At 43.4% G+C, this 72089-nt stretch overlaps 1 protein-coding gene across 1 annotated transcript; it reads right to left on the reverse strand.

Moving 5' to 3' along the window:
• Positions 1-23298: 23298 nt before the first annotated feature.
• On the reverse strand, positions 23299-37566 carry LOC126267670 (uncharacterized). The gene is made up of 5 exons (XM_049972971.1): positions 37522-37566; positions 31525-31641; positions 29826-30115; positions 28194-28379; positions 23299-23625 (listed from the first exon to the last, which is right to left on the reverse strand). The coding sequence occupies exons 1-5, from the start codon at positions 37555-37557 to the stop codon at positions 23598-23600; spliced, it is 657 nt and encodes a 218-aa protein (XP_049828928.1). The 5' UTR covers positions 37558-37566; the 3' UTR covers positions 23299-23597.
• Between the last annotated feature and the right edge of the window lie 34523 nt (positions 37567-72089).

Genomic DNA, 72089 nt, shown 5'->3' on the forward strand with positions numbered 1-72089 from the left:
CAACCTCGTACCCGCCTTACCAACAATTAATTTTATATGATCATTCCACTTCAAATCGTTCCGTACGCATACTCCCAGACATTTTACAGAAGTAACTGCTACCAGTGTTTGTTCCGCTATCTATAATCATACAATAAATGATCCTTGTTTCTATGAATTCGCAATACATTACATTTGTCTATGTTAAGGGTCAGTTGCCACTCCCTGCACCAAGTGCCTATCCGCTGCAGATCTTCCTGCATTTCGCTGCAATTTTCTAATGCTGCAACTTCTCTGTATACTACAGCATCATCCTCGAAAAGCCGCATGGAACTTCCGACACTATCTACTAGGTCATTTATATATATTGTGAAAAGCAATGGTCCCATAACACTCCCCTGTGGCACGCCAGAGGTTACTTTAACATCTGTAGACGTCTCTCCATTGAGAACAACATACCGTGCTCTGTTTGCTAAAAACCCTTCAATCCAGCCACACAGTTGGTCTGATATTCCGTAGGCTCTCACTTTATCAGGCGACAGTGCGGAATTGTATCGAACGCCTTCCGGAAGTCAAGGAAACTGGCATCTACCTGGGAGCTTGTATCTAATATTTTCTGGGTCTCATCAACAAATAAAGCGAGTTGGGTCTCACACCATCGCTGTTTCCGGAATCTATATTGATTCCTACAGAGTAGATTCTGGGTTTCCAGAAATGACTTGATACGCGAGCAAAAAGCATGTTCTAAAATTGTACAACAGATCGATATCAGAGATATAGGCGTATAGTTTTGCTCATCGCTCGACGACCCTTCTTGAAAACTGGAACTGGTTAGAAGGGGTACAAGTTCTTTCGCGTACTCTGTGTAGAATCGAATTAGTATTCCGTCAGATCCAGTGGACTTTCCTTTGTTGAGTGATTTCAGTTGCTTTTCTATTGCTTGGATAGTTAAAAAATGTCGTGTGACTAGGGTCTCCCATCGGGTAGAGCGTTCGCCGGGTGCAAGTCTTTCGATTTGACTCCACTTCGGGGACTTGCGCGCCGATGGGAATGAAACGATGATGATTAGGACAACACAGCACCCAGTCCCTGACCGAAGAAAATCTCCGACCCAGCCGGGAATCGAACTCAGGCCCGTAGGAGTGAAATTCTATCGCGCTGACCACTCAGCTACTTGGGGCGGACCATGGACACTTATTTCGACGTCCACCATTTTTTCGTTCTTGCGGGGATTTAGAGAAGGAACTGCAGTGTGGTCTTGCTCTGTGAAACAGCTTAGGAAAAAGCGCACGTTCGACCTGACTTAGCTCCGACATATGTTCACAACTGCACGGAACACTGTTTTAACCACGACTGACAATTGCAACATACTGAGGGCATTGCACAGGTGCCGTTCGTGATCAGATACAACAGCGCCACCTGCACGCTTCCACCATGCTCACATATGCATTACGCATGTGATAATTACGGCACTTGCGTTTCTCTCTACGATTTCGTCTCTTTCTCAGAAATCTCCGACCGCGACGTTCGTTGCTGCCAGCAAGCAGGACATGTTCTTCATTCAAGCAGCGTACGTCGTTCTATGTAAGTACAGAAAGTGGACAAAAATACCAACAGCACAGCACATTACGATATAAGAAACCCCTTGGCATTCCAAACAGCTTCCAGCTATGAATGAGTAAATACAGTTCCAGTATGGTTTTCAAGGGAATCTTACACTATCATTCCTGCTACATAGCGGCAAGTTCATGTAACGAAGAGGGGGAGGGGGGGGGGGGGGAGCCGATCGTTAGAGATAGCACTTCCTTCTCTCCAAAGTAGACCACAAACACTCTGTAATATTGAGATTCGGTGATTGTGCTGGCCATAGGAGATGCGACAGTCCTTTCTCGTGCCCACAAAACCAGTCCTGGACGGCGTGTGCTGTGTGAACAGGGTCCCTGTCATCTTGGAACGCTGCATCACCACCTGGGATCAAACACTGCGCTATGGGATACACCTGATCACCCAAAACGGTCACATAGTTCTTGGCGTCATCTTGCACTGCAATCAAGGGGCCCATGGAATACCACGATATGGCTGCGCAAATCATCACTGAAAGCACGCATATTTTTCTTTTGGGTCGTAAAGACGGCCAGAATTTGTAAACACTGTCAAAAAAGAACTCATCCGGCCAAATGATTTTCTTCGTTGCTCTATAGTTCAGGTTTTATGCCTTCCTCACCATGTTTTCTTGTTACGGGAAGGTGCATGAGTGGTCTTAGAATTCCAGCTCGTTCTGCAGTTCCCTGCTTCTGAAGCTCCCTTCGTGTTGTTTTGGTGCTCACAGGATTGGGGCGTTAATTTCTGAAGTGACTTTTGTAGCCGCCGTCCCCTTATTTTTCGTTACAATCCTCTTCAGTTACCGTCTGTTACGCTTACTCAACACAGACTTTCGCTCGCCTCGTGACTTATAGACGATGGTTTTTGCTGTCTCTGTATATGGTATAAATCTTCGATACGGTGTCTTTTCAAACATCAAACACTTCGGTTACGCTGTTTGGCACCCACCATTCGAGCACCAAAAATGTGCTCATATTCGAGCTCACTTAGCTCCGACATAATGTGTTCACAGCTGCACGGAACACTGTTTCAACCACGACTGACAACGTATTGAAGGCATTGCACAGGTGCCAGCAGGCTTGGCTATCATCTGCATTTGTGTTCAAGCATGCATTTCTCGCGTGTTTCTGTACATCTGTCCGCCTGCTTAGCTGAGTGATTCCGTGCTTGCCTCCTATACAGTGGGCCGGGTTGGGTTGGAGATTTTCTCCGCTCGTGGACTGGATGTTGTGTTGTCCTCATCATCATTTCATCCCTACCACCGGCACAACGTGGCGTCGGTTGAAATAAGACTTGCACTCGGCTGTAGAGCTTCCCCGGATGGGGTCTCCCGGCCAGCAATGCCTATATTTATGTCCAACCCCTGTACCTGAAACTGTAACTTTGACTGGCATAATTGTCCCCGGTATCAAGAATTTGAAGTGTCTGAACTGACCATGTCGTTCCCTGATATAGCGTCTGTGTATAGTGTATTTTTCTTTGTCGGCCGATGTGGGCGAGCGGTACGCCGACACGGTAGCTCAGCGTGTTCGGTCAGAGGGTTAGCAGCCCTCTGTAATAATAATAATAAAAAAACTGAGCTAATCGATCAACAACGAACTTAAACGGATGTCTTACGACGTCCGCCACGAGCAAATGCAACGAACAAAAGCGAACAAAATGAGATAAAAGAAAACGGTTCTAGGCGCCTCAGTCCCGAACCGCTGCTGCTACGGTCGCAGGTTCGAATCCTGCCTCGGTCATGGATGTGTGTGTTGTCCTTAGGTTAGTTAGGTTTAAGTAGTTCTAAGTCTAGGCTACTGATGACCTCAGATGCTAAGTCCCATAGTGCTTAGAGCCATTTGAATTTAGAATTTTTATATATTTCTTTGATGTTTGTGGGCTAAATTAAATGTGGATTAAATATAACATAGAAATGACAAGTACAGTGATTAAAGAGAACACTCCTTGTCATCTTTTTCTCTTCCACCTAGCTTATACACGCATTACCCAAAGGATAACAATAATCCCAGCACTTCCGCTCGTCTCTGTCTCAAAATATTCCGGCTGCGGCGACAGATGCTGTTAACAAAGAGACCATACTGTTCACTGGAATAATGTGCGTCGTCCTAAGTGTGAATCACACATGCGCACATGTTGAGAAAGAGGGCTGCACTTACGTACGCTCGTTTGTCTTCTTGCTTGTGAAAACAAACACAGGCGCAAGCGTAGCTATATCCCCGTATAAGTATATAAGTATATATTCCCACGTACATATGGCTTCCCATTGCACTAAGGACGCTTCAAGCAGAACCTTACACGAAAACGACTTTAACTGCTTACAGAACATGGCAACTGGACGTTCGTGACTGTACGTAGATATGATGTGTCGAGGATTTACTCATGTCCGTGGTGTCAATAATATACGGCTCTAGCTCTAGAGCCGTTGCAGCTATCAGAGGTAGCGCCTCTGAATACTGAATTTCGCACCCTCTGTACCTCCAAATCAACATTAAATGCAATCATTATTATTCCTACTAAGCCCCATACATTCAATAAGTGGAATATCATAATTTAATAACCTCCCTCCTGCTGCAATTCAAATCGTCAGCAGTGTATATTATTATAACTGTAGTCTGTACTTACCGTAATTAGGTTAGATGATCCAGGTACTGGCCAAAATTATGGGAACACTGTGATAAATACACGCTTGAACGCAAATGTGGATGCTAACCAAGGCTCCAGGTTGTGCTGTTGCATTTGACCATGAATGGTACCTGCCCACTGTCTTCAATACCTCGTAAGTTCAAAATGGTTCAAATGGCTCTCAGCACTATGGCATTTAACTGCTGTGGTCATCTGTCCCATAGACGTAGAACTACTTAAACCTAACTAACGTAAGGACATCACACACATCCATGCCCGAGGCCGGATTTGAACCTGCGACCGTAGCACTCGCGCGGTTCCAGACTGTAGCACCTAGAACCGCTCGGCCACTATGGCAGGCACCTCGTAAGTGTGTCATGGTCAGAACAGTGTTCTGTGAGGTTGTGAGTGCATTATGTTGGAGTTAAGTGAATTCGAAAGTGGAAAAATTGTTGTTGCTGGTATAGTGAGTGCTTATTAAAAAGGTACTCCAAAAGTTTTATGTTTCAAATCGTATCGAAGGTTTATCGCATACAAGGAAAACGGAAAAACAGCAAAAAACTCACAATGCGGACGAAAGTGTGTGTTGCGAGACAGACCGTCATTGAAGACGACTGTGACGAGAAGTAAGAGGACTACAGCTTATAATAAAGGTACTCCAAGAGTTTGATGTTTGAAACCGTATTGAAGACCGTACCAAGGAAAGCGGAAAGAATAAGAAAAACTCCCAATGTGGGCGAAAGTAAGTGTGTCTTGCAAAACAGACCACTGAGGACGACTGTGACTAAAACAAGTAGAACGACAGTTGCGAGAGACACTGCAGAAGTGAATGTCACTCTCTGGGCCCCGTTCACAGCAAAACAGCATGAAAGGAGCTGGAATTCCAAAACCACTCATCGGTGACGGAAGTGCCGATAACAGGAAAAAGTGGTCAAGAAGCCATAAGTCCTGAACCACGGAGCAATGGAAGAAAGTCATTTGGTCAAAAGAGTCTTGTTTTCAAACTGTTTCTAAATTGTAACCGAGTTTACTACCCAAGAGCGAAACATGGCGGGGCTTCGGTGATGATTTGGGCAGCTATATCGTGGTATTCTATGCGCCCAATGGCTACTCTACAAGGTAGGTCGCGTTACTGTTATGTAACCGTTTTGGGTAATCAGGACGATCCCATGGTACAATGTGTGTTCATTTATGGTGATGCTGTGTTCCAAGATGATAGGGCCTGTGTTCACACAGTTCGCATCGTCGAAGAGTGGCTTTTGTGAGCACGAGGACGAAGTGTCGTATCTCTACTTGCCACCAGATCTCAACGTTACTGAGTTTCTGTGTTCTGAGAGGGGTGCGTGATCGCTATCCATCTCCATAATCGTTTCCTGCTGTTTCCACTACTTTCCAAGGAGAATGTTATAAGGTCCCGTTCAAAACCACAAAGCACGTGTTCTTATACATTCCAAGACTATTGAAACCTGTTTTGAGTACCAGCAGGTTTCCTACACCGTATTACGCATGGTGATTCTTTGTGTTTTGGGTGTTCCCGTATATTTGTCCGAACCCTATATACACTACTGGCCATTAAAATTGCTACACCACGAAGATGACGTGCTACAGACGCGAAATTTAACCGACAGGAAGAAGTTGCTGTGTTATGCAAATGATTTTCTTTTTAGAGCATTCACATATGGTTGGCGCCGGTGGCGACACCTACAACGTGCTGATACGAGGAAAGTTTCCAACCGATTTCTCATACACAAAGAGCAGTTGACCGGCTTTGCCTGGTGAAACGTTGTTGTGATGCCTCGTGTAAGGAGGAGAAATGCGTACCATCACGTTTCTGACCTTGATAAAGGGCGGATTGTAGCCTATCGCGATTGCGGTTTGTCGTATCGTAACATTGCTGCTCGCGTTGGTCGAGATCCAATGACTGTTAGCAGAATATGGAATCGGTGGGCTCAGGAGGGTAATACGGAACGCCGTGCTGGATCCCAACGACCTCGTATCACTAGCAGTCGAGATGACAGGCATCTTATCCGCATGGCTGTAACGGATCGTGCAACTACGTCTCGACCCTTGAGTCAACAGATGGAGACGTTTGCAAGACAACAACCATCTGCACGGACAGTTCGACGACGTCTGCAGTACCATGGACTATCAGCTCGGAGACCATGGCTGCGGTTACCCTTGACGCTGCATCACAGACAGGAGCGTCTGCGATGGTGTACTCAACGACGAACCTGGGTGCACGAATGGCAAAACGTCATTTTTTCGGATGAATCCAGGTTCTGTTTATAGCGTCATGATGGTCGCATCTGTGTTTGACGACTTCGCAGTGAACGCACATTAGAAGAGTATATTCGTCATCGCCATACTGGCGTATCACCCGATGTGATGGTATGGGGTGCCATTGGTTACACGTCTCGGTCACGTCTTGTTCGCATCGACGGCAAGTTGAAAGGTGGACGTTACATTTTAGATGTGTTACGACCCGTGGCTCTACCATTCTTTCGATCCCTGCGAAACCCTCCATTTCAGCAGGATAATGGACGACCGCATGTTGCAGGTCCTGTACCGGCCTTTCTGGATACAGTAAATATTCGACTGCTGCCCTGGCCAGCACAGTCTCCAGATCTCTCACCAACTGAAAACGTCTGGTGAATGGTGGCCTAGCAACTGGCTCGTCACAATAAGGCAGTCACTACTCTTGATGAACTGTGGTATCGTGTTGAAGCTGCATGGGCATCTGTACCTGTACACGCCATCCAAGCTCTGTTTGACTCAATGCCCAGGCGTATCAAGGCCGTTATTACGGCCAGAGTTGGTTGTTCTGGGTAATGATTTCTCAGGATCTATGCGCCTAAACTGCGTGAAAACGTAATCACGTGTCAGTTCTAGTATAATATATTTGTCCAATGAATATCCATTTATCATCTGCATTTCTTCCTGGTGTAGCAATTTTAATGGCCAGTAGTGTATCTCATACTGCGCCGCGCGATTTGAGGCGCCATGTCACGGACCCTCCCGCCGGAGATTCGAATATGGGTGTGTATGCGTATGGGTGTGTGTTTTATTCTTAGCATAAGTTAGTCCAAGGTAGTTAAGTAGTGTGTAAGTCTAGGGACGAATGACCTTAGCAGTTTGGTCCCTTAGGAATTCACACACATTTTAATATATTTTTTTATACTGCAGGGTGGGCGTAAGGAAATGGACCTGCAAAATGTTTGTACGTTTGACTTGCACAGCTAAAATTCGTTCCGGTTTTATTCCGGTTGAAGAAAGTGCACAACTGAAGGACTGCATGTGGAGAAGTGACAAAATCCTGAAGCCAGTTACGTATAAAAGCCAGGTCTAGAATTATTTTCCAGATTAGGTTTATTTTGCCACCCTGTATGTTATAAACGTAGGTCTTATAATTCTTGCACGAAGGTTTTGTTTTGCCAAGAAGGAGCAGTATTTATCACAGAACAGAAATGCTAACCCGAAGGGGAATGCATAGAGTCAAGGTTTGCCATGGTATGCGTTACACTGATCGCTCCAGCTTTTGATTTTTTGAATGTTGGAAATATTCGTCCCCGATACGACATATATGGCTGAATGTTGTCTTGTAGGAGGAAAGTGTTGCCCATTGTACACACTGCGCTGATTTTTTTGCATGTGATAATAGCAACTATTTTGTTGTGTCCTTGGTTGCCCGAGCTACAACCGGGTATTGTTATTTTCCCCTAATTTATGGAAACCAACAAACTTGAAAGGAAGATAAATAGTCGAGATGCAAATATAATCAGAAAGAGGCGCGTGAAATTCTGTCTATACATCTACACTGAAGAGCCAAAGAAACTGGTACACGTGCCTAATATCTTCTAGATTCCCCCGCGAGCACGCAGAAGTGGCGCAAGACGACGTGGCATGGACTCGACTAATGTCTGAAGTAGTGCTGGAGGGAACTGACACCATGAATCCTGCAGGGCTGTCCATAAATCATTTAGAGTACGAGGTGACGGAGATCTGTTCTGAATAGCGCGTTGCAAGGCATCCCAGATATATTCAGTAATGTTCATGTCTGGGGAGCTTGGTGGCAAACGGAAGTGTTTAGACTCAGAAGAATGTCCCTGGAGCCACTGTAGCAATCCTGAACGTGTGCGGTGTCACATTGGTCCTGCTGGAATTTCCCAAGCCCGTCAGAATGCACGGTAGACATGAATGGATGTAGGTGATCAGAAAGGATGCTTACGTACGTGTCACCTGTCGGAGTCGTATCTAGACTTATGGGGGGTCCCATATCACGCCAACTGCACACACCCCACACAATTACGAAGCCTCCACCAGCTTGAACAGTCACCTGCTGACGTGCAGGGTCCATGGATTCACGTGGTTGTCTCGATACCAGTACACGTCCGGCCGCTCGATACAGTTTGAAGCCAGACTCGTCCGACGAGACAACATGTTTCCTGTCATCGGAGATGCTGTATCCCATCGCTCGTTCGCCAACTATAACGGCCACGTTCAAACTCAGTTAAATGTTGATAACCTACCATTGCAGCAGCAGTAACCGATCTAGCAATAGCACCAGACACTTTTTCTGTTATACAGGCGTTGCCGACGGCAGCGCTATATTCTGCCTGTTTACATATCTCTGTATTTGAATACGCATGCTTATACCAGTTTCTTTGGCGCTCCAGTGTAGAAATGTCAGTTTTTCTAATTCTATTCTGCCAACAGTCTAAGTGATGTTTCCCACCAAGAAGCGCCTTGAACATTTCTGATCTTGTCTGTAATATGCAACATATTGTTATCGATATTCGCTCGTCACAGACACCGATGCGTGCTCTACGGGTCGCAACTCTGATAAGATTACACGCAAGTTTGTTGTGTAAACGAAAGTGTTTGTAATAGCCGAAAATTGAATCATAGTGGGTGTAAACATGCTACTTGAGGCTTCGTCAGTGTAATAAGCGTCTATTGGCTGCGCTTTTATCAAACTTCAGGAAAGCCTACGTTTCTTAGAAGACAGGTCACACGCTCTCGAGTGATACGAGAATGACGTCTGCACCAGGGTTTCATTTTGTTCCATTGGTAACTGTATGAGGCCTTGGGAACTGAAAACAACATTAATGCAATAGAGTATTTGCTTTAGACTGCACGTGTCTTGAACAATTAAAAACTCGTAAATGTGATACGTCGTTATTTACGATATTTCACGACGACAGTATTATTTAGTTGTTACTGAGTTTTCCGAACATATTGCAGAAACCACTCACGTTGCACAGAGAGGAATGTGACGGTTTAAAGGTAGCCACCTTCATGTGCTGAGAATTGGCTGTTTCATCCTTTTTTCCCAAGGAACCAAAATCATCCATATTTGATTGGTGGTCATGGACGCCAAGAAACTAGTTCGACTCAAAAAGAAATTATTGCTAAATGCCGTTGTCAATGCCGTAATTCTTACAGTTACTGTTGAAATTTTACGTATCTGTAGAAAAAGTATCAAATCCAGCGCTCCATTACAATCTCAGCACTTGAATTACTTGATTTCGGGAAGACACAAGTTGAATGTTTTGATATGGTGACCAATGGTGACAGTATGCAGGGTAATTGAAAATTGTTGTTACAGGCTTCTAGTGCTCGTTGAGGGGACTTCGTAGATAAAGTTTTAACAGTGAACCAATGACTCGATATGTGTGGTTTGGATGTACACTGATCAGCCAGAAAATTATGACTACCGATCTACTATCGATGTAAACCCGTCCAGACCATAGCAGCGCCACCTGGCGAGGAATGAGTTTTAGTGACACACACGCACGGAGCATGTGGTATCAGTGAGCGTGCTATCCGTGTATAGGATGGGGAAGGCGCGCGATCTGAGTTTGACCGAGGGAGATTGTGATGGCCCGGAGGCTCGCACGAGCATTTCGTCGGAAACAGAACGACCTGTCGGCTGTTCGAGGTGTGGTGAAGTGAGTGTCTTCAAACCTTGGCGAATCCAGGGTGACATCACGTCCAGACGTCGTGAGGGTAGGCAGCCACCGCTCATTACAGACGTTGGACGCCGTAGGTGGGCAGACTGGTAAAACAGGACAGGCGGTGACTATGTCGTAACTAACATCAGACTTCAATGCTGGGCAGAGTACAAGTGTGTGAACACACAGTGCACCGAACACTTCTAAGGCTGGGCCTCCACTGCCGACGATCCATTCTTGTGCCAATGTTAACACCACGGCGTCGGCAACTATGGCTGAAATGGGCACGTCACCATCTGCAGTGAACGTTGACGAAGTCGCAGAGCGTTCCATGGTCTGATGAATCCCGATACCTTCTTCATCATACCGATGGGAGGGCGTGAATCCGTCCTCTGCAACGGAACAGCTCCTAGAGACCTGCAGTGCCGGACGGAGACAAGATAGCGGTGGCTCCAAAATACTTCAGGAAACCTGCAAGTGCGTGTCGATGGATACAGTGGAGCTCGTACAATGCACCATGGGCCAAGGAGTATCGTACACTGATTGCATACTGCGTACACCCCTTCATGACAATCAAGTTCCCCGACGGCTGTGGCATTTTTCAGCAAGATAATGCGCCATCTCATAAGGCCAGGAGTGTGATGGAGTGGTTCGAGGAACACAGTGACGAGTTCCAATTCATGTGCTGCCTCGACAACTCGCCAGATCTGAACACGATCGAACACATCTGGGATGAGATTGAACGAGGCGTCAGAGCTCAGTGCCACCTTGCCCGGAATTACAATACTGGCCATTAAAATTGCTACACCAAGAAGAAATGCCGATGATAAATGGGTTTTCATCGGACAAATATATTATACTAAAACTGACACGTGATTTCATTTTCACGCAGTTTGGTTGCATAGATCCTGAGAAATCAGTACCCAGAACAACCAGCTCTGTCCGTAATAACGGCCTTGATACGCCTGGGCATTGAGTAAAACAGAGCTTGGATGGCGTGTACAGGTACAGCTGCGCATGCAGCTTCAACACGATACCACAGTTCATCAAGAGTAGTGACTGGCATATTGTGACGAGCCACTTGCTCGGCCACCATTGACCAGACGTTTTCAATTGATGAAAGAGATCTGGAGAATGTGCTGGCCAGGGCAGCAGTCGAATATTTTCTGTATCCAGAAAGGCCGGTACAGGACCTGCAACATGCGGTCGTGCATTATCCTGCTGAAATGTAAGGTTTCGCAGGGATCGACTGAAGGGTAGAGCCACGGGTCTTAACACATCTGAAATGTAACGTCCACTGTTCAAAGTGCGCCCGCATCTCGTGGTCGTGCGGTAGCGTTCTCACTTCCCACGCCCGGGTTCCCGGGTTCGATTGCCGGCGGGGTCAGGGATTTTCTCTGCATCGTGATGGCTGGGTGTTGTGTGATGTCCTTAAGTTAGTTAGGTATAAGTAGTTCTAAGTTCTAGGGGACTGATGACCATAGATGTTAAGTCCCATAGTGCTCAGAGCCATTTGAACCATTTCGTTCAAAGTGCCGTCAATGCGAACAACAGGTGACAGAGACGTGTAACCAATGGCACCTCATACCACCACGCCGGGTGATACGCCAGTATGGCGATGACGAATAGACGATTCCAATGTGCGATCACCGCGATGTAGCCAAACACGGATGCGACTATGCGACTATCGTGATGCTGTAAACATAACCTGGATTCATCCGAAAAAATGACGTTTTGCCATTCGTGCACCCAGGTTCGTCGTTGAGTACACCATCGCAGGCGCTTCTGCCTGTGATGCAGCGTCAAGGGTAACCTCAGCCTTGGTCTCAGAGCTGATAGCCCATGCTGCTGCAGACGTCGTCGAACTTTTCGTGGAAATGGTTGTTGTCTTGCAAACGCCCTCATGTGTTGACTCAGGGGTCGAGACGTAGCTGCACGATCCGTTACAGCCATGCGGATAAGGTGCCTGTCATCTCGTATGCTAGTGATACTAGGCCGTTGGGATCCAGCACGGCATTCCGTATTACCATCATGAACCCACCGATTCCATATTCTGCTAGCAGTCATTGGATCTCGACCAACGTGAGCAGTAATGCCGCGATACGATAAACCGCAATTGCAATAAACTACAATCCGCCCTTTATCAAAGTCGGAAACGTGATGGTACGCATTTGTTCTCCTTACACGAGGCATCACAACAACGTTTCACCGGTCAACGCTGGTCAGCTGCTGATTGTGTATGAGGACTCGGTTGGAAACTTTCCTCCTGTCAGCACGTTGTAGATGTCGCCACCGGTGCCAACCTTGCGTGAATGCTCTGAAAAGCTAATCATTTACATATCACAGCATCTTCTTCCTGTCGGTTAAAGTTCGCGGCAGTAGCACGTCATCTTCGTGGTGTAGCAATTTTAATGGCCAGTAGTGTACTTGTGTGTGCACATGTGGTGCCCTCCAGCGACCAACCAAAGCGCCATTCCTTCCATGCCACGACCCGTTGCCGCTGTTATCTGTGCCAAAGATGGACATAGCTGCTGGCTATTAGGTAGGTGGTCATAATGTTGTGGCTTATGATTGTAAAATAACTTTGAATATCTGATCACTTTCAAATCTCCCATTTCACGGTACACCCCGAAGCTGAGAAGAGGACGCTCTCGTCTCTCCCTGTTGTAATTGTAACCTCACGTAACACCTGCGTCCGGCTACAACAACGGCTGCGAGAACTTGGTGTGTTCGAAACTAGGACGGTCGACTGAGGTGCTCCCTGGACGCGCTACACTCTTCGACTTTGAAGAGGAAGTCGTTCGTAAGTAGAAGGGAACCGGAGGACAAGTACTCGAAACACTGCCCGTGCCATATCTACCTACAGCACGCTGGTCAGAGCTCACTGTCTCTGCTGTGTTCGTACCTTGAAGCGGGAGATTTGAAAGTAATCCGATCCTCAGTATGATTTTACATCCAAAAGTTATATTTCCAGACATGGGTTCCTCAACAAAACTTTATGTACTAAGTCCCCTCTACAATCGTAGAGGCCAGTAATAGGAACTTTGAATCTGTATACCAGTATAACTCCTGGGTATGCCTTAATGAACATCGAAGTTGGTGTGTCATGTACTGTTAAACACTCACTGAAGACATTAATCAAATGAGTCAGTCACGGGAGATGTATGTCTGATTACAATAGAAAGAAAGAAAAGAATAACAGACGTACGGTATGGTGGCGTTAACGTCACATGTTTAGAACATAAGTTAGTGATCCTTACCGATTATAGCTGATTATCTATTTCACCCACATTAACATGATGTTGAGGCAGCCATATACGGATACGAAGCTACACTGCGACTAAGCTGAAAAGATCTGAAAGCGACCTAAACCGTAATCGCCTATATTAAATCACAGTTGTGAAGGGTCAGTGTCAGTGTCAGTTAGACCGTCAGCGAGAGCGCACCGCTAGTTCCTGCTACTACTAAGGCGAGTACACCGTTCGCTTGCTGCATATCTTTACGAGCTTCAAACAGGTGGAGTGCAGTAATGGATAGGAACAGTGATTGTTGTGGACAGATGCGAGCTGAGCTGGCGACTCTTCGCTCACAGCTTCAGGCTGCGTTGGCTTCCGTCACACAGCTTGAGGCTGCTGCCAAGAGGCATCACTGTGGGGTGTCAGACGCGGGGATGCGAGGGACGTCGAGCACGTCCCACGTGTCCTCCGATCGGTCCACTGCTGTGACCTCCCGGGTACTGCCTGCACTGAGGTTGACTCCTCACCCGCGGTCGAGTGGGAGATCATTCCAAAGTCTGGCAGGCAACGAAAAACTTTCCGTGGGGCCTTTCGTAGAGCCTCCCCGGTTCGTTTGACGAACAGGCTTCGGGCGTTATCTGTGGATGACGTTGTCTCTGAGCCAGATGCAGTCGTCCACCCCGTTCCAGAGGAAGCTTCTCGCCGCATCTGGGCATTCACAGAGGGTGGGTTTGCTGGTAGTTGGGAGCTCCAACGTTAGGCGCGTAATGGAGCCCTTTAGCAACATGGCTGCCAAGGAGGGGAAGGAAACCAGTGTGCACTCTGTGTGCATTCCGGGTGGAGTCTATCCGGATGTGGAAAGGGAGCTTGCGGATGCCATAAAGAGTACAGGGTGTATCCAACTGCAGGTGGTGGCTCATGTCGGTACCAATGACGTGTGTCGCTTTGGATCGGAGCAGGTTCTGTCTGGTTTAGGGCGGCTAGCGGAAATGGGAAAGACTGCGAGTCTTGCTTCCGAGATTAAGGCAGAGCTCACCATCTGCAGCATCGTCGATTGAACCGACTGTGGTCCTTTGGTGCAGAGCCGAGTGGAGGGTCTCAGAGGTTCAGGCGGTTCTGTGACCGTGTAGGGTGGAGATTCCTTGACTTGCACCATCGGATTGTGGGTTTCCGGGTTCCGCTTAATAGGTAAGGAGTCTACTACACAAAGGAGGCGGCTACACGGGTAGCGGGGGCTGTGTGGAAGGGACTGGGCGGTTTTTTAGGTTAGAGAACCACAGAAGGGGCGTCCGTCAGAAAGTGGGCAGGTAAAACACAGTAAGGTAGTTGTAGAAACGATTGGTATTGTAGTTGTAAATTGTCGTAGCTGTGTTGGAAAATATCAGACCTCCAAGCCCTAATAGAAAGCATTGAAGCTCAAATAGTTGTAGGTACAGAGAGCTGGCTAAAGCCGGAAATAAGTTCAGCCGAAATTTTTTCAAACGATCTAACATTATTCAGAAAGGATAGTTTAAATACAGCTGGTGGTGGAGTATTTATTGCTGTCAGGGGTAGTTTGCCTTGTAGCGAAATTGAAGTAGATAGTTCATGTGAAATAGTATGGGTATAGGCATACCTGACAATCGGACTAAACTATTAATTGGATCGTTTTACCGACTCCTCGACTCAGAAGACATAGTTGCTGAACAGTTCAAAGAAAACTTGAGTCTCATTTCAAATAAGTACCCCGCTCATACCATTATAGTCGGTGGTGACTTCAATCTTCCTTCGATATGCTGGAAAAATTATATGTTTAAAGCCGGCGGAAGGCATAAAACATCATCCGAAATTGTACTGAATGCTTTCTCAGAAAATTATTTTGAACAATTAGTTCATGAGCCCACTCAAGCGTAAATGGTTGCGAAACAATACTTCACTTTTTAGTACAACAAATAATCCTGGGCAAATAGTGAGTGTTGTGACAAATACAGGGATTAGCGACCACAACGCAGTTGCTGCTAGGCTGAATACCGTAACACCTACAACCATCAAAAAGAAACGCAAAGTATATCTATTTAAAAAAAGCTGATAAAAATGCTCTTAACGCCTTTTTAAGAGACAGTCTTCATTCCTTCCGATCTGATCATGTAAGTGTAGAAAAGTTGTGGAATGTTTTCAAAGAGATAGTATCAACAGCAATTGAGAGATATATACCACATAAATTAATAAGTGATACTACTGATCTCCCATGGTACACAAAACGGGTCAGATCGTTCTTGCAGAAGCAACGAAATAAGCATGCCAAATTTAAAAGAACGCAAAATCCCCAAGATTGGCAAAGTTTTACAGAAGTTCGAAATATGACGCATACTTCAGTGCGAGACGCTTTTAATAATTTCCACAACGAAATTCTGTCTCGAAATCTGGCAGAAAAGCCAAAGAGATTCTGGTCATACATAAGGCACATCAGTGGCAAGACGCAGTCAATACCTTCACTGCGCGATAACAACGGTGAAGTCACTAATGACACTGCCACTAAAGCAGAGTTGTTAAACACGGTTTTCCGAAACTCCTTCACGAAAGAAGACGAAGTAAATATTCCTGAATTCAATCAAGAACAACTGCAAAGATGAGAAACATAGAAGTAGATATCCCCGGTGTAACAAAGCAGCTTAAATCACTTAATAATGCAAGGCTTCCGGTCCAGATCGTATACCAGTCAGGTTCCTCTCAGAGTATGCTGATAAAATAGCTCCATATTTAACAATTATATAGAACCACTTGCTCACAGAAAGATACGCACCTAAAGACTGGAAAATTGCTCAAGTCACAATAATACCCTAAAAGGGAAGTACTATCACTGACGTCGATTTGCAGTAGTGTTTTAGAACATGTACTATATTCGAACATTATGAAGTACCTCGAAGAAAACGATTTATTGACATATAGTCAGCACGGATTCAGAAAATATCGTTCTTGTGAAGCACAACTAGCTCTTTAAACTCATGAGGTAATAAGTGTTATCGACAGGGGATGTCAAATTGATTTCGTATTTTTAGATTTCCAGAAGGCTTTCGACACAGTTCCTCACAAGCGTCTTCTGATCAAAGTGCGTGCCTACGGAGTATCGCCTCAGTTGTGCGACTGGATTCGCGATTTCCTGTCAGAAAGGTCACAGTTCGTAGTAACAGACGGAAAGTCATTGAGTAAAACAGAAGTAATATCCGGCGTTCCCCAAGGAAGTGTTACAGGAACTCTATTGTTCCTGATCTAGATTAACGACATAGGAGACAATCTGAGTAGCAGTCTTAGATTGTTTGCAGATAATGCTGTCATTTACCGTCTTGTAAAGTCATCAGATGGTCAAAACGACTTGAAGAATGATTTAGATAAGATATCTGTATGGTGCGAAAAGTGGCAGTTGACCCTGAATAAAGAAAAGTGCGAAGTTACTCACATGAGTACTAAAAGAAATCAGCTAAATTTCGATTACGCGATAAGTCACACAAATCTGAGGGCTGTAAATTCAACTAAATACTTAGGGATTACAATTAAAAATAACCTAAATTGGAACTATCACATAGATAATATTGCCGTTAGTGCTAACCAAAGACTGCAATTCATTGGCAGAACACAGAAGGTGCAACAGGTCTACCAAAGAGACTGGTTACACTACGCACGTCCGCCCTGTTCTGGAGTACTGCTGTGAGGTGTGGGATCCGCGTCAGGTGGGACTGACGGATGACATCGAAAAAGTACAAAGAAGGGCAGCTCGTTTTGTATTATCGGGAAATAGGGGAGATAGTGTCACAGACATGATATGTATATTGTAGTGGCAATCATTAAAACAAAGGCGTTTTTCGTTGAGACGGGATCTTCTCATGAAATTTCAATCACCAGTTTTCTCCTCTGATTGCGGAAACATTCTGTTGGCACCCACAATCATAGGGGGAAAGGATCATCACGATAAAATAAGATAAATCAGGGCTCGCACGGAAAAAATTTAAGTGCTCGTATTTCCCGCATGCCGTTCGAGAGTGGAACGGTAGAGAGACAGCATGAAGGTAGTTCATTGAACCCTCTGCCAGGAACTTTATTGTGAATAGCAAAGTAACCACGTAGATGTAGATGTATAATCAGCTACAACTTTCCGAACGTTGCCGATCTCTCCAGCGACAATGTGTGTCCTCTTACGTTACTGATTACGCTTTAGAGTCTGAGAAGCAGGTTTTTTCTTGGTATTAGTAAATTAAAAATGGTTCGACTACTCTCTGTCACATTCTCTTTCCAGCCCCGTATTCCTTCAGCTTGGAAACTAGTCAAAGGCATTTGGCGCAATACCTACACTATACAATCGCCGTACCACTCATTCTCAACAATAATAAAGGCGTGATGTAGCGTGTAGGATGGTCGGTGTCATCTGGTTCACTGACTTCTCGTGAAGTTTATAGAAACCGAATATCTGATTAGGCATGCGACAGGATGTGTACCTGATATGTTTAAAAAAAGCCACGCATAAGTACGGGGTTTCCGGTGCTCATACCTCAGATTTGATAGGTGATATAAAGGTAGGGTAAAGTGTTTTGGATAGTCCTTGGTCCAGAGACCATTTGCATGCCCAACAGAAGGATCGTCTTTGTGCCACTATCGTACAGTACTGGGTCAAACTATGGATATTACACACTTCCTTCTACTTAGGCAAATGGAGGAAATCGGTTGGTTCTCTTTGCATTTGATGTCTACGGTGGGCTTTATTGACCTTACGAAGGCACCGTTGGTTCATGGGCGGTTCATCGGAAAATCCCCAAAAAATATTTATTTTTTTACTACGTTTTTACCAACGGACGAAAACCCATCCGAGGATTTCAAGACGACTCTACACAGAAAATGGCTGAAATTTTTACAACATATTTCTAACATCGCGCTCTCAGACAATCTTCAAAATTTTCTTCATATCTTCATTTGTTTCCGAGAAAAAGAGGCTCATAATTATCCTACTTGTACACGTAAAATGCTCACAAAAAACCCGTGTGAGACGAGAACGTCGTTTATAAAGTGAAGTAGCACGGAGAAATATGCTGTATAGTGTCTCCTCTGTCATTTGAGAACCCCAAGTTGTAGTGCTGAAGCACATAAAAAATTGTTTTTAACGTATATCCGGTCGGAGATGTAAAATAAGTTTCACACAAGTAAATTGTCTAAATTTTACTGACCAATACATTTTATTCATATCAGTTACATGCTCTGCTGCAACAGAGAAAAGAAGGGAAGCTTTGGAAAAATGCGAATAATTCCTGCTTATTTAAAAGACTCTGATTGAAAAGTGGGATACCACCTACCTCGTTCTACCTCCCACAGAATTTTTGAAAATTTTCTGAAAAAATTTAACATGCGAACATATTCGCAGTTTTGTATGCTCAGAGAGGAGTAGATTGTGGCAGTGGCAAATACACGCACGAGTAATAAATATTGGAAGATAATAGGCAGTGGGTGTGTTATATAAAGAGCGGAGGGGTGAATGACACTGTGAGAGAATCAGAGAGACGCAGTGTGAATAGAACATAGTTGACAGTGACAGAACAGTGTTAAAAAAAGATTGATGGAGATAGTGCCAGAGCGGGGGGAATAAAGAGAAGGGAAAGACGAAGTGAGTGAGAGGCAAAGTTTATTACAATGAGAAAGAGAGAGATACTGACAATGAGAATAGACAGCTATCAGCAGTAAGAGAGAGCAAGAGGGATGTAGTGACAGTGAGAGGAGATGGTAGTAGTAGAATAGAACGAAGGGGACTGTGGCTGTCATACAGGGGACAATGTCAGAGAGACACAAAGAGATCATGACAATGAGTTGGCCTGAATGAATGTGTGAGAAAGGGCATTTGGAAGTGGATGGCGTAATGTGTCTGAATGGGGGAATTTGAGATTAATTTCACGTTAAGGAAAGAGCGAATATGTTCGCACGCCAAAATTTTTGGGTGCTGAGGAAGGGAGACTGAGATAGTTGGTAACCACTTTCCAGTCAGTCTTTTAAATAAGCAGGAACGTATTCGCATTTTTTGTGTCCGAATAGGAGCGTTATGCCGCTGGTACCGACAAGTTTGAATATGACTGCATTTGAGGCGAATTAGCTACAATGGACAGTTTGGATGTGAGACTGTGAATCCTGACTGGAGGAACTATGTTCCACAGCGTTAAGAGTTGAGTAACAAACAATTTCAGTCCGAAGGTGGTACAGGTATAGAGTGAACTCATCACTTCCCTCTAAATGGTTACATGTTGATCACTCACTGCACGCGTGCTAGTTGAAGTTGCGTTACTGAACCTTTGTACCAAAACATCGTCAAAGACGGGTGTTCCCACATTATTTCTTCCATCGCCGACGTACTTAGGAAGAAGATCTCCACTTGTGGTAGGTATCGACATAATGCATCCTATTAGGAAACCAGTACTGGTATATTCTTCGAGTGGCGGTTATATTACTCTCTGAGCCTAACTTACATGCCAGACAGGTCAAACATTCCGTAGTCTACGCTGCATCCATAATTACACGTGTAGAAGAAGTAACGATGTCATCGGTAAAACATCACACGCTGAAGAGCAGATTGGTCTTTCTGTACATGATGTAGAAATGGTATCAGGTGCCATGTGACTATCTGCCGTTGGAGTATATCATAGTAGTAACCAGTTGGTTGTATGGAATTAGTGTAGTAATATGGGTCGATGTGGAGACATGACAGAATGGCAAAAAGTAGCTAACGCGACCGGACGTGCCCATGACAACATCGAGCAAGTTGCCCGATTGGCTGCTCTTATCAACAAAGATTGTCTACTGTTCCTACAAGGAATACTTTGCCATCAATTGTCAATAGAATCGGTTTTCGTTACCGCCACCGAATACATGACATCTCAATCAGTTTCTGAGTAATATTTAGGGCTAATATGCCGTGGTCGATGTATAAAACTTTCTCCAAACGCTTCCTCTACGACTGCGGGAGTCAGCTTCAGAGGTAAAGTGTCGAACTGCAACCAGAACTCGAGAGAGCGCCGAGTGCATGGACAGTGTATAGGGCACCACAGTCCACGTGACGTTTGCTCCTAATGCCAATAATCTCGACTGAAAGCAATCGATCGTCATTATTATTCTGCAATGTTGACATCCAAATTTTATCTAATTTAACGCCTTCCTCTATCCTGGTAGAACTGTTACGGCGTTTATAAACCTCAATAGCGTCTCTATACATCGCACATGATAGTCCAATGTTTTCGATGTGACACTAGTTTCAGTGAATTTTATTTTATGAGCGCCCTCTTGGTGAAGATGTTCCGCTACGCCGATTTATCCTTATGTCCCAGGCGGTAGTTCCTCTTGTGTTCACTCCTATTTGTGGTACCAATACAAACCAGTCCACAACTACAAGTGTGTAAGTTTAGGGACTGATGACCTTAGCAGTTAAGTCTCATAAGTTTAAAAAAATCAATTCTGTACCTAGTTATCAACAGCGAACAGCAAAGTTGGTCTTTGGGTCTGTTTGTGAGGTGTCCAGGAAGCAGTGTTTGAGTACCGGCCGAGATGACCAACTGTACCGCAGCCCGCCTTGCGGCGTTCAGTATTACGAAACATCTCTGTGACCTGGCGTGGTTAGAGTGAAGCCCGCTTCGCACACATCAGTGATACGACAGTGCCGTGACCGGCCCGTCGCTGCACCTACCGTGATACCACAGTGACGCCTAATCGCAATGGTCAGTGTTTCTTCTGGCGTGTGGCAGTGCACTTGAGCGGCTGGGATGGCTAAGTTCTCGGACGACGATCTCATTCTGATTTCTATGATTCATTCTGAATAAGAAAACAAAAGTGGGTTCATAAGGCGCGAAAAAATAGAGCAGCTGAAGGGGAATTTGCCATTCTGTACAGTGGACTGATGGACGATGGAGCAAAGAATATTTCAGAATGTCAGAAAATTTATTCAAATTGCTACTAAACAAGTTGGAAGTTCATCTGAAAGAGCGAAACAAACACTGGAGATAAGCCGTCACACCAACAGAACGACTCGCCATTTGCTTGAGGTTAATCGGCAACCCACACGTAAAAGTTTGTCGCTAATTTTCTTATGCAGGGCTTTACATACAACGTACAGCGCCAGATTAGCACCTGGTGGCCGAAACTGGAACTAAAATTTTTCCAGCGTAAATCTGCTCCGCATTATGCATTGACATACCTACGAAGTTTCGTTGCCATTTGATAATTGCTATCTTCACCGCATCTGTGAGCAGCGACACTTTAATCATAACTACTCTGTATGACGTCTGTGTTACGCATCTGTGGGTTATCATATACATTTTAGCAAACTGTATTCAAGTTTCACTTGTAAACGAGACCATGTACATAACACATGTGCGAACGATTCTTGAGTACTGGTTCAGTATTTGGGATCCCCACCAGTTCGGATTAAAGGAAGACATCGAAGCAATTCAGGGGCGAGCTACTAGATTTTACAATCAGTCCCCTAGAACTTAGAACTACTTAAACCTAACTAACCTAAGGACATCACACACATCCATACCCGAGGCAGGATTCGAACCTGCGAGCCGGCCGCGGTGGTCTCGCGGTTCTAGGCGCGCAGTCCGTAACCGTGCGACTGCTACGGTCGCAGGTTCGAATCCTGCCTGGGCCATGAATGTGTGTGATGTCCTTAGGTTAGCTAGATTTAAGTAGTTCTAAGTTCTAGGGGAATGATGACCTCAGAAGTTAAGTCCCATAGTGCTCAGAGCCATTTGAACCATTTGAACAAAAAACGACCTGTTTCAAGAGAAGTTCTGTAGCCCTGGACTTGAACAAGGGTAGATCTTATGACTGGAACTGGGAATTTTGAGAAGCACCTACACACAATGAGTATAGACGAAGCAGTCCCTGAGTGCAGACTATTTGGCGAAGAGGATGAAACCGCAAACCTAATCTAATGCGAAGCGTTGGAGGGCAAAAGACAGATAATGTGTGGGTCATTAAGTACTGAAGAAATCGTGTCTAATAAGGTACTAGTAAAGAGTCTCCTACTACTCTTTAATGGGATCGGTTGGCTTTACTAGAATCATAGCGAGCGAAGCCGCACTAAACACTCGGTTTCGGTGCTGGAAACAGTGGACTAAGACCATTGTTGTTTTTGTCTCCCGGCGTTAAGAAAATCAAATCAAATCAAATGAATCCATTGTTCTTCTATTCATTCCTTCTTCCCTTCCTTTGAAAAGTACACTGAGTCTTTCGTTCCCCATTCTGATGTGTCCATAGTCTGTGTTAAGCCATAATGACTTAGTCGTCGACGGGACCTTGAGCTGTACTCTGGCTTCTTCCGTACTGAAGAGTAATAATAAATGTGACTGAACGAAACAGTGCATCGCGTTAGACACTGGGTTCGCTTGCTAGAGTATCGGAGTTCAATGTCCGTTCATTAATCCTGAAGTAATCGTGTTTGCTCTGACACAATCCTGGACATGTGGTACGATGATACTTACAACAGTACTACGTTTGATGCTTCTTCTATCGCTCTTCTGGCGTCAGAGTTTCTGCTCTGTCTTTGATTACGTCGATGTCAATGACGCGTTATGTAACCCCGTCGAGAAAATCAGTAGTAGTGGGTGATTCCCAGAAGTCGTCTTGCGTTTTTACTGTTCTAGTGATATGACTACAGTGTGTAATTTGGCAGATAAGAACGGTTCCACATTGTCACTCGTAGACATGTGCCAATTTTAATGCTCTGAGCGTGACGACGTGCTACAGCAGTATCGATATTTGTGTGTTTTCGCTACTTCGTAATACACTAGGAGTGTCCAAGTGTCAACGAGAAAGTCAGCCCCGTTAACATTAAAGTAAAGGAGGCATTGAACAAGACATTAGTTACCAGTTTTATGAAATAAAGAAACATCAAAAAAGGATAGTAGACCAAGTAATCAAACGATTTATTCCCTACATGTTGTACAGTACAGTTTGGTACTATTAAGACAACCCTTTTTAGTTCCAAAACTTACAATAAATATTGCTACTAAATGTCGGCCGATGTACACTTTGTAGCAGATGTATACTTTTGTATGAACGAGTTTCTTTTGTTTGGAGATAAAGTAGACCACAAACAAAACAGCTGAGGAACACCCACACGCCGCGGTTCATTGGTCGTGTTTGAGGCTGCCGTGTGGACTGTCGAAGAATGGCGACGTGAGTGCTACTAACGTGTCGCCTAGCAGGTCTCGGAGGATGCCACGCAGCTGCAATAGAAGAGCAGGGTTTTAGTGCAGTGAGGGCGTTGTATCTCTGACGTTTAGACCTTTAAATGAGATAAACAGCGCTTCTGTCGTGACACATGAAATTGTATGGTTTGTAGTCAGGTATTGCTTTTGATGAATGGGCAGCTATGGGCGCACAAAATGAGGTTTTAGGTCATCTGACTGTGAGCAGCTTGACCGTAGCAATACCAACGCATTTTACTTAACTAGCTTCAGTGATATGGGGTGGGACAGGGTGGCAGGGGTGCTTTATGTCCACGCTAAGAAAAAGTTAGAAAAGTGAAAACTTCGTTAGTTGTTGTTGACTTCTATAAACAACATACTTTTTAAATATACACTGATGTGTAAGTAGGGTCCAGAACCCGAAAATATCTTTTACCACATTCTTAGCAACATTAACACATTTTCCATAAAGTGTGCTACCAAGATGGTAGTACAAGCAATGAACATTTTTTCAAAATTTTAGAATACAAAGTAAATGACTAGATTACAATATTTTCAAAAGGTGGGCGTAAAGTATTCCCTATACCCCCGCCCCCCCCCCCGTGCAATTTCTATTGCGAAGGTAATAACTTAAAAAAAAAGCAAATTTCATTAAATGTTGTTGACTCTCGCTCACAACATACCTTCTAAAGAGATACTGGTGTCTAAGTAAGGTTCTAAACCTGAAAATATTGATTATGACATCATCTCGGATTATTAATCGAATCATGCCGTCGCATTGTAGCAACGTTTCGACGGGTTTCCTACTCATCATCTTCAACCACTTCTTTGGCGTTGTGTTGTCACAAAGTTTCGATAAGTTTCCCACCCTTTATTTCCGCCTGAAGGTGAGAAGTAGGAAACTCGTCGAAACTTCGAGACAGCACGAAACCACGACTCTACTAATAACCCGAGAAGATTTCAACAAGTATGAAACCCCTCCGTCACGTTTTATTTACTCAAAAGAAAAGAACTTTGTCCAGGACGGTAACAAATAAGATGTAACGACGAAATAATAGCAAGTTGTTAATTTGGAGAATCACAGGTAGAAACCACAGTAGTTCAAGGTGGACAGAGTCGTAACTTTCACAAGGTGGAAGTCGGTATCTGAAGCAATAACAGGACACGGATGCACAAACTTAGGAGCAATGTGGAGAAAAGGATGGTGTGCAAGAATGCAGGTCCTACCTAATCAGTTGGAAACATGTTAATGTTGTTGTTGTTGTCTTCAGTCCTGAGACTGGTTTGATACAGCTCTCCATGCTACTCTATCCTGTGCAAGCTGCTTCATCTCCCAGTACCTACTGCAACCTACATCCTTCTGAATCTGCTTAGTGTACTCATCTCTCGGTCTCCCTCTACGATTTTTACCCTCCACGCTGCCCTCCAATGCTAAATTTGTGATCCCTTGATGCCTCAAAACATGTCCTACCAACCGATCCCTTCTTCTAGTCAAGTTGTGCCACAAACTTCTCTTCTCCCCAATCCTATTCAATACCTCCTCATTAGTTACGTGATCTATCCACCTTATCTTCAGTATTCTTCTGTAGCACCACATTTCGAAAGCTTCTATTCTCTTCTTGTCCAAACTAGTAATCGTCCATGTTTCACTTCCATACATGGCTACACTCCAAACAAATACTTTCAGAAACGACTTCCTGATACATAAATCTATATTCGATGTTAACAAATTTCTCTTCTTCAGAAACGCTTTCCTTGCCATTGCCAGTCTACATTTTATATCCTCTCTACTTCGACCATCATCAGTTATTTTACTTCCTAAATAGCAAAACTCCTTTACTACTTTAAGTGTCTCATTTCCTAATCTAATTCCCTCAGCATCACCCGATTTAATTTGACTACATTCCATTATCCTCGTTTTGCTTTTGTTAATGTTCATCTTATATCCTCCTTTCAAGACACTGTCCATTCCGTTCAACTGCTCTTCCAAGTCCTTTGCCGTCTCTGACAGAATTACAATGTCATCGGCGAACCTCAAAGTTTTTACTTCGTCTCCATGAATTTTAATACCTACTCCAAATTTTTCTTTTGTTTCCTTTACTGCTTGCTCAATATACAGATTGAATAACATCGGGGAGAGGCTACAACCCTGTCTCACTCCTTTCCCAACCACTGCTTCCCTTTCATGCCCCTCGACTCTTATTACTGCCATCTGGTTTCTGTCCAAATTATAAATAGTCTTTCGCTCCCTGTATTTTACCCCTGCCACCTTTAGAATTTGAAAAAGAGTATTCCAGTCAACATTGTCAAAAGCTTTCTCTAAGTCTACAAATGCTAGAAACGTAGGTTTGCCTTTTCTTAATCTTTCTTCTAAGATAAGTCGTAAGGTCAGTATTGCCTCACGTGTTCCAACATTTCGACGGAATCCAAACTGATCCTCCCCGAGGTCTGCATCTACCAGTTTTTCCATTCGTCTGTAAAGAATTCGCGTTAGTATTTTGCAGCCGTGGCTTATTAAACTGATAGTTCGGTCATTTTCACATCTGTCAGCACCTGCTTACTTTGGGATTGGAATTATTATATTCTTCTTGAAGTCTGAGGGTATTTCGCCTGTCTCATACATCTTGCTCACCAGCTGGTAGAGTTTTGTCATGACTGGCTCTCCCAAGGCCGTCAGTAGTTCTAATGGAATGTTGTCTACTCCGGGGGCCTTGTTTCGACTCAGGTCTTTCAGTGCTCTGTCAAACTCTTCACGCAGTATCGTATCTCCCATTTCGTCTTCATCTACATCCTCTTCTATTTCCATAATATTGTCCTCAAGTACATCGCCCTTGTATAAACCTTCTATATATTCCTTCCACCTTTCTGCCTTCCCTTCTTTGCTTAGAACTGGGCTGCCATCTGAGCTCTTGATATTCATACACGTGGTTCTCTTCTCTCCAAAGGTCTCTTTAATTTTCCGGTAGGCAGTATCTATCTTACCCCTAGTGAGATAAGCCTCTACATCCTTACATTTGTCCTCTAGCCATCCCTGTTTAGCCATTTTGCACTTCCTGTCGATCTCATTTTTGAGACGTTTGTATTCCTTTTTGCCTGCTTCATTTACTGCATTTTTATATTTTCTCCTTTCATCAATTAAATTCAATATTTCTTCTGTTACCCAAGGATTTCTAGCAGCCCTCGTCTTTTTACCTACTTTATCCTCTGCTGCCTTCACTACTACATCCCTCAGAGCTACCCATTTTTCTTCTACTATATTTCTTTCCCCTATTCCTGTCAATTGTTCCCTTATGCTCTCTCTGAAACTCTGTACAACCTCTGGTTCTTTCAGTTTATCCAGGTCCCATCTCCTTAATTTCTCACATTTTTGCAGTTTCTTCAGTTTTAATCTACAGGTCATAACCAATAGATTGTGGTCAGAGTCCACATCTGCCCCTGTAAATATCTTACAACTTAAAACCTGGTTCCTAAATCTCTGTCTTACCATTATATAATCTATTTGATACCTTTTAGTATCTCCAGGGTTCTTCCACGTATACAACCTTCTTTCATGATTTTTAAACCAAGTGTTAGCTATGATTAAGTTGTGCTCTGTGCAAAATTCTACTAGGCGGCTTCCTCTTTCATTTCTTAGCCCCAATCCATATTCACCTACTATGTTTCCTTCTCTCCCTTTTCCTACACTCGAATTCCAGTCACCCATTACTATTAAATTTTCGTCTCCCTTCACTATCTGAATAATTTCTTTTATTTCATCGTACATTTCTTCAATTTCTTCATCATCTGCAGAGCTAGTTGGCATATAAACTTGTACTACTGTAGTAGGTGTGGGCTTCGTATCTATCTTGGCCACAATAATGCGTTCACTATGCTGTTTGTAGTAGCTTACCCGCATTCCTATTTTCCTATTCATTATTAAACCTACTCCTGCATTACCCCTATTTGATTTTGTGTTTATAACCCTGTAGTCACCTGACCAGAAGTCTTGTTCCTCCTGCCACCGAACTTCACTAATTCCCACTATATCTAACTTTAACCTATCCATTTCCCTTTTTAAATTTTCTAACCTACCTGCCCGATTAAGGGATCTGACATTCCACGCTCCGATCGGTAGAACGCCAGTTTTCTTTCTCCTGATAACGACATCCTCCTGAGTAGTCCTCGCCCGGAGATCCGAATGGGGGACTATTTTACCTCCGGAATATTTTACCCAAGAGGATGCCATCATCATTTAATCATACAGTAAAGCTGCATGTCCTCGGGAAAAATTACAGCTGTAGTTTCCCCTTGCTTTCAGCCGTTCGCAGTACCAGCACAGCAAGGCCGTTTTGGTTAATGTTGCAAGGCCAGATCAGTCAATCATCCAGACTGTTGCCCCTGCAACTACTGAAAAGGCTGCTGCCCCTTTTCAGGAACCACACGTTTGTCTGGCCTCTCAACAGATACCCCTCCGTTGTGGTTGCACCTACGGTACGGCCATCTGTATCGCTGAGGCAAGCAAGCCTCCCCACCAACGGCAAGGTCCATGGTTCATGGGGGGAGGACAAACATGTTAATAGAAGGCAAAATTAACATCTATTAATTCTACATTTATGTGGTGTACTTACGTAAATTGAGCGGTGTCGAAGACATATCCGCCAGGACACTTGTACATGTCCGGGTAATAGCCGCCATCTTCCGTAGGCTTGCAGGCGTAGTAGATGTTTGGGTTCTCTTGGACAATACCCATCTCGAGTGACTGAGTGCAGGGCTTGACGGGTCCTTCCGTGCAGACGCGGTCTGACGTTGTCAGTCTAGCCACGAGGAAAAATAATTTCACGTTATACGAGATCAATTATGGTGTTAGAGAGCTGTACAAAATGTAGGTAGCTACACCTCTGCTCAGCCGGACGTGACAAAGAGTTCTACAGTAAGCTGGCAGGATCTAGATCACAGTACTTTAGGTCATCCACAAGACCAAGTGGCGTGTACTTGGTTTTGGAGGGTGTCCGCCTTGAGCAAAACACAACTGTATTTTTTCTTTTACTTCCCACGAACGTTTCGCTGAAGTTTCAGCATCACTGGGCTTTTATTTTCTTTACTGCTTGTACACAAATAAATTTGAGTTTTTATGACAGTATTTGCAAACCTGTGGAACAGACAAAGTTGTGTATATTTGCCTTGTTACCACATTCTGTGGTTTATTTTTTTACGTTTTTTTACGTTTTCATTGCACTTGTGTATATATTTCCGTGTGTGTATGTTTTTGTGGGTGTCCGTGTTTGCAGTATGTTTCGCCAGAAACATACTGCAGTCAATATCTTACAGATATCTTGCTTAAATAATATTTCAATTGATTTTGATATTTTGATGACTTTTCTAGACGCTGAATAACAGTATCATCTGCAAACAATCGAACATTGCTGCTAAGATTGTCTGCTGAATCGTTTATATAGATCAAGAGTAGCAGAGGGCCTATAACACTTCCTTGGTGAACTTCAGATATAACTTCTGTTTACTCGATGACTTTCCGTCAGTTAGTATGAACTATGACCTTTCTGACAGGGAATCACGGATCCAGTCGCACTACGGAGACGTTAATCCATAAGCGCTCAGTGTGATTAGAAGCCTATTGTGAGGAACAGTATCAAAAGTCTTTCGGGAATATAAAAGTATGGAATTGAATTTATTAATATATATTGCTGATATAATGCAGAACTTCTTGAGAGTGTTACTTGGCTTTTATAGTTTGACTGCATCCACAAAAAACAATCAAATTAGCAATCACACAAAAACTCACAAAATAATTAGAGAAACCAACGTGAAGAGGTCAAACGCAAAAACTGAGAATAATCAAGGGAGCAAAGGGGTTCCGTGCACATAAAAGATATAATTGTTGTAAGGACGTTTCATGATTGTTACCCGATTCAGAATTGCTTATTTTATTGATTTATGATTCTATCAAATCACCATTGGCAACTATTTGGATGAAAGGTCATGGTTGCCATTTGTAGTTACTTTCAAATTTTTTTACAGACAAATTATATTATTATTCTTGTTATAAAATTTATTAAAATATTACTCACTTAATGATTTCTCATTTGCCTGATTGCGTTGCAATATAACTGGGTCTATGAGGTGTAGAATGTTCAGTGAAGAAGAGTAAATATTATACTTATTCGATTAATGTATAACCCGCGTTGCTTAATTCGAATTTCGGATGAAGCTTTGTAATGGAATAACTGTTGTTGGCGACTTACGTGCAGTCCCCTGTGCAGGGATTGTAGGCAGCATCAGTAGCATTGCACGTTCCAGTCACCGCCTGCTGTAGGCCTTCAATACACACGTGGTAGGTCTTACAGTCATACGGGTCAGGGAAGGATCCAATGCTGTTACACGTGAAGGTGTTCCCAGCTGGCACACAATCAGACTCTTCCTTCGGAACACACTGTCTTTGACTTGCACTGCACCACATTCCATTGGTCTTGTCGCACACTATCATTGTCTGAGGATCGTAGTCATCTTCCAGGTTGCCAAGACATATCTGCACCTGTTTACAAGAACGATATACAAATAAAAAAAAATATATAAGAAGGGAATCGAAGATCGTCTTAATTCTGTACTTTATAAATAGCGTCTTCTGTTCTGGTAACGTACTTATGCCCTCTGTGAATTTCGATGAGATGTCGTATGAGACGTTAATGTTGTGCTGCCGGAAACCCGCTGTAATGCCCGTAGAGCAGGAATACCATGGAGTGATTATTCAGATGCGAAGAACAGAATTTGCGTAGCCAAAAGTCACACGACTATGGTACAGCATAAAGAGTGCCCTTTTTATGTAATTACTTCGCCAGTGCATACTAAATACCGTCGATTCTGTAAACGTTCTTAAATATATGGAATGACTTTGGATTACAGCTTTGAAGAGATAAAAGGCAGAAGATCTCGCTTCTTTCCGACAAGTGTCACAGTTCAAATGTTGCTATCTTTTTCCTTTTTCCGTAAAAGGGTAGTCACTACTATTTTTAGGTTTGTAGCCCATTTCATTGTATTGCTTAGTCTCTGTTTTAATAAATAATGCTGCGGCTAAATTGCTTAGAACGCCAAACTGTTGGGAAAGAAACATCGAATCTGAAATTTAGAAATTTACTACAGATTTAATGAATTTTTTAAAGCGACGTTCTTCCATCTTCATTTTCTACTACCATATGTTTAATCTTCATTCATTTTTCGAGCTGTATTTTTAACAGTAGGTACTGTCATAGGTGCTACAACTGCAATTTGCTATTGCTATTACTTTAAAATATGCTGAATGTTTTGGAGACCTACATAGTTCGTAGGTAACGACACAGATTCTCGTATAGAAATCCGATTTGCAGGTGAAAATTGCCCTGTGTAGCACTTGCTTTGTAGATATATAGCCATACAGTTACATAGTTTAGACATATATTAACTGTTTGTTACAATGTATCTCAATAGTTACAACACATAAAGCGACTATTTCGGGTATGATGACTCGAATAGATGTCTGTGCCAAGTAACCCTTCTTTCTTTGATATATTTAGATTTGTATCCGTAGGAACAACAGTTATTCACCATTGCTGTTACTGACAATTAACTGTTTAAAAACAGACCAAATGTGTGGAATAATGAAGCTTTAGTCTTAGATGAAAACGTAAACAATTGGCGTTGTACCCAAGGCACATCAAAATCTTGCTGCATGTTGGTAACATGCACATCACGTGCTGCTCACTCCATGAATATCCATGCTCCAGGCAATGCCAGCGCATTGTGAATAGGCAGTTAGTACTTCTGTGTCTATTCCGCAAAGAGCACAACATTTTAGATCTCAGTGGCTCGTGAAATAGGAATGGGATTACACGAGTTGCATACGAGAAATGAAAAAAATTAAAAATCATGCGCAAATTTAGGTGCTGGAGCAGTACATGAGAGTCTTACCTCCGAACAGTCCCTGTTGCAGATGACTTCGCCCGGTGTTGAACAGTACGCCCTTTGAGCGAAGGTGGACCACCATGGTCTTGAAACGGCGGCGGTGGCAGATAAAGCGCTCGACAACTAGAAAAATAAATTTAAAAAATCAGTACACCTTTAGGCAAAGAGCAGAGAAAATTTCGTACTTCAACAATTCTCCATCTAATTTCCCATGTTAATTGCTTATTTTATTCTTTAGCAACAGTCTATATAGACAAGTGTACATGTCACTGCCGCTGTTTCATCACAAACGATTCACAAAACAGCGAAAAATTTCTTGTTCGACAGGAGTTACAGAGTTATGTAGGACTTGAAGACAGTTCATTGAAATTTGCAGCCGCAGTACTGCAGGTATTGGTTAGTGGATCGCCTCACTATTTCGTGATCTCTGGTTTTATCCGTTTTAGGACACTATGTGAAGAAGGTAACTTCTGCGATCATGGTGGCATTTCATATCTCAATGTAGCCATGGTTCTGAATTCGGGAGTTCTTCGAGAAGAAAAGAAATGAAATGAATACTAGATGTGTCGTCGCCGAACTTGTGTACCATTACAATCTGGCTATGATCTCACATCACTGCACTTGAAATACGAATCAGTCGCTCGGAAAGAGTCGCGTTAATTATAATACAATCTCACATATCATGCAAAACATTTCTAATTCTGCGATTTCCATGAAATTGCTATGAGACCAAGCTGCCATTTGGATGCGCTTTATAAATTTTCTCGTTTCTTGACCATACCTTTTATTATTCCCAAATACACCTGACGCATTTCGACATTCCGTCATTTTCAAAGGCTGTAAAATACAACAAAAACTGTTATCAGAAGATATGTAAATATTTTATATTTCATCATCTATTAGAGACATAGTATAGTGAGTAGAATATGGCTCTCTAGCTTACCAGTTGCATGTAAGTCATACAAAATGTTCCTTAGATATATTGCATCTCATCTCGTGATTGAAAATGTTGACGAGATAGAATGTATATAACGAAAAATTTTATGATTTTCAGGCTGTTAATAGCACCGACGAACTTGTAAAAGTGTATGATACACACTGTGCTGTCTTGCCATATGTTTATTCACAACCCGTTTCGATCACTGATCGTCTTTACAGTAGAATAATATCTATTGTGACAACTTCACATGTCATAATGCTATTTAAACAGAAAACTACACGCCATAGCTGACTTGCAAATGTCAGAAAAAGATACTTAACGCCATGGGGAATAGATAATTAAAGCCATACCGGCCTAAGCAAACTTTAAGCATTGAAAACATCTAACAGCAGTAAGTGCACTGTTCAGGCACGACAACACCCAGTAGGGTAACACACAAGTGTATTATGAAACAATCCATTCTTCCACATTGATCCAGCTTAGTGACCAGGTTCACAAAGAGAGAGTCTGGTTTATATGGAGGCGCAACAAGTGGCGTTTCCCTCGCGCAACATACACTCCTGGAAATTGAAATAAGAACACCGTGAATTCATTGTCCCAGGAAGGGGAAACTTTATTGACACATTCCTGGGGTCAGATACATCACATGATCACACTGACAGAACCACAGGCACATAGACACAGGCAACAGAGCATGCACAATGTCGGCACTAGTACAGTGTATATCCACCTTTCGCAGCAATGCAGGCTGCTATTCTCCCATGGAGACGATCGTAGAGATGCTGGATGTAGTCCTGTGGAACGGCTTGCCATGCCGTTTCCACCTGGCACCTCAGTTGGACCAGCGTTCGTGCTGGACGTGCAGACCGCGTGAGACGACACTTCATCCAGTCCCAAACATGCTCAATGGGGGACAGATACGGAGATTTTGCTGGCCAGGGTAGTTGACTTACACCTTCTAGAGCACGTTGGGTGGCACGGGATACATGCGGACGTGTAATGTCCTGTTGGAACAGCAAGTTCCCTTGCCGGTCTAAGAATGCACTAGTCCGTGTCCCCTCGACCATCACCAGATGTGTACGGCCAGTGTAGGAGATCGCTCCCCACACCATGATGCCGGGTGTTGGCCCTGTGTGCCTTGGTCGTATGCAGTCCTGATTGTGGCGCTCACCTGCACGGCGCCAAACACGCATACGACCATCATTGGCACCAAGGCAGAAGCGACATCGCTGAAGACGACACGTCTCCATTCGTCCCTCCATTCACGCCTGTCGCGACACCACTGGAGGCGGGATGCACGATGTTGGGGCGTGAGCGGAAGACTGCTTAACGGAGTGCGGGACCGTAGCCCAGCTTCATGGAGACGGTTGCGAATGGTCCTCGCCGATACCCCAGGAGCAACAGTGTCCCTAATTTGCTGGGAAGTGGCGGTGCGGTCCCCTACGGCACTGCGTAGGATCCTACGGTCTTGGCGTGCATCCGTGCGTCGCTGCGGTCCGGTCCCAGGTCGACGGGCACGTGCACCTTCCGCCGACCACTGGCGACCACATCGATGTACTGTGGCGACCTCACGCCCCACGTGTTGAGCAATTCGGCGGTACGTCCACCCGGCCTCCCGCATGGCCACTATACGCCCTCGCTCAAAGTCCGTCAACTGCACATACGGTTCACGTCCACGCTGTCGCGGCATGCTACCAGTGTTAAAGACTGCGATGGAGCTCCGTATGCCACGCCAAACTGGCTGACACTGACGGCGGCGGTGCACAAATGCTGCGCAGCTAGCGCCATTCGACGGCCAACACCGCGGTTCCTGGTGTGTCCGCTGTGCCGTGCGTGTGATCATTGCTTGTACAGCCCTCTCGCAGTGTCCGGAGCAAGTATGGTGTGTCTGACACACCGGTGTCAATGTGTTCTTTTTTCCATTTCCAGGTGTGTATTTTGCTTTGAGAGGGGTGACAGGAGTGAAAGCATAATATTTATAGTAAAATCCCCAAGCAATGAGATATACAGACGATACGTTGGATGAAACTTTACTCTTCTCAGCAACGTAGTCACCCATTTTTGCGCAGTAAATGGAATGCTCTGTGTCATGATAATACTATCACTGGACATCAACAGCGTGTGGAAATGATATATTGTTCCTTTGCGTTTTAGGTAGTATTTAGTTTCGCTCTTGAAAACCGATTGTTTCATGGTTTCTGTTGTCTGCTTGAATGAAGTCGAAAAGTAAATATTCGTACAATGAAGCGACGTACATTAATCTACAGAGACACGTATTTAGTTTTTCACAGTGCACACGTCTTTCACGTGCTAAAAACAGAACAAGACTCGCAGCATTTCTGCACCACAGTGTCAAGGACTCTCGCCATATGATTTTAAATTTCTGCATCATTGTGTGGGAAGCACGTAATGCGGGTGGCGATATGAAAGCTACTGTTCTGTTACAGAAAAGTTTCTCTTCGTTGAGATTGTCGTGTTAGATAGTCCGCTAACTACTCAACAATGAATTTTCAAGAAAATGATTCTGAAGCAAGTCTTGTTTGCTTTCTTTCTGCTTCCTGGGACATATTCAGGAATACGAAAGTTTACAAAATACACTACAAGAAAATTTAAATACATATTGTATAAGATGTCTGTTCTTTCGGACATTTCCGAAAGAACACACATAAATTTGATCCTGCAGCCACAATCCTTGCTGCAGTGGTAAAACCAGTTCCCGTCAGGCCACCGACGTTAAGCGCTGTCGGGCTGGGCTAGCGCTTGGATGGGTGACCATCCGGTCTGCCGAGCGCCGTTGGCAAGCGGGTTGCACTCATCCCTTGTGAGGCAAACTGAGGAGCTACGTGATTGAGAAGTAGCGGCTCCGGTCTCGTAAACTGATATAGGGCCGGGAGAGCGGTGTGCTGACCACATGCCCCTCCATATCCGTATCCAGTGACACTTGTGGGCTGAGGATGACACGGCGGCTGGTCGGTACCGTTGGGCCCTCCAAGGCCTGTTCGAACGGAGTTTAGTTTTTTTTTAGCCACAATGAATCAAGACACAAAGGAATTAAAGATATTAGCTGCCAGTGGGCATTAATTTATGTAAATGGGGGAAGCCGCAAATTTGTAATGAACTGGAATTCAAACCCGGGTCTCCTGCCTATTAGGCAGACGCGCTGTCCCCACGCCATCCGGACACACCGATCATCGCATCTGCACGGACTACCACGGCCCGCCCCCCGTTAGACCCAAATTCTCAACTTATACCACTCAGTGCTGACGAAGTGCCCCTGCTCAGTAGCCCCATTACTTGTGGCAATTCCTCGATTCCAGTAAGAATTCGAGCTTGGTGTTCACCTGCGCTGAAAGAATCATTGGGCGTCACCCCGCAATTTTACATCTGGTGTCTGCTCTTCCGGACATGTCTGAAAGATCAGACGCCAATTTGTTCCTGCAGCCACTATGGATCAAGACACAAAGCAATTAAAGACATTAGCTGCCAGAGGGTATTGATTTATATCAATGGGGCAAGTCGACAATTTGCGCCAGACCGGCCAGTGATCCCTTCAGCGAAATTGTACACCTAGCTCGAACTGTTGCAGGAATCGGCGATGTACCGCGAGTAATGAGACTAATGAGCAAGGACACTACATCAGTAGTGTGTGGTACAAGCTGAGAATTTGGATCTGACAGGAGGCATGCTAGGGTAGTGTGTGCGGTTGTTTTGACGGCTGTGTCCAGATGGCGTGGTGGTCAGTGCGTCATCCTACTTAGCAGGAGACTCGGCTTCGAAACTCGGTGCGGCACAAATTTTCAGCTTACCTTTCTGATCTAAAGAAATGCCCGCTGGCAGCCAATGTCCTTACTTCTTTTGTGTTTTGGAAATATAGGTGCTAGTGATACAGCTGTGTTCATTCCCCCACTCTCGGAACAGCACCTGTGTGCTATTCTCTCTCTGCAAGTCAGCTGCCTATATAAAGCAAACAGACAAACGCTGCTGAAATTTTTATTATTCTTAGTATACCATAGGCAATATTTAATTTTTCAGATTCATAAGAAATACTACGAACGGATGATTACTTTCTCTAGAGTAGAATGCATTAACGTTTTATCGGTAGATGTCGATGTCGGTACTAAAGCAACTGATATTAATACGAAAAAGGAGCACGTTGCGTAGTTCGGTGTTTGAAGAACTTATTCATCTTGACGGCTCTTGGGCGGATTGCAGCTTATTTTTCTGCATTTTAATTTAAAAAGCCCTTCTGTGTTAGTCTTTTTCTAGACCAGCCAGCATAGAATGTCGCTGATTCACGAGGATCGTCTTCGTATAGTGGTACTAAAATTTGAAAACCGGCTTTTACTGCTAGTGAGAGACTTCACTACAAGAACAAGAATAGTAGTACCAAGACAAAAATTTTTTAGTCGCAAACAACAGTAGTATCCAGAATAAGAAACATCCCCTAGGCTGTGGCTAAGCTATGTCTCTGCAATATCCTTTCTTTCAGGACTGCTAGTTCTGCAAGGTTCGCAGGACAGCTTCTGTAAAGTTTGGAAAGTAGGAGACGAAGTACTGGCCGACGTAAAGCTGTGAGGACGGGGTGTGAGTCGTGCTTGGGTAGCTCAGATGGTAGAGCACTTGCCCGCGAAAGGCAGAGTTCCCGAGTTCGAGTCTCGGTCCGGCACACAGTTTTAATCTGCTAGGAAGTTTCAACAGTAGCATCAGTAAAAGTACATTCCTGAGATTCACTAACAGTACCTATTTGTCAAACCGCAATATCTTTTGCTCTCTGTTAATGTTTTCAACGCGCCTTACTGAGCGATTACACCACAATCGCAGAGATGACATTACCCACGGTGACGCCTCCAAAGGTTTATGTTTCTTCATATCTGATTTCATACTCTCTAATAACAGTAGAAAAATTTGATACTTAAAGTATTTCATTGTGGTAGATGACTATATTACATCTGTTTCTTAAAGAGAAAAATCATTAACACAAAATCGGCTGTGCTCCACAAGGAATTTGCAGAATTTCAGCAGATATGTTACTGTTGCAATGAAAATAAATAATGATGTCTTACCACGAAGATAATCCTCACAGCTTTACGGAGATCCATTGTGGAATCGATGATTTTCGGAGAGCGGGGCAGCTTCTTATATACCAGTGGATTAACCTTGGGCTTATCAGAAAATACGCAGATACTGTTTGTATCGGTGATTTAACCTCGAAACATATTAGCTGCAATTTTCCTGTTATCAATCCACGTCTTACAGAGTGAGGCGGAAATAAAATATGAGATTTCTAAACCAAATTAATGTGATGGATCTGTGTGATGCTATACTTCCGGATTTATTTACATCGAATTCGAGAAGAAATAACGTCTCGTTCTCAATGTAATATTTTATGGCTTGTAAATGCACACTCTGTAGTTGAAATCACTTCAAACAGTGAAAAAAGTTGAAATATACCAATTCTCCATCCATTGTAAGACTTCTTCTTCGAGGTGAATAATTACCGGTACTAGCGACGCAGAAGATCGTTATAGTGAGTGAACATGAATACAGAAACGAGTATGCAGTAGATAGAGATTCATGCTGAGCCAAAATTTCAAAACCGCTGCTGTCTGCAGAGAGAGACAAGACCACTATCGTAGAGAAAATGACACACTAGGAATCAACTGTTGTTTCTACAGAATAATTAACACAAGGGGATGACAAAAGTCATGGGATACCTTCTAATTCCGTGTCAGACCTCCTTTTTTCCCGGCGTAGTGAAGCATGTAGACGTGTTATGGCCTCAACAAGTCGTTGCAAGTCCCGTGGAGAAATATTGAGCCATGCTGCCCCTACAGCCGTCCATAATTGCCAAATAGTTTCCGGTGCGGAATTTTGTGCACGAACTGACCTCTCGGTTATGTCCTAGAAATGTTCGATAGAATTATTGTGGGGTGATCTCGGTATCCAAATCATTCTCTCGAATTGTCCAGATTGTTCTTCAAAACAGTAGCGAAGAACTGTGGCGCAGAGACATTCCGCGACTGTCATCCATAAAAATTCCATTGTTCTTTGGGAACATGAAGTCCATGACTGTCAGCAAATGGTCTCCAAGTAGCTGAACACAACCATTTCCAGTTACTGATCGGTATATAGTTCGATAATTGGACCCACTCAATTCTATATAAACACAGCCCAAATCTTTATGGAGTCACCACCACCTTGCACAGCGAATTGTTGACAACCTGGGTCGATGGAATCATGAGATCTGCACCACATTTGAACCCTACTATCAGCTCTTGCCATCTAAAATCTGGGAGTAGTAGGGTAATGGGGCTCCTGCCCCAATTTTGATAGCAAATAGACATGAAAATTAATTAAATTGATCAAGTATGTCCCCTCTCCCGCAGCTTCCTCCCCCTCCCACCTATACTCCCACAATGACATCATGTATTTTACTCAACATGCACATCTGCCACTGCTCCTTCCCCCTCTCAATTTCACACCTTCACCCTCCCCCACCTACCATATTGGTGGAAATTTCGAATTTTGGTAGGAATTTCTTTACCCCAGGACTGTTATGATGTCATCCCCCATCCCCCACCCAGGTATGGGGGAAAAATTAAAAAAGGTGGAGGCGTTTCTGGGACTTGAAATCTGGTCCTTTTGGATGGAAAGCCCAAGTGCACCCCACAACATTTGGAAACTGTCCAGGTGCAGGAGAGGAAAGTTACGTTAGTGTGCTTTATTTATTGTGGTTTGGAAACTGAAGTAAAGAACGGTCATAATCATGTAATTAATCATAAAATATCTGTCCTAATTACTCAACTGTGTGCATAGTGCTACACACAGAGGATTAAAATCGTAATACAGCTTAAAAGTTGACGATTTAATACAACTGGTGTTATCCTTCGTCGAAAAAATTTCACATTAACACTTGAAACTAGTGGTAGACACAGTCAGACTCTACCCTTCACCTGGACAATGGAAGATATTAACTTTATTTTTGCTGGGAATTGAATCAGTGTATTACCTGTAAGCTTATGGCTGAGGACAGTATCTACCACTGTTTGACACTGGAGTTCGCTACAGATGCGTGCTCACAATGACCCTTCAGCACAGGTAATCAAGGTGAATGCCCACAAATGATGGATAACGCTTAACTGTTCTAATTACACAACGAAATTGTCATGTAAAAAACCAGCACTCATAAACAAGGGGTCACAATGCAACACATGTACTGGGGAAAACCGTCATCCCAAAAGACTGCAGAGGAGGCGGCAGTTGCAGCTGTATCCGTCTCAATGGGCACTAACCAACTTGGAGGCAGTCCCACCCCCTCCCCCCTCCCTCCCCCCCCCCCCCCCGCCATACCACCTCTAATACCTCTCCCTCCTCACTGTGCATAGAGATAGAGACCTGTCCTATCTTGTTGCTGATGGTCCACAAAGAGATCCTTCTGATGGCATTGGTATACTGCTTCCAGTCTGTGGAAATGTCACAGATAGAACAAAGACAAGAACAAGATGCTTCATGCAATCTGTTAAAAGCATTTCTCAGAAACATTGGACCCAGAACAACAACGAAATTCAGGAGAACTCGCCAGATAAATTTTTCAAACACCCACTGCTTCGATAACAGACAGCTCACTGCCTCGATTGTCCACAGCCCCTGCCAAAACTGGGAGTAGAGTCTTCACACACCTGCAGTCAGAGCAGCCTCCAGGGCACCACATGACTGAATGTTCCATTTGGTGGTTCTTTGCTAACACAAAAGGCCTTGATGGCAGGTTCCTGCAGAACAAACCGAGAAGAATTAGGCAAAAATATAGTCATGCCCCAGTTGGCACACAGCGGCCTAGGATGACTACACACACACACACACACAGCCGGCCGGAGTGGGCGTGCGGTTCTGGGCGCTACAGTCCGGAACCGGGCGACCACTACGGTCGTTGGTTCAAATCCTGCCTCCGGCAAGGATGTGTGTTTGATGTCCTTAGGTTACTTAGGCTTAATTAGTTCTAAGTTCTAGGCGACTGCTGACCTCAGAAGTTGAGTCGCATAGTGCTCAGAGCCATTTCAACCATTTTTGAACACACACACACACACACACACACACACACACATATACATATACACAGGATGTCTCCACACCTTCGCCACAAGTGCCTATCATTCTGAATGTGAAAACACTACACTCAAATAATTCTATTGAATGTCAAAGCACCTCTTATAATTTGAGCTCCTGTTGAAAGGAAAACACTATTATGATGTAATAAATGTCTCCTTTCCATGATAATAATTTTGTTAGAATTATGAGTGAAGTCGGTATAGTTTTTATGTTCGACTGCAGGATATCATCTCATTATTTTGCGACATCCAACGAAGTGCTCCACCACAGAATACAGATGACAAAAATTTGTAGGTCAGCCCTCCCCCCTCCCTATACGCGATCACCACAGAATGTCCACGTTATTTTGAAACTGTCACTGGAGTAAAGAAAAAGTGAGAATTTAAACTTGAAAGAAAGAAGAAGCATGTGTGTTAAACAATTTATTTCAGCTTGATGGACAAATTACAGCACGTGATAGCGTCTCTTGCATTCAAATCAGTGTCTGTAAATAAACTGTCATGCACATGTGAATTACAAACATTTCAGTCACGTGAAGAATATAGTCTTTATGCCATTTTCTCAGACAATCATTTTATGTTTCACAACAACAAGTTCTAATTCAAGAGGACACTATGGCAAGTCCTGCTCAACGAATGCGGAGCTCTATCAAAGAGGCGTTTATGAAACAGATCATGATAGCCTGTCTTGTAACAGAACCTCCTATAAGATTTTACTACGTCTCTTTCTCCCATTTCATCGAAACCAGTTACCATCTGCATGCTTAGATGTGACATTTTTGTTCCTGAACACCCCTCTATCGCCCTCTATCGACATGCCCATAAAATTTCTATCTTATAGCAGATTCTAGCTTTATAGTTTTATAAGCAATTTGACCATCACAACCTGTTTCACAATCTACATGTTGGGAAAAACACTATAATTTCGAGGTTCCACAACAAGCTATTATTCATGTGGTGTCTACTTTATAATTACAGGTTATGAAATATTGAATAACATAGAACTTGAGGTAACATTCATTTTTAAACACACAATCAAGACGATAGCAATAAAAATGATCATGATTCCATGAGAACAGATACGGCCAATTTCTATTAGTTTTATTACCGAAATCGGTGTAGTTTTGATGGAACTATATGGATCCAAACTTTAACCAGTTATACCACTCCTTGTAATAGAAATTCCTATAAGATTTTTACCTCATTTCTCTCTTCCGGTACACTCAAAAACAAAAACCATCTGTATGTTGAGATCGAGCATAATACATATTTTCATATTACTCCACTAGAGCTGGAGGCCTGTGGTCGAAGTTGCTTGCACAGATCGGCCCAATGTTTTGTCGACTGTACTGGAGGAAGACCATATTCTGCAGACTATCGATCACAAGAGAGGGTTCCTGTATTGTTCCTTCATAAGCAGTTTAATACATTGCTGTAACACATCCGAGCAGTGTACGACTACCACCAGTGTACACCACCATACGCATTGATTTCTACCACGATTTCAAGGTCTGTGTGGGTGCTAAACCACTTTAACGCATGGTGTAAACTGTGCAACTGGCACAACACACAGGTTGGTTCCTGTAAACTATGTCTTTTATGGCTTTAACAATAAGCGCTGTTCTCTCCAACAGTTCTTCTAGACGACAGCATTCCGCAATTTTAGTCTTGCCTCTTATGTTCTAGCATAGTACTGTTGTTATAACACTCCAAATCTTTTTATCCATTGTTTTTCAGTGTTTCGTCCGCGACTGTTTTACTTTCGTAAAATGAAGAACAAGTCACAAGTTGCGTTTATTTACTGCACTATGCATTTCGAGCCATGGAGGCTCATCTTCAGGTGCTTTTTAGTGATTTACATCAGGTTTTTTAGTTGTTTGCCTGTTGATATTACATTTTTGTATTACAACATGGTCTATTGTAGATATAAGTTTAACAGCGTTAATAATATGAAACTAACTTACAGTTTAACATTGTATGATGACTGCTTCTGTTGTGCAGTTAGTATACACAATACACAGCTTTAATTTTGTAGTACATACTTGGATATATACATAGTCACGCACTTTTATGCACATTGTAGTACCAGAACGTAAACATGCCAAAGATTCTCATTCATACAGATGTTCTACTTCTAAATATAATCGATTTTCTTGTTTTACAGAAGATAATATGATATGGTTTTATTAGTACACAGTTACTATTAAAATAATTATTTGGCCCCATGATGTAGGTTGTCAGCTGTTTGTACTATTATAAATTTGATTCCACAGAAAAAAATTGACTTTTAAGGTGTAGAAAAAGTTGTGGCTGTTAAACTCTGTTCATTCAACAAGTTTTCGGAATATTTTTCTTTGTGTAGCATTATTTCTAACTGTTGTAGGAGATTAAGTTTTTTACTGTTGGGTTTTGTGTGAAGTACAGTTAGGCTGTTGTGGATGTCGTTAAGTCTGTATTTATTAATATACATGTCGTTAGCTATTGCAGATTTTTCAAAATGGTTTAGTCGAAAGGCGTCGGTGTGTTTTTTATATCGTGTGTGGAAGGTTCTTCCAGTTTTTCCTATGTAAACCGCAGGGCAACTGTTACATTGTCATTTATATATTCCACTGTGTTGTGTTATTGGCTTGTTTGTGTTCACTGTGTGAGGTAAGTGATATCCAAGTTTGCTGTTTATGGAGAAAGATATTTTAATATTGTTTTTTTTTCAATAAGTTAGCTATTTCTTGTGATACTGTGCCTAAGTACGGAATGCTTGTTGAATAAACAAAGCGAGTTTAACAGCCACAATTTTTTCTACACCATTAAAAGTTTATTTTTTTTGAGGAATCAAATCTATAATAGTACAAACAGCTGACAACCTACAACATGATGCCAAATAATTATTTTTATAGTACCTGTGTACTAAAATACTCTAGCATATTATCTTCTGTGAAACAAGAAAATCGATTATATTTAGAAGTAGAACATCTGTATGAATGAGAATCTTTGGCATGTTTACGTTCTGCTACTACAATATGCAAAAAAGTGTGTGACTATGTATATATCCCAGTATGTACTGCAAAATTAAAGATCTGTATTGTGTATACCACATGTATAACAGAAGCAGACATCATACAATGTTAAACTGTAACTTAGTTTCATATTATAAACTCTGTTAAACTTATGTATACAATAGACCATGTTGTAATACAAAAATGTAATATCAACAGGCAAACAACTAAAAAACTGATGGAAATCACTAAAAAGCACCTGAAGATGAGCCTCCATGGCTCGAAATGCATAGTGCAGTAAATAAACGCAACTTGTGACTGAAGGCGGTTTGTACTCCAAATCATCCTGCGTGTAGGCTATCAGCTGTTCTGCTGCACATTTATGTGGAATTTCCATATAAAACTTTATGTTTACAACTTTAGCAAATGAGTGGTCATTATTAAATGTCGTAATGCCGTCAGTTTTAAGCTCTGCAAGGCGTCATTCTGTTGCTAAATGCACAACATCCAGCCCAGCACACTTAGGTACAACGTGATCTTTCGTTTTAAGCAGATATAGATGGGAATTGAGCTTTATGAACAGATTTTTGGTGCGTGCTTTAATGAAGTACACGTGCTCCAATCCAGCTTTTATGGCCGTAACTGCAACATTAGGCCGCTTACTATCGCTGTTAACAGCAAATGTACATATTTTATATTTCCCAGTGGTGGCTAGATTTTGCCACACACTGTGTTTAAAGCAGTATGTAAGCCTTGTCTGTACGTATGCAATAGCTTCTTCCTTTTCTAATTGCAGTGTACATCCTTCCTTTATGGCAATTGTGTTCGCCATATACTCCAGTTTTCGGTTTTTTAGCTTCGATCTCCTCCATTTCCAGTTTTCTTTTTCATAGATACATCAAATTAAGTGCACTTAAAAAGGCATAATTTCTTTGATGGGGATTGTCTTATTTTTCTTAAGATTTGCGGAGTAACACTGTTTGTGGGTACCAGTCCTAATTCGGCGATACCTATATCTGACGGTATTGTGGAGAACAATGTTCTATACTGAGAAACATAAATTTCTCGTGCTTTAACGTAATACTTCTGTGTAATATTTATATTGTCTTTGTTGGCGTCAGAGTTAAGAATATCAACGTAGTTTATGGTAGATAATTAAAATTGTATGCAGACAAAGCATAGCTTATAAGCTTTTCTCGGTTTTGAGAGTCTGGCAGACTTACTTGTGCACCAGTCAATTTTCGGGAGTTCTTGTTACCCCATAGACAAACTGCACAACGTAGTTACACATTACGCAGCAACTACTCTGTAAATTATTAGTTAGCTGACATCATGGACGCACTTGGCACAGAGAAAAGTGGAGCACATTGTAACTACTGCCTTTTGGTGTCTAAAACACTTACGCAGCCTTGCACTGGTTCGAACACACGATACATTCTGTAGCTGTATATTGTAGCCTCCAGCCTGATATTGTCATGTTCTTTAGCCAAAGAAGACGTAAGAGTTTATCATAGTCGCGTGTCTGTACACTTTGTAAAATCTATAAGATGGTTACCAATAACTTTCTTTATTCCTGGACTTGTGATAATATAAATTTGTTATATATCTTTAGTCTACAATTGGAGCTCATCCACGTTAAACAGTCTATGACAGCTGACTTATCGTTGTCCAGAATCACACTGCTGCTTCCCTGATGGTCTCCTTCCACGCAGTCCGCCCCGATAGCTCAGTGGTCAACGTGACGGATGCCGACCTACGAGTTCGGGTTCGATTCCCGGCTGGGTCAGGGATTTTCTCCACTCAGGGACCGGGTGTTGTGTTGTCTTCATCACCATTTCATTACCATCCGGCGCGCAGGTCTCCCAATGTGGCGTCGAATGTAATACGACCTGCACCAAGGCGGCCGGACCTGCCCCGTAAGGGGCATCCCGTCCAATGACACCAAACGCTCATTTTCATTTCCTTCCACGCCGAAGTCTTCGGTTAATATTAAGTTGTCGCACATCTACATCTCCATTTTATTAAAAATTTTGGCCAAGTCTTACATTATGTCTAAATCGAAAATATAATAACTGTCTACAAGTAGCTGTTGCAATATTATAGGCAACTATTCCATTAGAACAGCCAATTTAACCTCAAATAATTCCACTTTTTATGATATAGTTTCAGGATTGCTATATTTATTCGCAATGGTTTCCAGTGCTTCCATGCCGATTTTATCCAATATTCCTCTTGCTGTCACACTGTTACTTCCATGTAGGAGAAATGGTAGTTTCGCCTTGACACCATGCCTTGCAGTGATGAACTTGGAAAATTATCTACGTAGATAATAGTTAAGTGAGCCACACATCTCCATTAACATTGCAAATCGTCCCATCTCTAACTGGTCCTGACAGTTCCACTTGATCACAGATTTTATATTCCTTAATGTTATCGCAAAATGGTTCTGTAATAGGAGTAAGCAAATTTAAATTCTTCTTGCTAAGGTGTGCACCATTTTCGGTGTAATTAATGTTACCAATGTGAGGAACAATATTGTCTACGTTCTCCAGTAGCAATCATTAACCAAAGCATTTGTCGGCTGGTCTCGTCCTCCTCCCTAATAGCTGAGGCATGTTAAGCACTTTGGAGGAAAGCATGTTGACACTTTCAACTACCACAGAAGACTGACTGGTTCCGGCTGTCAAGCCTCCTTTTATACTTTGAAGATACAAGACGGGTGCACTTCTGGTCACACGATCTTCAGGTCATACATTCTAAATTTGATTATACTTCCAATCCAATTGTAAATTCCTAGCCGAATTGCGCTGTTTTGCGTGTAAGTTGTCCATGGAAGGGAGGGCCACAGCCTTGAATAATAGTTGAAACACGAGAGACGCTCTCACATCATGTAATTTGTCAATCACGCCGAAAGAAATTGCTCAATATGAATAAATTTTCTTCACAGTTTAAATTCTCGCTTTTTCTTTAATCTGATGAGGGTTTCGAAATGATGAAGACATTCTGCAGTGATCGGTGGTTCTCGCAGAAAAATGGAGGAAGCTTTTTCCCAATTTTATTAAGGGTTTGCATGTATAGGGAATTTATAGTCCGACCTCTGAATTTTGGTCATCTGTAATCAACGGCAGTGCATTCGTTGGATGTCGCAAAATAATGAGATGATATCCTGCAGTCGGACATGAAAACTGTACCGACTTCGTTCAAAAATCTAATAGAAAATGGACTGCACCTATTGTCATGGAAGGGAGACATTTATTATAATCGTGATAGTGTTTTCCTTTGTAATAGATGCTCGATTATAAGAGATACTCTGACATTCAATAGAATTATTACAGTGTAGTTTTTTTCACATTCGGAATGTTAGGCGGCTGTGGCGGAGATGTGGGGACATCCTGTGTGTGTGTGTGTGTGTGTGTGTGTGTGTGTGTGTGTGTGTGTGTGTGTGTGTAGCGAACTCCAATGTCAAACAGTGATGGACACTGTCTTCAGCCATATGCTTACAGGTAATACACTGACTAAACTCCTGTCTGTACATCACCAGCATCTCATCAGCTGAATACAATTCCCCCCAAAAGTAAAGACAATATCTTCCATTCCAACTGTTGTCTAGGTGAAGGGTAGAGGCTGAGGGTGTCTGCCACTATTTTCAAGTATTATTTTTCTCAGTGGGATGACACCAGTTATATGAAATCATCGTTTTTGAGCTGCGTTGCGATTTTAGTTACTGCTTGTGTAGCACTATGCATGTATTTGTGTAATTAGGAGCGATATTTATGCTTAATTACATAATTAGGACAGATCTTTACTTCAATTTCTCAACTAATATAGATAAAATATATTAACCTAACCTTCCTTTCCTGCATCTAGACAGTTTCCAAGTGGACCAGAAGGGCCAGGAATCAAGTTCCGGAAAGAGCATAGCCGTTTCTAATTTCCCAGCAGTTCCTGGGTGGGGGGTGGCGTGGGACATCAGCACAGCCCTGGAACAAATAAATTCCCACCAAAATTCGAAATTCCTCCTAAGGGTAGTTTGGGAAGGGGGAGAGGTGGGGAGGGGGAAATGTGCGGGGACCAACGTGCGGGCTGAGGCGTACACATGATGTCATCCGGCGGTTGTGGTCGCTAAAGGGGTGGAATGGAGGTAATTAATTGATCAATTTAATTAATTTGCATATCAATTTGATATCGAAATTGGGGTAGGAGCCCTGTTACCCGATTTCTTGCGGACTTATCTGACCAGGTCATTGTTTTCCAGTCATCTAGGATAAGGCCGATATGGTCTGAGGCCAGGAGATGCGCTGCAGGCAGTGTCGTGCTGTTAGTAACGGCACTCTCGTCGGTCGTCTGCTGCCATAGGCCATCAATGCCAAATTTTACTGCACTGTACTAACGGATATGTTCGTCGTACGTCCCACATTGATTTCGGCGGTTTTTTCACTCAGTATTACTTGAGTGTTAGGTCTGAAAATTCTATGCAAATGCTGCTGCTTTAGGTTTTTAAGTGAAGGCCGTCGGCCACTGCGTTGTCAGTGGCGGATCTTGTAATACTGAATTCCCTAATGATTTTCGAAGTGAATGTCCCTGGGATCTTGCTCCAGCTACCATTCCGTGTTTAAAGCTGTTAATTTCCGTCATCCACCATAATCACGTCCGAGACCTTCTCACCAGAATCACCTTTGTTCAAATTATAGCTCTGCCAATGTACTGCCATTTTATAACTCGTGTACGCGATACTACCCTCATTTGTTTACTTGTATATAGGTATTCCATGACTTATTTTTGCGTCGCATAGATAAATACACTTGATATATTGTTTTTCAGCTGGATGTGGTGTGTTATGCAGAATAGCTTCATTATTTAATTTCTATTTAGTCCTTGTTCTTCGGCTTCGTCTTTTTCTTGTTCTTCTTCCGCTATGTGGTAGGCCTTGCTCGCCTGTTGCAGCTACATTTCTTCGTTCCATATTTTTGCTGGTCTCCCAGTACATCTTTCACTTTGCTGAATGTACGGTCAAAAAGGTCGCGGTAATTTTTGACTCCTCTATTCGGAATTCCTTTCTAATATCCATATTTTTTATATTGCAACTCCGTGTGAGCTATAATGTTTCTAAGGAATTTCATTTCGTTTGTAACCTCATTTTGTCTTTGTCATTACTCAAGTTGTTCTCCCATATAGCAATGTTAGTATCCACATAAGTTTATGAAATTCATGTTGCTGTTCTTTATTTTGAAAGCTCCTCTAATGGTACCGTATGGATAATTGAACTTCTCAGTTTTGTCTTTTTGATCTAGGTCTCCTCTGTATATCAGCACGGTCCCCAAAGATTTCAGTCATCTACTTTCTCTACAATATTGTTTTCTATTACTGTTTCTGCACTTACCTAGTTTTTCCCACAGAAAGCCATGGCTTTTCCTTTTTGTATTGATATTGACATGTATATCTGACATATTTTTAGTAGTTCGAGGGCGGATCTCTGTTGTCCATCTTCACCGCAAGGGATTAAAACTAGATTATCTGCTAACAGTATCATCGTTGTATAATCTTGTTGGTTAAAACTGTTTATAAAATTCTGTGATTTTAATTCGTCTTTTCTTACAGTTTTCTCAATGATGTATATATTAAAGAGCGAAAGACTGAAACCCCGTCGAGCTTCTAAATTAATATCCTCATTATACCAAATTTTTTGGATTCTTGTATTATCATATTTTCTGAATTACCTGTATAACATATGTTAGTATGCCTCATCTTGTTAACATCTTCCATAATAGTTTTCTGTTTCCTTTATCAGAGACCTTCATATAATTTGAGTAGGAAGTGTGTTTCTAAGTTGTATTCTTTGTACTTCTGCCGCCGCGGTGGTCTCGCGTTTCTAGGCGCGCAGTCCGGAACCGTGCGACTGCTACGGTCGCAGGTTCGAATCCTGCCTCGGGCATGGATGTGTGTGATGTCCTTAGGTTAGTTAGGTTTAAGTAGTTCTAAGTTCTAGGGGACTAATGACCACAGCAGTTGAGTCCCATAGTGCTCAGAGCCATTTGAACCTTTTTTTTGAACCTTTGTACTTCTGTATAAATATATAATCTGTACATCATCTTCCTATCCTGAACATATAGGTAGAATGCACTATATTATTGGCTTCGGTCTTTCCGTTATTATTCTAACATATGTCCGATATGCCGAGTTCAGTAACGGTATTCCTTTATAATTTTTTAAAATACTGGTTTTACAAATGATATCTTCGATTCCTTTAGTATATCCTACCCTCTCCAGAAAACATTCAGAAATCTATAGAACTGTGTTTTAAACCCTACTGAAGAGTAGTTTATTAGCTCGCTATTTGTATTGACACTTCCAACTGCCCTTCTGTTGTCTGTATATCTGAGATAACGGACTGAGTTCTGTATTCAGTGCGACCTGGATTAAATTGCATGCAGTCCACACCTCTTTTTAGTAATGCAGTTAGTCCTTATTCTTTATTACATTAATATCTGACTCGCACGTCTCCCTGTTTTTAAGATCTCGTACTATTTTCTACGCAAGCACTGGTCTCCGTTAGGCATCATTTTCAATCTAGGCTACGAAATTATTCTACTCTTCTTGATACAGCGTGATTCGTAGCTTTTTCACCTTTGCTATTTGTCTCTCGTATGTTCCCTTATTCTCCTGAGATCATTGTAAGTACTTCATGTATAGTTTTCTTTTTATTTCAACTGCGTCCTCCATTTCTTTCTGCCAAAAAAATGTGTCCTTCCTCCTTTCCTTTGATTTGGTTTTACCCAGTGCCGCATTGGTGGCAGTCTCTATTACGTTTTTAATTTGTTCTCTAAATACATGCACATCCAGACAGAGAATGGCTGTTTTCTGTTTGCCAGAAAATCTGTTTGTACTAGACTGGAGACAGATATGATTCCTTTCGACTCCAGAAGTAATTTTTGTATGCTAACCGCATCTGTTACGGAGCAATATATGACGTAAAATATATCAGTCCTAAAGTAGCTGGCAGCTACATTTTTCACTGCAAAAACTGAGAATGTGTTAATTAAATTCTAAACGTCATAATAACCATAATTAACAGTGTCTTGTAGCGAATTACGTCACTAACACATGGAATCATCAATTTTTTTCAACCAGTTTCCACAAAATCGATTAAGAGTTAGTTGCGCGTCAACCGGTAGCGCGGCAGGAGATGCTGTCTCGCCGTTTTTAAATTTATTTGTTTGACGTCCACTAAGCGTAAAATATTTAGCCGTCAGCAGTTGCACTACTTACCCTTCAAGTGTTACACTACCACTCATTAAAAAAAAAATAGAAATGAAGATATTACTTTAAAATAATTAAACAATATCTTTTCGCTGTTTATCAAAATAATGAATAGCTTCTTAATTTCTCAACGTAGAAATAGTACCGGTAACTGAATTTTCCTTTACAAAAAATCTTTACAAATACTTTCGTACAAAATGGTTCTGAGCACTATGCTACTTAACTTCTGAGGTCATCAGTCGCCTAGAACTTAGAACTATTTGAACCTAACTAACCTAAGAACATCACACACATCCATGCTTGAGGCAGGATTCGAACCTGCGACCGTGGTGGTCGCTCGGTTCCAGACTGTAGCGCCTAGAACCGCCCTTTGGTACGTAGACTACTCTTCGTGATACAATAAAATATTTTAATTAACCACTACAAACGGTGATTACACCTTCTCGATGCGTTTGGGATAAGATTTTTAAATTGCTAACTAAAATAAATATTATCGCATATCTGAGAAGAGCCTTATCATTTTTAGCAAAATGTAGGGGATAGTACCCTAAACTTGTTCTAATATATACACTCTTGATCAAAAGTATCCGGACAGCTGGCTGAAAATGACGTACAAGTTTGTGGCGCCCTCCTTCGGTAATACTGAAATTCAAAATGGTGTTGGCCCAGCGTTAGTCTTCATGACAGCTTCCGCTTCCGCAGGCATACGTTCAATCAGGTGCTGAAAGGTTTCTTGGGGAATGGCAGCCAATTCTTCACGGAGTTCTGCACTGAGGAGAGGTATCGATGTCGGTCGGTGAGGCCTGGCACGAAGTCGGCTTTCCAAAACATTCCAAAGGTGCTCTGTAGGATTCAGGTCAGGAAACGGTGCACGCCAGTCCATTACAGGGATGTTATTGTCGTGTAACCACTCCGCCACAGGCCGTGCATTACGACCAGGTGTCCGACTGTGTTGAAAGATGCAATCATCCTCGAATTGCTCTTCAACAGCGGGAAGCAAGAAGGTGCTTGGAACATCAGTGCAGGCCTGTGCTATGATAGTGCCATGCAAAACAACAAGGTGTGCAAGCCCCCTCCATGAAAAACACGACCACACCGTAAAAACACTGTCTCCGAATTTTACTCTTGGCACTACACACACTGCAGATGGCCGGCCGGAGTGGCCGTGCGGTTCTAGGCGCTACAGTCTGGAGACGAGCGACCGCTACGCTTGCAGGCTCGAATCCTGCCTCGGGAATGAATGTGTGTGATCTCCTTAGGTTATTTAGGTATAATGAGTTCTAAGTTCTAGGCGACTGATGACCTAAGAAGTTAAGTCGCATAGTGTTTTGAGCCATTTGAACCATTTGAACTGGAAGATGACGTTCACGGAGCATTTAGTATGCGCGTCCTGCACGACATCGGTCCTTCTGACCAACTCTCTCCTGAACTCATTTGCTGGAGTATTTGCCGGCCGAAGTGGCCGTGCGGTTCTAGGCGCTACAGTCTGGAGCCGCGTGACCGCTACGGTCGCAGGTTCGAATCCTGCCTCGGGCATGGATGTGTGTGATGTCCTTAGGTTAGTTAGGTTTAAGTAGTTCTAAGTTCTAGGGGACTGATGACCACAGCAGTTAAGTCCCATAGTGCTCAGAGCCATTTTTTTGCTGGAGTATTTATTGTGTGAAATATGGGCTTGTGTTGACCCAACGTCATTTGTAATGACCGCATAGGTTTTCCTAATACGAATGTGTCAGCGAGTCATATCGCGCCGTATTTGCTTAACACATTTGTTGTTCCTGGCCCGCAACAATATTCAGTGCGCCTTCTTGGGTTAGAGACACAGCCCCTTACTTCACGTAACAAGGCGACGTGATACTTCTCAGTCGTATTGCTTTACTAAGCTCCTGCTGATGCTACCTACCCCCAGTGAACGAGGTCTCGCAGTTATGAAATTCTACCGCCAGCTGCTTGATACAGGGTTGGTAGGTAGCATAGCAAACAGAGAACTGGTGGGGACAAACAACGATAACGGTTTGCTTCGAAACAGAAATTACGAAAGCAGTCTCGAGAAGTCAGTTAAGCTTTTGGAGTAGCTTTTTGACTTATTGTCAACATTCATAATCCACATCCTGTACAAGCTTCGTTTGAATGGCAATGTTATACCTTCTATTATTTCTTGAGAAGGAAAATCAATAGAAAAAAGAAACACTCAGGTGGTAGAATTCCACCACATTTCCAGAAACCATATACATAGCTTTCATGAGAAATGGCAAGTAATTACTGGTAAACAAACACTTAAGTAGTAAAAACCAGTAGATTAGATATGCCCCACGTTTACCTGGAATACGGATAGATAATCAGCAGCTTGTAATAAGTTGATAAAACGAAGTCAAGTATACTCCATGACGAGAGAGACACTATATGACAAAATATTACAAATGTCAAATATATAAAAACAAACCTGCGTTATTTTAAGGCTCAAATTTTTTTATAGAAAGAATTTCGAGACCAGTATTACGACGTAAAAGAAACAAATACAGAGTGAGATTTCCACTCTGCAGCGGAGTGTGCACTGATATGAAACTTCCTAGCAGATTAAAACTGTGTGCCGGACCGAGATTCGAACTCAGGACCTTTGCCTTTCGCGGACAAGTGCTCTACCAACAGAGCTACCCAAGCACGACTGACACCGCGTCCTCGCAGCTGTACTTCTGCCAGTACCTCGTCTCCTGCCTTCCAAACTTTACAGAAGCTCTCCTGCGAACCTTGCAGAACTAGCACTCCTGAAAGAAAGGATACTGCGGAGACATGGCTTATCCACAGCCTGGGGGATGTTTCCAGAATGAGAGCACTTGCCGCGAAAGGCAAAGGTCCCAAGTTCGAGTCTCGGTCCGGCACACAGTTTTAATCTGCCAGGAAGTTTCGAAACAAATACAGCTTAAGGGAGTGGCTATAGACTGCAAATGGCCACTGAAGCCCTGTCCTGAAAGTCATATATTGTTTTACACACTCTCACATCGAACGTCAACAGGAAGGTCCAGACCACGGTCGGTTCACCTAAAGCACGAAAGACCTCTCTCTCTCTCTCTCTCTCTCTCTCTCTCTCTCTCTCTCTCTCTCTCACACACACACACACTCACACACACACATTCCCAAAATGTAGCTCATACCGTGGCTTGTGTTAACTGGCTAACTGCTTCCGTCTGCTGTGTATCGATCAAACCAAACGAAACTGTAGAAAAGTTGGCCAAGTAAGCCGCTAAGCCCAGAGCGTAACCTACAGCCCGGATCTCGCACCTTCCGACTTCCAGCTGATTGGTCCAGTGACTGATGCACTCCGTGAGAAGCAGTACGTGGGTAAAGGGGAGGCTATTGATGCAGCAAGACGTTGGCTCCGACATCGATCAGTAGAGTGGTACCATGAAGACATGTGAGTCCTCCCAGTATGGTGGAGTAACGCGGTCACATTCGCGAAGATTGTTTTGAAAAGTAGGGTTTTGTAGCCAAAGAGAGGGGGATTCTGAATGAAATCAACCTACACTACTGGCCATTAAAATTGCTACACCACGAAGATGAGTGCTACAGACGCGAAATTTAAGCGACAGGAAAAAGATGCTGTGATAAGCAAATTATTAGCTATTCAGAGCATTCAGACAAGATTGGCGCCGGTGGCGGCACCTACAACGTGCAGACACGAGAAAAATTTCCAAACGATTTCTCATACACAAACAGCAGTTGACCAGCGCTGCCTGGTGCAACGTTGTTGTGATGCCTCGTGTAAGGAGGAGAAATGCGTACCAACACGTTTCCGACTTTGATAAAGGTCGGATTGTAGTCTATCGCGATTGCGGTTTATTGTATTGCTACATTGCTGCTCGCATTGGTCGAGATCCAATGACTGTTAGCAGAAATTGGACTCGGTGGGTTCAGGAGGGCAATACGGAACGCCGTGTTGGATCCAAACGGCCTCGTATCACTAGCAGTCGAGATGACAGGCATCTTATCCGCATGGCTGTAGCGGATCGTGGAGACACGTCTCGATCCCTGAGTCAACAGATGGGGACGTTTGCAGGACAACAACTATCTACACGAACAGTTCGACGAAGTTTGCAGCAGCATGGACTATCAGCTCGGAAACCATGGCTGCGGTTACCCTTGATGCTCATCACAGACAGGAGCGCCTGCGATGGTGCACTCAACGACGAACCTGAGTCCATGAATGGCAAAATGTCATTTTTTCGGATGAATACAGGTTCTGTTCACAGCATCATGATGGTCGCATCTGTGTTTGGCGACATCGCGGTGAACGCACATTGGAAGCGTGTATTCGTCATCGCCATACTGACGTATCACCCGGCGTGAGGGGTATGGGGTGCCATTGGTTACACGTCTCGGTCACCTCTTGTTACCACTGACGGCACTTTGAACAGTGGACGTTACATTTCAGATGTGTTACGACCTGTGGCTCTACCCTTCATTCGATCCCTGCGAATCATTACATTTCAGCAGGATAATGCACGACCACATGTTGCAGGTCCTGTACGGGCTTTCTGGATACAGAAAATCTTCGACTGCTGCCCTGGCCAGCACATTTTCCAGATCTCTCACCAACTGAAAACATCTGGTCAATGGTGGACGAGCAACTGGGTTGTCATAATACGACATTCACTACTCTTGATGAACTGTGTGATCGTGTTGAAGCTGCATGGGCAGCTGTACCTGTAGACGCCATACAAGCTCTGTTTGACTCAATGCCCAGGTGTATTAAGGCCGTTATTACGGCCAGAGGTGGTTGTTCTGGGTACTGATTTCTCAGGAGCTATGCACCCAAATTGTGTGAAAATGTAATCACATGTAAGTTCTAGTATAATATATTTGTCCAATGGATACCCGTTTATCATCTGTATTTCTTCTTGGCGTAGCAATTTTAATGGCCTGTAGTGTGCTTAAAAAAAAGTGTTTCAAAACTTACTCAACGCCTCTCGTAGTGTGAACCATATAAGACGGAAATATCTCGAGTAAAGACTGGGAAAGTTACCCAGATATTATTGGTGGTAAGGGCAAACACTTTTCCACTGCGCCAACTGACCTATGAGGGATACGATGTTAGTATCCTTGGTATCAAAAAACATTTAAAACTACTAAAACAAACGTGGCTCCAGGCCCTGATGGTACTGCAGTTAGATTTTACATTGAATATGTCGCAGAATCAGCTCCTTTCCTAGATTTATCGAGACTCGACTGTACAGCGAATAGTCGCATGTAGCTGGGAAAAGAGCTCAGTTCGCTATTGTTCACAAAAGTGGTATTACATCAGATCACAGAATTGTATAGCAGTGTCGCTGACATGAGAGCGTATTGTAGGCCCAAACATTATGACGGTCCTGGAAGAGAATAGCCTTCTTTCGGAGACTGGACATGGATTCGGGGAAAACTACGCATCTGAAACATAGTTAGCTCTATTCATAAAGGTCATACACAGTAGATTCCGGATGAATACGTAGATTGAATCATGTTAGATTTCCCTAAGACTTTCGACACAATGTTACATCTTCAGTCACTAACCATGATACGATCATACTGTAATACCGGCACTGCAGGATGGGGTAGCTGTGAGGCAGGATACTGCGAGCAGCTGCTGGTGGTGGGGTGGGAGTCCAGGAGGCTCCACAGAGAGGCAGCTGACGCATCTGCGCTGCTTGGCCAGTTGGCTGCTGTATTCTGCTGGGCTGGCTGCCTGGATGCCCCGTGATGCTCACGCGGTTGGTGCATCGAGCGCCAGAAGCTGGCTACGTTGGCCCCTCGCCAGATGCGTGTACTCGACGATGACGTATCTGCTACGGTGCCGGGCGACGGCTGGCTGTGTCAGCGCGAGGTACGCCCACTATGTTGAGACAGTGTCATTCGATGGCGGACGACGGCTAGAGTCCACGTCGTGAGGCCCGTTGCCCCTTGGGCAGTAGTCGGCCACGCTAATGGAGATGATCTGGGACTGCCACCTACACTGAGGCACTAAGTCCGGAGAGGGACAGTGCATAGAGCTTTTGCTCTTCCGTGGCTTCAAACAGGTGAATCTACTGGCAGCTCCACGTGGCGTCCTCGTCTGGCACAGCCCTGTCGCTGTAGTGGGGCTGTGAAATGAAGAGTAATTCCATTACAAAACACTGCAGTTCTCATAGTCGGCAGCGGCGCTCTTGTTGTGGATGCGCACCACTACACGTTGTTTCAGCAGTGCGTTCGGCTTGTTGGATTATTTCCCTGACAACAGCCCGCACTCTTCTGCTGTCAATGCTGCTGCAGTAAGCCACTCGGTCTCACACTAAACCGTGTGCCGTGCACCTGCGTTTAATTTCGTGTAATTATCGCGGATTTGGAATCCCTCTGGCTGCAGGAGCGCTCGGAGCGTTACTGTCGCCGGTAGAGAGCAGGTCAGAGGAAGAGACAGTTAAGGGCTGCGGCGACCTGGAGGAGTGGAGAGAGTGACACGGGCGGCGAGGAGCGCAAATGAGGCGGCTCGTGGTTGTGGCCAAGCGTCTGACGTGGTCCTTTGCTCACTGCGGGTTTGGCGGGGCCGAGTGTTGGTCACAGCCGTGAACATTTCTCGTTAAAAGCTACTTCGGCAAGACGTCCAGTATTCGGCGTGTCCTCTGCTATTGAAGTTGCAAGCAGTTTGTGTACATTGCGGTGCCGGGTTGGAGTCCAGTCTGCCCTTTGCAAGCAGTGGACGCGGTGGCATCCGCTGGCTGGTACTCGTGGGCTTCCGACTATGTGTAATCTTTGTTACATCCTTCTCTCGGCCTCTCTAAACAAGCGTTTGTCAATGGACTCTGGATTTAATAAGAGAAATCACGGTCAGCATCCGATTAGTGTGCACGTCACTTGGTGTCGTGTGGTGGCTATTTTGACTCAGTTCCTGGTTGCCCGTTGTTATGTATATGCATGTGTGGATTATGAAAGTTTTGCCTGGTAATGCTTGACTTCAGTTCTGTCAATGTGTGTGGGCTTGTGGTTGTCACTATTCCACATTGATTTTAGCATCTAAGGGTATAGAATGCAGATGTAGTTCTTCTAAAGTACAAATTGTACTTTATAGTCAGTGAAGGGTGTTGAATCTAGCTACCTTATTTTTGAGGCGTCTCTATAGTTACCTGTTGGCTGGTATCACGACCTTTAGCTGTTTACTAAATTGTTTGCATTAAGAAAAAAGAAATACTAAAGAAGACTTTTGTGTCAGCACAGCGTGGAATTAAAATTTTACACAACGACACAAGCTCAGCACAATAGGCTGTGGGGTGGTAGGACTGGACCAAGTGACACATTAGGCAATCACCATCGTAAATTGCACTGAAAATTTATTTGGCACATTTAAACAAGGCAAATACCAAATAAAACCATCAACCCTTTTTTAAATTACCATTCATGTTAGAGCAAGTTACTTCAAAATTTAAACATTCATAAACCACGACACTTATGGCCTATTACACATTTAGTGAAATGAGTTAAACATTATTTACTCAAAAACTATGATCAACTTGAAGAACAATTTACTAAAATTTAACGAGGAAATGTAGTCTTTCGTTACTGCAGTGACTGGTATTACCAAAGTAATTCAGAGTAATCCGGCCCTAGTGGCCGAGCGGTTCTAGGCGCTACAGTCTGGAAACGCGCGATCGCTACGGTCGCAGGTTCGAATCCTGCCTCGGGCATGGATGCGTGTGAGGTCCTTAGGTTTAAGTAGTTCTAAGTTCTAGGGGACTGAGGACCTCAGAAGTTAAGTCCTATAGTGCTCAGAGCCAATTCAGAGTACAGGCAACAACAAATCAGATACCATAGCACACAGCCACGTTACATGGCAAACACCCTACAATGTAGGATATCAAATATATAATTTCATGCTACTAAGCAACCTCGTGGATTCAACAAATTACGTACACAAGCGGACGCCCGCTCACTCAGCTGTTTCCAGTACGGGCTCGGCATGGACCTCCAAACGGGAGCAGCAACGGCCACGAGTAGGCACTGAAAATCCCAGAACTAGTGGGTATCTACAACAGACTGACATCTGCCTTAAGTAACTAGAAACACAATAATTCATTACAGTACATCATCTGTAGAATTAATCAAAAAGTAAGGCCCTTATCCTCTTGCTTGTTCGACGAAGCCAGCCGCCGCAGATCCCGGTGCCAGCGAAATACACCAACGGCTTGCCAGTAACGTGACTGCTTCCAAGCCGGCGATATTTGCTGCGGCGCCGTCACCCGGGTAAACAGCCCCTTTTAGATTGCTCTTCCTGCTGCCTCCGCCAGACTTGGCAAACGACGTTACTGCTAGGCGTCTCAAAGAAAAATTCCACGCTACTTGCTAGAGCTTACGGTTCGCTCCATGATCGGCCCGGTAGGTGGCGCCAGAGCAATGTAGTTTTACGTAAGTAACCTTTGCATGCCATGACAATTATCATATTGGTTAATAATTCTGTCAAATTTAATTTTCTATGTATTATTTTATTGGTTTTCTTTCTCATGAAGACATCCTTAGAGCTATTGAAAGCTAGATCAACGTACCAAACTGTTATTTGCAACCGGTTGGCTGTGTGATTCCTATGCTGAGAATAAGATGATTATACAGTCCTCGACGTGTTTATCTATGCCAATTCATACTTCCGTACCAATGTTATAAATGCGAAATTAGCCTGTCTGTTACGTTTTTCATGACTAAACGGCTGAACCGATACCTATTAAATTTGGAGTGAGATAGCTTGAACCCTGATGAAGACCTAGGAAGTATTTAAGGAAGATGGTTAGATGTACTCCAGTAAGTATAACTGTGAATTGGATTTTTTTTATAGTTAGGCCAGTAAATAGCGGATAACATTGAACGACACCACCTGTAATTGCAAGTACTGCTCCTATAGGTAACACATAGTGGGAGTGTGTTACTACATAATAAGTGTCATGAAACACGATATCAAGGAATTAGTTTGCTGATATTAGTTCTGTTAATCCTCCAATCGCGAATAAGAAATTAAATCCTAGCGCTCTCAGTAATAGGGGATTAAACTTGAACCTCGCTCTATATAATTTTGCTAGTCATGTGTAGGTACTGCAATAATTATAGTTGCTAATGTAAAATATGTTCGTTTATAAAGATCCATTCCTAGTGTAAATACATGATGTGCTCATGCAATAAATCCTATTAGTCCAACTGATGCGTAGTATAAATTTACCTAATGTTCTGAATGATTCAATTTTTCTTATTTCTTGGCATACATAGTTTGGAATAGTACTAAATGCTGGTAAAATTAAATTGTCCAAAGAATCTGAATAAGTGTTGATGCAGGATAGGATCTCCCTACTTTACAATCTATCTAGTACAAGTTTTTTATTGGTTTGAAGAATATTAAGCAAATTAGTAAAAATGTTTGCTCTATGAAAAAGCTATTTACCCTTTCAGTTTTGAACTTCATCATATTTGTGAAAATGCTCTTATTACTAGATATGTTCTTCGTAATACGAATCAACGTAATCAATACAATGCGTATTCAATTCTCAACGTGTTTAATCCATACTTCCATATCAATACTAGTATTATCAAATGCGAAAGGAACTCGCTCTGTTACGTTTTTACAACTCTGTCGCTGAACGACTCCTATGATGTCTGGTGTGGAGATAGATTGAACCCTCAGGAAGACCACAGCCTACTTTAGAAAGTTGTATTTCTTTAGTATTAGTAACATTTTAAAATATGGTACACGTGAGTGCCATGCGGACGTTCCTGGTGCAGTGGGCGGCGACTGTTACAGTGCAAATACCGTAACAGTGCAAATCCAATGTTATTGTGGTTTATGATATTGTGTTTTTGTACCACCTGACATAAGTGGAGAGTTTTGGTGGAGACGGAGCAATAAAATCGGACGGCAAACCCGAGAACCTTATTTAGAACTATTACTGCACCCTTGCAAACGTGTCTGATTTAGCGCATACTTCTAAGAGAGCTCAAGCTGCGAAAGTTACTGGAATCCAAAATGCCTCAGAGCAATCTTATGTCCGCCGGGAACTGGATACATAAAGCCAGGCGACCTTAAGAGCTACACAGACATTTTTCCTAATTTGCGTAATATTTTTCAAACCTATAAAAAACTTCTACTACATAGATTGTAAAGTGGGGAGATGCTATATCAACACTTATTCAGATTCTTTGGACATCCAGAGGTCTACAATTAAATTTTACCAGGCTTTAGTTTTATTCCAAACACTGTATGTCAAAAAGAGGACGCGTAACGCTCGGCGTCTAAAGTGCGACGGGCTTGCGACGGTGTCATTTAAAGGCTGTACGACGGACAGAGAGTCGTACCTTTAAATGTGAAATGTGGAAGGTTTTGGAGAGGCTGCATTCTGTTATGATCTACTAACCGACTACGTTAATCATAAATTAATAATCATAGGGGGATGATCAAAAATGGATTAAAATGGAAGAGAGAACGGTTTGTATGTGTTGCTCTTGTGCCAAAATCCCACATTCAATATTAAGTGAGACATAGAAACCTCTAAAAACTCTACTTCTTGGTGAATGTAATGAAATGAGGCATTGTTTTAAACATAAATAAAAAATATAATGGGTGATTTCAGATTCGACATATAGCGAAATAATAGAAAATCATTCCTTATGTACCTACATACCGGCACTGCATACATTTTTATACATATGTCTCCACGACGTTATATACACAGACGTCACTCGTAATTACTAGCTCATTCACTCACCATCACTCATTATCACGAAAATTCTGATCTACGAGCGAAGTTCAAAATGGCTCTGAGCACTATGGGACTTGACTTCTGAGGTCATCAGCCCCTTAGAACTTAGAGCTACTTAAACCTAACTAACCTAAGGACATCATACACGTCCATGCCCGAGGCAGGGTTCGAACCTGCGACCGTAGCGGTCGCGCGGTTCCAGACTGTAGCGTCTAGAACCGCTCGGCCACTCCCGCCGGCGGGTGCGAAGTAGCGAGTAGAAGTTAGTACTCTCATCTATGGTCGGTATGCTACAAAATGGAGAATTCTCGCAAATATGTGATTGTCTCGATGACTAGTTCACTAATAGAAATCAGTACGTAATACTGGACCGTGAACGTTCCACACAAAGGAAAGAAAGCGTAAGACAATCTCAAATGTTTTTCAACACACATAAATAAGTTATCACATAGAATCAGCAGCACTAGCGGATTGTTCCCTGACGATACTGTTGTGTACACGAAAATGTTGTCGTCAGACGGTGGTAAATAAATGTAGAAAGAAACCAAAATTTCTGCCTTGTGTAATGAATGTCAGATCGGATTAAATATGGGTAAATGTAAGACAATGCCTATATCAAAGAGACAGAACCCAATAATATCTCATTACAGGATTAGTGGTGAACATCTTGAGAGCACGTCACGTCGTATTGAATATTGAAGGATAATACTAAGATGCGATATCATATGGGAGGATCAGGTAAAATCAGTATTAGGAAAGGCCAATGGCAGCATCCTGGAAATCTGTTATTCATCTCTAAAGGAAATCGCATACAAGGCACCAGTGTTATCTTTCTATATTCGTGTTCCAGTGTTTTCTTCTTGTTGTTGTTGTTCAATGAATTCATAAGGGACCAAACTGCCAAGGTCATCAGTCCCTACTTAAACTAACTTAAACTAGGAACAACACAAACACACACATGCCTGAGCAGTGTTTACTGTTCTTATCAAGTAACCATGGAAACAACCGTCTAACGAATTCCATGACGCGTTGCTAGGGCCGTAAGAGGTAAGCGTAATCCTTACGAATGTGTAATAGGAATGTTTAGGGTATCTTCGGAAGAAAGATGACGAAGTCCAGGTAGAACCCACATCGGTAAATTAATTTTTCACAGTCGTGTGAAATGTTTTGAAAGCCACCATGATCTGCTTTGAGTGATTAAATTCAGCACTGCGATTCGGCCGCGTTGTCATTTTCGAGAGAACAGCAAAACGTTTGTGTTTCAGCACGTGTAAAAACTAAATTTTTGAATGTATAGAGCATGTCAGGTATTTTCCATGCCAGATGTCGTTCATGTCCAATTTGTTTTTTAAATGTTGACCTGTGACGTGACACAAAAATAATCAGTATGGTTGAAATCTGAACATCGAATGTTATGAATAATTTCATTTTTGGTCGAAGGTGACCTGTTGGTAAAATTTAGAGAAGCTATTTTCGAAAAAGACTGTACGCTCGTATATATCGGGTTGAGACGATGAGCGCGACGAAAGAGAGAATACGGAGCGCAGCGGGGCCTTTAGGCAGTCATTTTTCTCTCGCTGGCTGCGCAAATGGAACAATGCAGGAAAATCTAAAACATTGGTGCGAAGTATCGTCCGACATGCACTATGCAGTGGTTAACGGAGTTTACGGGGTGAATGAAAACCCATCCCCTAAATTTCAAAGGTTGTTCGGAAAAAAAAGCGCCACGATAGAATTATCCGAATCGCTAGATGTGATATATAAGTACAGACAAGCAAATGATTACAATTATAGAAAAATTGGATGATTTATTCAAGAGAAAGAGATTCACAAATTGAGCATGTCAGTAATGCGCCCGTCTTCTCCAGCCCTGTGCAAACAATTATTCGGCTTGGCTTTGATTGACAGAGTTATTGGGTGTCCTCCTAAGGGATATCGTGTCAGATTCTGTGACAGATTCTGTCCAGCACGCGTTTTAGATCGTCAAAATCGCGAGCTGGTTGGAAGGCCCTACCCATGATGCTCCGAATCTTTTCATTTGGGGGAGATCTGGCGACTCTGTTGGGCAAGGTAGGGTTTGGCAAGCACGAAGACCAGCAGTAGAAAATCTCGCCGTGTGCGAGCGGGCATTATCTTGCTGAAACGTAAGCCCAGAATGGCTCGCCGTGGAGGGGAACAAAACGGGGCAAAGAATATCGTAGACGTGACGCTATGCTGTAACTGTGCCACGGATAACAACCAAAGGGGTCATGCTCTGAAATGAAAAGGCACCCCAGATCATCACTCCTGGTCATCAGGCCGTATGGTGGGCGACAATCAGGTTGGTATACCACTACTGTTCGGGACATCTCCAGACACGTCGTCAGCCTGAAATCTCATTGACTGGAGTAGAGTTGTCTTCGGTGATGAGTCCCGTTCGAACTGAGCCCGGATGACCAGCGAAGACGTATCCGGAGACGCCTCGGATAGTGGTGGGATACCCACCTGACTGTTGCCCACCATATGGCGCAATAAGCAGGGGCGATGGCTTATTGTGACATTTCTTTTCATAGCAGGACCTCTTTGTTTGTTATCCGCAGCAGCTTACAGCACAGCGTACGTCGACGTTATTCAACTCTCTGTTTGGTTATCCCCAATAATAAGCCGTCTTCGACTTGCATTTCAGCAAGATAATGCTCAAGTGCACACCCCTTGTCTTCGTCCGTTGGCCAGCAAGTTAGCCGGATCTTTTTCCAACTGAGAAGGTTTGGAGAATTATGGGTAGGGCCTTCCAACCAGATCGATATTTTCGCAATCTAACGCGCTGGTTGGATATAATTTGCCGTCATATCCCTCAGAAAGACATCCAACAATTCCACCAATCAGTGCCAAGCCGAGTAACTGCTTGTATGTGGATCAGAGGTGTTGACATGTTCAACTTGTGAATCTCTTTCTCTTGAATAAATCATCCAACTTTTTTCTGAAATTTTAATCATTTGGTTGTCTGTACATATGCATCGCATCTACCGATTCCTGTCCCGTTAGAACAGTTCCTTGGTGGTGTGTCTTTTTCTTGTATCAGTGTGTGTTTTTATATAAGGGATCCGTGCTCTCCGGTGGCTTCTTACAAAACAATTGCATTCAGTTTGATTTCTTACCTTGTATCGGTATTTCACGGAAATTGTCTACACGACAGTGCTAATGTTGGCGATATGCGTTGCATGTCTTGTTTAGAAAAAAAAAAAAACTTATTCCCTTCACTGACGGTACTTGCTGTTTATAACAATAATGCTGACTTTACACGTGCTCCTGAAGCTTGCTTCAGTACCGCTTTGTTCTGTCGCGGGTTTGTTTCTCCGGCAGTGTTATCTTTATGTTAACAGTGATACTCGCTAGCATGGAAAATAACTGATGAGGCGTTGACCGATTTGCACCTCGTGAATGCGTTCACAAGGGGAAGCGGCTTAACGACGCTATGCTGAGCTGTTCCTGCAGCGACTGCAAAGTCGTCCAGCGTCGACGGAAAGCGTCTGCTTGTTTCCTGATGAAGAAGGAAAAAAGCGGAAATTTACGGGCCCATTTGATAGGGAGGTCCCAGATTACGATGTTAGTTGTTTCGATATATACACTGAAGAGCCAAAGAGACTGGTACAGCTGTATAATATCGTGTAGCTCTCCCGCGAGCAGGCACAAATACAGCAACACGACTGACATGGAATCGACTAATGTCTGGAGTAGTGTTAGAGGGAACTGACACCATGACTCTTGCGGGACTGACCATAAATCCACAAGACTACGAGGGGGTGGAGATCTCTTCTTAACAGTAGCAAGGCACCCCAGATACGCTCAATAATGTTCATGTCCGGGGAGTTTGGTGGCCAGCGGAAGTGTTTAAACTCAGAAAATTGTTTCTGGAGCCACTCAGTAGCAACTCTGGTAATGGGGGATATCGCTTTCTCTTGCTGGAATTTCCCAAGTTCTTCGGCATGCCCAGTGGATGTGAATGGATGCAGGTGGTCACACAGGATGCTTACGTACGTGGCACCTGTCAGAGTCGTATCTAGGCGTGTCAGGAGTCACACATCACTCCAACTGCACACGTCTCTACCAGCTTTAACAGTCGCCTGCTGACATGCAGGGTCATTGGATTCATCCATACCCGTACACGTCCATCCGCTCGATACAACCTGAAACGAGATCCATCCGACCAGGCAACAAGTTGCCGGTCATCAACAGTCCATTGACGGTGTTGACGGGCCCAGGCGAGAAGTAAAGCTTTGTGTTGTGCAGTTATAAAGGGCATACGAGTGGGCCTTCGGCGAAAGCCCTTGTCGATGATATTTCGTTGAGTGGTTCGCACGTTGGCGTTCGTTGTTGGCCCAGCATTGAAATCTGCAGCAATTTGCAGAATGGTTGCATTTCTGTTTTCAGTCGTCGTCGAGTCCGTTCATTTAGAATCTTTTTCGGACCGCAGCGATGTCGGAGATTCGATGTTTAACCGGATTCCTTACATTCACGGTACACTCGTGAAATGCTCGTAAGGGAAAATCCCCATTTCACAGCTACCTCGGAGGTGCTGTGTCCCATCGCTCGTGCACCACGCTCAGACTCACTTAACTTTTGGTAACCTGCCATTGTAGCACCAGTAACCGATCTAGAAACAGCGCCAGACACTTGTTGTCTTATATAGGCATTGCCGACCGCAAAGGTGTATTCTTCCTGTTTACACATCTCTGTATTTGAATACGCATGCCTATGCCAGTTTTTTTGGCGCTTCAGTCTGTAATAATACGGATAGTAAAACTTGGTTTGTTGGTTAATTTCAGGGAGGGTGCCAAACAGTGAGGTCATCGGTCCCATGATTAGGGAGGGAGGTCAGCCGTCTCTTTGTGAAGGAACTATCCCGACATTTCCCTGAAGCGATTTAGGTAAATCACGCTAAACCTAAATTAAGATGGCCGGACGCGGGTTTGAACCGTCATCCTCCCGAATGCGAGTCCAGTGTGTCAACTACTGCGCCATCTGGATCAACATGAGCAACCAGTGGTAGTGACTGAAAAGTGCTGCTACATGACGGGTAGCGGCCAACATGGGCCATTGCGGTGCTGTCATGTCGGAGTACTGCCCATCTTTCGTGTTTTACTGCCCCTCTTAATACATATCGATGAGTCGAATATCGCACTAGACTAATTTGGTACCAACCCCACGAATGGGGTTTGAAATTCCGCTATGAAAATCGTTTTGTTTGTATGGGGTAATAACCGACACTCTCCGTTGACACTGGACGTCACATGAAATACATGAGGAGCAGTATTTGGTTGAGGTGAGTCCACTCACAACTTGAAGAATCGAAATTCCAAGTATCTGTGGAAATATCAGAGAAAATGCTGTCTGACTCGTCTTAGGAGGCACACTCTGTACGTAGGTGTATATATGTAGGTTCATGTAAGTATTGGATAAGGTCGATGAGAAAATAGATCCCAGCGGAGAGCTTGTACTCATTTTAGTACTGTTCCCTATATTTCAAATTTAAATGATACTCGTCTTCTTTAATGATGCTTGTGTACCATCTGGGTGTATGAAATCATTACAGTTGGTGATTGAATGAGCTACCATATTTAGAGGTGACCATGCTGTGACTGAAGTTGACCGTTTTATTGATGTATCAACGCGGACTCTGCAACATTGTACGAGAAATGGTTTACTACTCGCAGACACGTAACACTGCGTACGATCAATGGATGTGAAAAGATCGCCAGGGGGTGTACCAGAGAAGTGTGTTAGGCCCTCTGTTCTTCTCTATATACATAAATGATTTGGCTGCATCTGCGGTTGTTTGTTGATGATGCCGTGGTGTGCGATGTGGTGTCGAAGTTGAGTGACTGTAGGCTCAGAGAAAATTTCCATTTTGTGTGATGAATGCCAGTTGGCCCTAAATGTTGAAAAATGTAAATTAATGCGGGTGAGTAGGAAGAACAAACCTTTAACGTTCGGATACAGTACTACCAGTATCCTGCTTGACACAGTCAATTCGTTTAAATATCTGGGCGTAACGTTGAAAAACGATATAAGGTGGAACTGTGGTACGGAAGGCAAATGGTCGACTTCGGTTTATTAGGAGAATTGTAGGAATGGTTCACCCGTAGAGGAGACCGCTTATAAGACGCTGGTGCGACCTATTCTTGAGTACTGCTCGAGTGTATGGGATCCGCACCGGGTCGGATTGAAGGAAAACGTCGAAGGTAAGAAGATAAGAAGATGCGAGAAATTAGGGCTCATACGAAGGCCTGTAGATAGCAGTTTTTTCCTCCCTCTATTTGCGAGTGGAACAGGAGCGGAAATGACAAGTACTGGTACGGGGTACCCTCTGCCACGCACCGTACGTTGGCTTCCGGAGTATCTCTGTCGATGTAGATGTAGATCATAACCGACAGGGGCCGGGTACGTCACCGTGTCACTGACAATATGTTTACATACTGAAAGGAATATTGATTCTGGCACTGAGTGCGGGTCCACCTTAACCAGTTTTCGAGTGAAGAGTGCCAAGGGAACAGCTTATAGGGGCAATTGGATACCTCGCAGAAGGCAATTTCACATAGGGGAACATATAACAGCATGCCTTCCATGGGCCAAACAACACAGAAATTGGAAACTAGATGTGGACAAAAGAATATCAATTTTGCGTCTTTTCCAGTGACGGAGGTCATCGAGTGCCTCATTGATTGGGAGACATCGAGATTGATGAGGCGTTTAACCCACAGCGTGTGGAAGTTGTTGGTGGTTGTTTGATGTGTTGGGGGTGTTTTCCGTGCCATGAATTGGATCCACCCATTCGAGGTACTGGAAACATGAACCAGAATGTTTATTTCAGTATTCTCGGGTACTAAGTGCTGCCCTTTCTTCTGCCTGTACACTATGAGTATGCTGTGAACACGCTTTACAGACAGAAAACTGCCGTGTTCACAGGAATGTACGCCTATGTACCTGGTTTGACGAACACACGCTATCTCAATACGATTGTTCCGCTAAATCAACCGATCTTAAACTTACAGAAGTTGTTTGGAACAGAGGGCGAATTGTGATAATCAACAACCTAACAGGCTGGTAGCCCAACGGAACTTAATCATCGATAAGTAGCTTCAGCTGTATGTGGTATATCAGCAGAAACTTGAGGCGATTTTCAGCGTTAGAGGCTATGTCACACGATGTTCGTTTAATATGTCCTGGTGTGAAATTCTTTTGTCCGTTATGCTTACATAAAAGTTGTACAGTTTCCCACTGCATACCGTTTTAAACGTAATCGTCTCACGTGCACTGCGCAACGGAATTAAAGAATAGCTTTTTTGAAACCGTGTGCAACGGCCTTGCCGCAGTGGATACACCGGTTCCCGTGAGATCACCGTAGTTAAGCGCTGTCGGGCGTGGCCGGCACTTGGATGGGTGACCATCCAGCCGCCATGCGCTGTTGTCATTTTTCGGGGTGCACTCAGCCTCGTGATGCCAATTGAGGAGCTACTCGACCGAATAGTAGCTGCTCCGGTCAGAGAAAACCATTATAACGTCCGAGAGAGCGGTGTGCTGACCACACGCCCCTCCTATCCGCATCCTCCACTGAGGATGACACGGCGGTCGGATGGTCCCGATGGGCCACTTGAGGCCTGAAGACGGAGTGCTTGTGCTTTTCTGAAACCCCGTAATTGCCACCTGTTGCGATGCTAAAGTTTGAAAGTTGCCCTTCCTCTGTGACGGTTCAAAAGTGAGGCACCCTGCGACGTCGTCCTTGGAGTCGACGACGGCTCAAACAGCACACGCGAAAACAAAGCCACAACTTACAAATTCATGTGGTGTCTAAGGTGGGTTAGTGATGTCCACATTGGCACCAAATTTCATTACAATTCTGCCCAAAAGCCATCGTGCGCTTGTCACACGATAGGAGGGTCGTCACACCACGTCTTACCAACATTTCACCCCTTCCTTTGACGCCTCTGCGATAGAGGTCAGAATCACAAGATCAGCGTTGAAATCAGATGGCTTTCTTATAAGTGGCACGCGAAAGAATCGGCACGAAAAGACTTTAGGATATGGCATCAAGGGGTCAATGAGATCACCCCTTTCACTGCGGTGTTCTTTCCAACACACTTCGCGATCGAAAACTACAGTTCACAGTGCCAGACCAAAAGAAGACGTCCTTGACACCCTCGGACGTTTCAGTCCTCCTCTAAGAACGCTATAGCGTTAAATCTCCACTGAACGTGATCTCACTCCTTCGGAGTAATTTTTGCTCTAGAGTGAATCGAAGAAGCAATGGATGCTGGTGCTGTTTCAGCCCTCATATTCCGCGTCTTGCTGTGGCGTGATCACGAGGGAGTGGGTTATGTAGGACATTTAGAGATGCAGTCCCAGTAAGATTACCTGGTTCGGTAAAACCCTCGACGGCATCTGCACATCTTTATTGAGAATTTAAAAAATGAACGTGTACAGAGACAACCTGTAAAATAGTCCTTACACTCTCATAGGCAGGCAACTGGAATCGCGGGGCTGCAAGCGCCTGGGACTACTTTACTAGTTGTCTCCGTAGACGTAGATTTTTTAAAATTCCCACTAAAGGTGGACTGATGCCGCCGAGGGTTTTGCCGAACTGGTTGGTCTTAGAGCGACAGTTCGCTGTTTTGTCCGCGCACCCGTCCGTGATCACACCAGAGGAGGTCGCGAAATAGGAGGATTCGAAAAATTTGAGGACGCTTTGCTGCTTCAGATTACGTCGAATGGTTAATATGAAGAATAGCCTTCGAACTTTGGAGACTACACGAGTGACATGCACGAAGTATAAAGTTTCGTAAATATCAGAGAAATGTTTAGGTTTCATTAAGTAGATAGATGAAGGAAAATTCTATTATGGAATTACAATATTTTTTCTTAATGACCGATTTCGATCTGAGGAATAGAGGTAATCTTCAGATGTAGCGTTCCAGACAACGAGATGTCTAATTCGGTATCGCGCTCGGCACTCTTTTGGACAATTTGCATTTTGCATCACTAGACGTACATACTCCGAGTTTACAGATGCGGCAACTTTTGAAGGAAAAAAAAAAAAAAAAAAAAAAAAGAGAGAGAGAGAGAGAGAAAACCAACGGTCTTTTTTTCATTGTATCAATAATGATCTGGATTTCTAAAAGATATCAAGTCTTCAATTATATTGCACTATACAGGTATTACACGAAGTATTGTGCGTCAATGACTGGACGCATTATGTGCAGATAACGGAGAATTCAAAGCATACGGTGCTTAGTAACAGCTATGTCAAGAGGAAAATGATTCTGTCACTTCAGTTACAACTCCCCACAATTGAGCAAAATCAGAATCCATGAATTTCTATAATTTATGGAAAATGAGGACTAAAATTTTATTTTCTGATATCTAAGACCAAGACTCTAATCAGATAAAAAAAATTAATTGGTTAATATAAACTGCTGATCATTAGAATTAATGCACCAAGGAGCGGGCATGTCAAAAATGTCAAATCTGGCGAAAAGTCTACTTTCTCAGATACTCAAGTGACTATGCACAAACCAAGCCCATGGAACGACGTCTACATCCTAAAAAGGATGCATGACTACGAGCATGTGTCGGAAATCGTCAGTGGCTGGTTCGTATTCTGATGAGACTACACTTTTTGATTCTTCAATATTTCTGCTCGCAATGGTCGAGATCCCATGACTAGCATGCGAATTTTGAACTGATCGGTTCATGAGTGGCATACTAAACGACTTGCGTTATATTAACGGTGTCACGGGACTCTTCCCAAGACGGCGTACATTGTTTCTCGGCTGTACAGGATCGTATGGCTACGTCACATGCCTTGAGTCAGGAAAAGTACTTGTTTGCAGTACATCAAGTATGCACACCGATAGTGTGACATCAGAGTACTGTGGACTACTAGCATGGAGACCATTTTTTCTGTTCCTTTGACGAAGCAGCAGAAAGATGCGCCAACAGTTTTACACCGGACTTGAACACTAGACACGGGAATGGCACCCTGTCATTTTCTCTGAAGAATTCAGTTTCTGCATACAGTATACCAATGGACTTATCCGTGTGTGGAGGGCTCAGGACCTAGAATGATGGTGTGGGGTACCACTGGATATAAACCATGATGACCTGTGGTTCACGTACTTGGTAATTTGGACAGCAGCTCTAAATACATTTATGACGTGTGAGGTCTGTTTCACTTTTTTTGTTTCAGCAAGCCAACGCAAGACCACGTGTTACGAGTGCTTTCCCGGACTAACTCGACACAGAGTTAGTCTTGATTGTCCAGCAATTTCTCCATTTCTCTCACCCACTGAAAACATGTGGTCACAGACTGACAAGAGAGAGGCACACCACCATACACGATATTGCAGTGCCTGTGTTGTTCAGAAGTACGATGCACCTTTCCTTCGGACTGCAATATCGTATTTATCCGCTGACACTGTGCAACCGACATTCAATTAAAATAACTCCCCTGTACGAGAATACACTGATCAACCACAACATGATGACCACCTACCTAGCAGCCAGTATG

The sequence above is a fragment of the Schistocerca gregaria genome, chromosome 4 (genome assembly GCF_023897955.1).
Source record: "Schistocerca gregaria isolate iqSchGreg1 chromosome 4, iqSchGreg1.2, whole genome shotgun sequence".
Classification (NCBI taxonomy): Eukaryota; Metazoa; Arthropoda; class Insecta; order Orthoptera; family Acrididae; genus Schistocerca; species Schistocerca gregaria.

What these genes read in the sequence shown, in the direction of transcription:
- LOC126267670 (XM_049972971.1), bottom strand. Translation starts at nt 37,557, where the DNA reads ATGGATCTCCGTAAAGCTGTGAGGATTATCTTCGTG. An exon ending in GCAACAGGGACTGTTCGGAG is followed by an intron (nt 30,116 to 31,524) that starts GTAAGACTCTCA and finishes TCTTGTAAACAG; the next exon opens with GTGCAGATATGTCTTGGCAA. An exon ending in CCCTGCACAGGGGACTGCAC is followed by an intron (nt 28,380 to 29,825) that starts GTAAGTCGCCAA and finishes CCTCGTGGCTAG; the next exon opens with ACTGACAACGTCAGACCGCG.